Raw genomic sequence first — 72,089 nt, forward strand, 5'->3', positions numbered from 1 at the left:
TGAAACAAAATTCAAGTTAAATAAAAATATTATTAAACTTGAAAGGTGTTACAACAACTGTATCGATTACAAGGAATTATCTCAAATTAATTATCACAAATTTAGAATAAATTCGACATGAACTTTTTCTATTTTTGCAATAATTAGAATCCAATGCTAAACGCGATTTGAGATTAAGTTCTAGGGATTTTGATCCGCTAGATTGTTACACAAGAACAGATAAAGATTTCTAGTTGATTGGATTTAACTTTACAATCTAGAAATGTGATCTTGAATTAAGCAGATGAAAAATGGAATGTTTCAGAGGCGGCTGCTTTTTCTTTCTGTGTTCTTGTTTTTGACTTGTGTATTGATGATTAAAAAATAAACTGCTGCTTGTCTGCTTCTTTTTAATCAACAGAATAGAATTGAACTGGCAAGACAATCCTGAGCTCAGCAAGACAATTGGTAGGACAATGGATTGAACTAGCAAGACAATCTGAATGAACTAGCATGACAATCAGAATGAACTAGCATGACAATCAGAATGAACTAGCAAGACAATCCTTCTCCTAGTGTAACTTTCGGTGAGACTATTGAAAATGGCCTAGCATGACAATCGGTATGACAATCCTGATTGTCATGCTAGTTCATTTTCAATAGTCTTGCTGATTTAAGACTGTTTTTAAACCAATTAAACTTCTGAAAATTCCTAAAATTAATTCAGAATTAATAAATCAATTAATTCAATTAATAAATAATTATTCTTCGCAGATATAATTTATTTTCTTAATTAAATTAGATGACTTAATTAATTAATAGAGAATTAATTCTAGTCTTGAGCAGCAACCATTCTTCTGCAAATCTTCTGAAAATCACTGAAAATTATGAATCAATTCCACCACTTCAACGTTGACACTCGATGTACTGTCTGGTTCATGAGTGACTAACTTCCGTGACGTTTCTTCATGTGTTGACTTTGATACTCTGATTTTCTTCAGATTAAATCCTTGTAATTAATGATACTCTGACGAGATCTCTGTCACTTGATTAAATCCACGATCTTGATTTATATCACTGAGGCATGATCAACTTCTTGAACTTCTTCCAGTGAATTAACTCCTCAAGTCTGTAGATGAACCTTGTTTCTGAATCCTTTGACAGATATTACTTTGCGAGATCTCTCTGACGGTCGATCCACTATTTACTTATTACATTCTTATTTGAGTTGAGTTGAATCCTCGAATATACAAATAGGCTATGACATATGACTTACAATCTCCCCTATTTGTTTGTTAGACAATAACACACAAATACCTAGAGGATAACTCAACTAACAAATAAGAAAAAGATATAAACATACATGCAAAGTAAATAGTAGAAAAGTTCTGGACTAGATTTAACATTTTCCAGATTCCAAGTAGATGTTCCTCTAGACTGAACATATCTTCAAGTAGTTTCCATCTTCATTTGTACAACCACATTTCCTGTGAGAAGCCCATATCTCTTGCTTCTCCCCCTATGAGAATCAACTGATTAAAAAAGATCACCTTCGTTTTACCACCTCTCCCGTACAATAGGATCCGCAGATAAAAACCAATGGTACTCCCCTAACAGCTTCTTCCCTTACTAGGAAATCACCTTGTGTTTACCACCTCTCCCGTACAATAGGATCCGTAGTTAGAAACAACAATGGTGTGGTGTAGTGTACATTTTTAGGATCTTTTTCTTCCTCCCTGCTATTTCTCCCCCTTAGTTGAGGAATCCTCCAAACTATTACTTAAGCTTTATCTCCCCCTTAAAGAAGGAATGTATGCCGTCGTCTGAACGAGTTCTCATATTTCACTTGGTTGGAAAAGAAATAACAAGAAGTTTCTCTTTCTTCCTCACTGTGAGTGTGTGATTCTGTTTAGTGTACCTCACATGTGTTTCACTCTTCTCTCCACTCGTGTTTACACTCATTCTCACAAGTGTATCACTCTTCTCTCATAGCTCCATAATCCAGCTGTACCTGCAAGGAAATCACCTTAGCCATCCTTAAGGAGGTCACAGGTGGTGCAATGGGAGTTCACAAATCCCCATCCTTGTTAAACTCGTCAGATGAATCTGAGTCATAATTTACAAGTTGCTAGTTTCCTTTTTAGGGTTCCAGATTTGAATTCTGGGAAGGTAAACAATGATCCAAAGAATTTAGCATAAAGATCACAGTTCCCTTCTAATGCCTGTGAAGACATTTCCTTGTGACTCATCAGGTAATATCTGAATCATTGTCAACAAGTTGCCGATCTGCACCTATGTCAGATCCACTATCCGCAGATGCATCCAGGGGATTTAAGCCTGGGGAGGTAGACACTGACCACTGACATATGGCTTTTGGATCAGTATCCTCTCCTAACACCTGTAAAGGCAATTGGTCCATTAACGAACCTTGAACAATCGAATCTGACCTTAAAATGGTCGAAACTCTTGTTTCCGTCAACTCATCCTTTGTGTGTGTAACCTTTCCTTGTGCATTAAGAATTGTTTATATTTGAGGTGGTGACACTACATCGGATACCTTGGCCGACAGGCAAAATTCAATAGACGCACCCTGTTGAGAGAATAAATCTAGTAACTGTTTTTGTGCCTTTTCAGCCATTACATCTTTTTGAGAAGATGTATGGGGGCTAGCAGTTGTCTCGGTTTAAATACTACTCATATATGTAGGAGACAGAGCTACTGGGTTGACTACAGAACCTTCCTTATGTGGTGCACTAGGCACTATCTCCCTCACGCTCATTCATACTACATTTCGTGGTAAGAGAGTGTTGGCTGGTTCTGTTTTTGTGTTTGTCTTTACAGTCTGGGATAGACGTTGTGGGTTTTCAACCTCATGACTGTTAATGAAAGAAAGTCATTGGAGACTGAACCTGTAACACAGAATATATGGTAATAGAGAGAAAATGATTTACAATAGTGATTTTAAAAGATTTTACATGAAATAAGAAATCACTAATGTAGAAAGAAGTTTAATTTTGTTTTTCAATATGAATGAGTTTTTGATAAAACATTGATCACTTAGGGTAAAGTCTAAGTAATTCTCATTCATGTCAAAGCTTACAAATATCTGCAACATAATGTTAACAACATATCATTGACCGATACTTGTCAAGTACTTTAGATACTAATTGTTATGTTGCATTATCAATATACCACTGCACATATAAAACAATATGATTGTGCTTAGTGATAAGATAGTTATTAATATGACGACTCTACTTATTCATATAAAATTATAACTTCAGTTAGAGTGCCATACCATGTTCTTGACGATTGCTTGAGTAGTACACTAGTTCATACCAACCTGAAGTGAGATTGTGAAGAAGAAATTGCATAGTCCAATAGATCTGCAGCTGCAAAGTCCATGAACTGTGGTGCATTGACTTCCTCTTTGACTTACCAACCAGGAGTACACTTGTACACATCTTACTAGAGTACAATTCCAAGTGTAATGTGCAGCAGGTGCTTGATATGTCGTAATATTCTCAAGTCTCGTCACTGGTGCTATATGTTGGATACTGCTTCCTGATAATAACCTAGCACAATATACAAAATTACAATGATAACATTCCCAGCTTGCAAACAGCCATATCCCTCAGATAAACCTTTGCTGTTATCTCCAAAGGTAACCAGAGGGCCAGCTTTCTCATCCTCATTTGATAGCAGGGCTCTATCTCCGGTCATATGTCTTGATGATCCACTGTCAAGAATCCACACTACCGGTTACACCTGTTTAATTGCCCTGCACTTCAAATGGATTAGACCTTCTTCGGAACCCAAACGTGGTTGGGCCCGGCACACTTGTAGAATTGTCCTTTGTCAGGCAAAACAACATTTTTAATTTTAATTGCCTCAACTTTCTCAATGACTGAACATTTGACCTTGTAAATAGCCTTAACAAATTTCTGTTTAAGCTTAGGCACAAATGTCTCCTTTCTAGCCTTAGAAGGACTAGCAGTCTTAGACCTATCATGCTTCTTGTTATTCACATGCTGACGAGGAGTAGTCTTATCATTAGACACATGCTTACCATTAAAATAAGCATACATCATATTAAAAGCACAAGACATACAATTAGCAACACCACATGCTTTATGAGAGTGATTAACAGCAGGCAATTTATGCATGGTAGACAGTGGGCATTATTGTTATCCAACTCATGTGTGTCTGAGTTAGTCTCAGTTGCTTTCACAACTTTGACTGGAACTTTCGACTCACTTGACCTTGGAAACAATCTTCTCATAAGCATGATCCTCAGCACGTATTTCTTCTTGAATAACAGAAGAGGTCGCATCAAATGGTTCAGCAATTGATGTTTTATAGAGGGGTTCATCAACACCCTTAAGCACATGTGGTACTTCCCTCCCTTTAGCACATACATGAGGAGGGGAGTTTATGCCTAATTCTCCAATAGCAGCATTGTAATCATAACCTATTCCAGATGTTTGATTAACAGCTTGCTTACTGTAGAAACTCTTTAGCCTTCGAACAAGAATTGAAGTAGGCTCTAACCTTAGTCTCAAGACCGGTGATCTTGTCTTTGAGAATAGTTTCGAGTTTCTATAACAGTCAACTCTATTCTCTAGAAAAGATACCTGTTCTTTTAATTTGTCTTGATTAATGTGCACAAGTCTTAATTCATTGACCTCTTTCTCAAGGTCTGTGATCTGTAAACTTAACAGTTCATTATCACGACGTGCACAATCTAAGTACCTCTTAGATGATAAACCATTTCAGCATCAGAAAGTTTTACCTCTATTCTTGATGATGAAGCTTTTCCATCAATAGCCATAAGAGCAAGATTTCCTTCATCTTCATCTTCACTGTCAGTATCATCCCAGCTTCTTCCTTTTGCCAGATAAGCCCTTTCAGAATTCTTTCTTACTTGCTTTGGCTTCCTACATTCTGTGGCAAAGTGTCCCAACTCATTGCAGTTATAGCATCTAATGGTGCTCCGATCAACCATTCCTGTTTTGTACCCACCACTGCTGGTGTTAGAGGATGAAGATCCACCTTTCTGGAATTTGTTGTAGTTGGACTTGTACTTAAGCTTGGGATTCCTCCTGAATCTGACATGGGAGAATCTCTTGACAATTTGGGCCATTGATTCATCTTCCAATTGCTCCAGCTCTTCCAAGGAATAAAAATCATCACTTGATTGATTTGTAGTAGGAGGATCATATTCTGCTACTAACTCATTTTCCTCACCCTTGGAAAACTGTACCATTCTTTCTAACTGTTGAGATTGTTGTTGTTGTTGACCTTCAGCTACAAGTGCAGTAGATGTGCTGACCATTCTATCCTTCCCGTAGACTTCCTTCTGTTGAATCTGCTCCACTCATAGGTTTTTAACACTCCATAGAGCCTGTCCAAGAAATCTCACTCAGATCTCTAGCTTCTCTAATGGCAGTGATTCTATGTTCAAGATGAGCTGGCAGTGTTAAAAGGAACTTTTTGTTGACCTCCCTGATTGAATAATACTTTCCATTGATGTTCAGGTTGTTTGATCTACGCATTGTACCTCTCAAACACTTCAGTAATTCCTTCTCCTGGATTTGATTTGAAATGTTCATATTCAGAGGTTAGGATTTCCAACTTGTTCTCCCTAACTTCCTCTGTGCCTTCATTAATCACCTCAATAGTTTCCCACATGTGTTTGGAATTTTTACAGTTCATCACATGTCTGTTCATCAGGGGATCAAGGGAATCAATTAATATTAATTGAAGGCTGGCATCCAAGGAGGCTTCTTCCTTCTCAGCAGGAGTAAAATCTTCAGGCTCTTTTGGATAGGTTCTAGCTTCAGTAGTCACCACACCATCTATTATTACCTCCGGTTCAATAAACCATCGGAGTTTTTATACCCTTCTTTAACAAGTTTGAATATTTGGGATTTGCAACTTGTAAAAATAAAAGCATCTTCTTCTTCCACATGATATAATTCTCTTTATCAAATTGTGGAATTTTAACGGTTCCAACTTTATGTGAAGTCATTATGAATTTTTGAATAAATAAAAATTCAAGGAGTTGAAAAATCACAAAAGTCTAGGATCTTGATTTGTTCGTTAATCAGAAGGCTCTGATACCAATTGTTGGGTCCCAATGTGTTTGTAGAAAGGGGGTTGAATACAAACAGTACCAAATAATCGAATTAAATGCGGAATAAAAAATGTGAAACAAAATTCAAGTTAAATAAAAATATTATTAAACTTGAAAGGTGTTACAACAACTGTATCGATTACTAGGAATTAATCTCAAATTAATTATCACAAATTTAGAATAATTCGACATGAACTTTTTCTATTTTTGCAATAATTAGAATCAAATGCTAAACGCGATTTGAGATTAAGTTCTAGGGATTTTGATCCGCTAGATTGTTACACAAGAACAAGATAAAGATTTCTAGTTGATTGGATTTAACTTTACAATCTAGAAATGTGATCTGAATTAAGCAGATGAAAAATGGAATGTTTCAGAGGCTGCTCTGCTTTTTCTTTCTGTGTTCTTGTTTTTGACTTGTGTATTGATGATTAAAAAATAAACTGCTGCTTGTCTGCTTCTTTTTAATCAACAGAATAGAATTGAACTGGCAAGACAATCCTGAGCTCAGCAAGACAATTGGTAGGACAATGGATTGAACTAGCAAGACATCTGAAAGAACTAGCATGACAATCAGAATGAACTAGCATGACAATCAGAATGAACTAGCAAGACAATCCTTCTCCTAGTGTAACTTTCGGTGAGACTATTGAAAATGGCCTAGCATGACAATCGGTATGACAATCCTGATTGTCATGCTAGTTCATTTTCAATAGTCTTGCTGATTTAAGACTGTTTTTAAACCAATTAAACTTCTGAAAATTCCTAAAATTAATTCAGAATTAATAAATCAATTAATTCAATTAATAAATAAATTATTCTTCGCAGATATAATTTATTTTCTTAATTAAATTAGATGACTTAATTAATTAATAGAGAATTAATTCTAGTCTTGAGCAGCAACCATTCTTCTGCAAATCTTCTGAAAATCACTGAAAATTATGAATCATTCCACCACTTCAACGTTGACACTCGATGTACTGTCTGGTTCATGAGTGACTAACTTCCGTGACGTTTCTTCATGTGTTGACTTTGATACTCTGATTTTCTTCAGATTAAATCCTTGTAATTAATGATACTCTGACGAGATCTCTGTCACTTGATTAAATCCACGATCTTGATTTATATCACTGAGGCATGATCAACTTCTGAACTTCTTCCAGTGAATTAACTCCTCAAGTCTGTAGATGAACCTTGTTTCTGATCCTTTGACAGATATTACTTTGCGAGATCTCTCTGACGGTCGATCCACTATTTACTTATTACATTCTTATTTGAGTTGAGTTGAATCCTCGAATATACAAATAGGCTATGACATATGACTTACAGTAACTTTGAGTCACCGTTGATCTTAGATGTAGTTGGTTGAGGTGTAGGGTTAGTCACAGAATCATTTATCACATTTGGAATTTGATAAGGCATGGATTGTGCAAACATGTTATTCCACATAGGCATATTGTATGGCATTTGAGGCATACTAAATGCAGCAAGATAAGGATTGTTAAAATATGGCATGTTTGTAAAATGTGCATAAGGATTCTGTTGAGACATAACAGGCATAGCATGCAGAGGTGATGCAGACATATTAGGCATGGAAGAGGGTACAGGTATGGGAGTTTTCTTAATAGATTTGCAATTAGCAGATAGATGATTAACACTATTACAATGCACACAACTTTTTCTAGGAGCATACTTATCAGGTGTGTAATTGTTATGTTTGTTAACCCCTACCTTCCCATTTCTATTAGATTTCCTTTTAGTTTCCTTTTTATCCTCAACCACTTTGAGCCTATTCTTTAACTGTTCTAAGGTCATGTGTCCTATATTCACCTTACTGAAATCTTTGGATGTGCTTGCTTCTTCTTTGACAAAGTTCTTGGAAGTTGAACCAAACTTTTTGTTGAGTTTCTTTAGATTTTCACTGTTAGAAACATCTGCCTGTTTTAATTGAGGAACCTTCAACGGATGCTCCTTTTCTTCCTTCAACGGATAATTTTCATCATCCGTTGATTCCACATCCGTTGACAGCCCATCAATTAATTCCATTTTCTTTTTGTTTTTATTCCAGGCAGTCTCACAAAATGATTCAATTCCTTGGACCTTGACAATTTGAGCACTAACATCCCTAGATGTCTTCCAGGCTTTAATCACCTCTTGCTCTCTCCCTAATTGATTAGAAAGTATTTCTACTTTCTTAACAGATTCAGCTAGTTCATTTTCAACAGATATACAATGTAGCTTAGTTTTCTCTAGGTCAATCAACTTATCTTCTAACACAGCATTTCTATTACTTAAAAACAGATTGTTCTCTTTAATCCTACTATTTTCTTTAGCAAGAGATTTAAGAGACACACGCAAGTGATACAATTCAGTAGACATGTTATTAAAAGCATCATTGCACTCTTCTTTAGTAAGCTGTGTTAAATCAGTAGTGATTACCTGGTTGCTTGATGAACTAACTTCATTTTCCTCAGAATCAGCCATGAGAGCCAAGTTGACATATTCCACATCTTCATCCTCTTCTTCTCCATCAGCTGCCCAGTCTTTTTCTTGAGTAATGAAAGCCTTCTCCTTTTGCTTGAGCTGATCAAAATATTTCTTTTTGTAATCTACTTGGTCAAATTTCTTCTTTTCAGTAGTTGGCTTTCTGCACTCACTTGCAAAGTGTCCACTTATACCACAATTGAAACACTTGAACTTGGATTTGTCCACCATGTTCTTATGAGGTTTAGTGGCTCTAGTGTTTTTCTTAAATTTCATCTTTGCAAATCTTCTGGACAGAAATGCAAGATGCTCATCAATACCATCAGAGTCATCTTGGCTGGAGTTGTCTTCATTCTCAGCAACTTGCTCCTTCCCCTGGCTTGATTCTGATTTGCTTGTGCCATCTTTGGAGTTTAATGTTGATCTCACAGTTTCTTGTCTGCATTCTTTCTCATTTTCAGCTACCAAGGCAACTGAACCTCCTTTCTTTCTTCCCTTCTCCAATACCTCATCCTGTTCCAGCTCTAGTTCATAAGTCTTCAAGATTCCATATAATCTTTTAAGAGTGAAGTCCTTATAATCTTGAGAGTTTCTCAAGGAGACAGTCATGGGTTTCCATTCCTTTGGCAAGGATCTTAAAATTTAAGATTTGAATCCTTCACCTGGTACACTCTACCATACAGCTTCAGTCCATTCAACAGCTTTTGGAATCTATTGAATGTGTCATTTAAAGATTCATTTTCTTCAAAATGAAAATACTCATACTGTTGAATGAGAAGCTGTATTTTGTTTTCTTTTACTTGTTCTGTACCTTCACACAGTAGCTGAACTGTGTCCCAAACCTCTTTGGCAGTTGTGCAATTTATCACATTATCAAACATATCCTTGTCAAGACCATTAAACAAAATGTTCATAGCCTTCTTATCCTTGTGGACTTCTTCTGTGTCTTTCATTGTCCATTCTGCTCTAGGTTTTGGAATGGATTGACCAACAACAATTGTGGCTGTAGCAACTGTGGCTACTTTGTGAGGAATGTGAGGACCATTCTCAATGCAGTTTACATAACCTTCATCTTGGGAGAGTAGATGAAGGTGCATTTTCACCTTCCAATGGTGATAACTGTCTTTGTCAAGAACTGGGATTTTTACTCCAATATCCTTCTTACTCATCTTTGTTAGTTTCCAAGAACTTTAAACTCTTTGTGTGTCAAGAGCCTGCTCTGATACCAATTGTTATTCCTAGTGAACTAACAATGAGATTTACAGAAGGGGGGTTGAATGTAAATCTCAAAACTTTTTCAAATTTTGAGCAGTTTCAAAGGCTGTGTGTTTAAGATAAACAAGTGTGTGAATTGCTTTAAGCTAATACAGACAGATATATATTCAAGCACAAAAGTACAGAACACAACAGACCTTAAAAACTTTTCTGGTGGATTTGTTGTTCCACCAGAGATGGTATTTCAGAAAATCTGTGATTCAAGAAGTTGATCACAGCTGCATCCTAGTACAAACTAGATAATTTTTCTCAAGATTTTTCTAAACAGCTCTGAAAAAATTCTTATCTAATTACTAGCTGCTACTTGGTTTATATAACACCAAGTTTACAAGTGAAGACAAAGATAAAAAGTACAATAATAAAATAAGTTCTCCACTTGTTTCTTCTCCATTTTACTCCAGTGCATTGTTGACTATTGCCTCTTTATACTAGAGTAGAACGGCTGCTTTTTCTGATGTTCCTGAAATAGGCTACCACATCTCAGTTGTCTCTGTCAACCCATGTGCCTCTGTTTGTAGGTACAACTACCACTTGTCAACTGCTATTTAACAGAACATCCGTTGAAGCCTTCATCCGTTGATGGCTTTATCCGTTGATGCACTCATCCGTTGAAGGGTGTTATCCGTTGAAGCTTTAGAGACATTCGTTGAAGCTTTGTTTCTCATCCGTTGAAGGTCTTTAAGTTATCCGTTGACACCATTTCATTTATACAAAATTACAAGGCATGAAATATTTACAATTGGCCTTCCTATCTGCATATCCTTTAGTAGTCAACATGACTTATAATTTCCCTCAACATTTAAGAATTATATCTCAAATTCAGAGACTGAAATGTGCTACAACACTAGACTTATTTCTAAGTAAAGCTACACCATCAACGGATAGCCAAAGTGGTCTTATCCGTTGAGGCTACAAACACTAGATTTCTACTTAAGTGTTTTGTTAAACATATCATCAAACTAATGCACATATATTCCTAACAGAAGGTAAAGTCCGTGCCATTTAAGGTGGGGGATCTTGTGTTACGGAAGATCATGCCAAACACCAAAATAGCTCAGCATGGAGCACTTGGAGCTAACTGGGAGGGACCGAACAAGGTCAAAGCTATATTTTGGAAGGGAACCTATCGCCTGGAAGATTTGGATAGCAAGCTTATTCCCCGAGCTTGGAATTCGGAGCATCTACGAAAGTATTATCAATAGGGTGTGGCTCTGACCCCCTCATTTCTATGATTAATTCCTATGTAATAGACTAGTAGTAAATAAATTCCTCCTAGCCTAACGGGGTAGTATACGTGACTACGAACCTTCGAACTAGCAGAATGATAAATTTTTCAAAATAATTTACCCACAGAGCATAGTAGCCATGTGACTGGTGTAATTTTTGCACTAGAGCGCATTATCAATAAAAAGAAAAGTTGATTTAAAATTGTTTTGGTTGCTTGGTATACAAATTGAAAGAAAAATTCAGGGCGCGCCCTGATAACAAAGTCTATAAAGTTATTTATGATACAGAAGATATCCATGATATTGTATGCTAGCCAAACCCCATTATTGTACTAGAAGACATGATTCCTAAGCTAGAATCTTAAAAATTTGCTATCTGGAAAAATACCTAAAATTAGAGGCGCGTCCTATAGTAAGGCGCGCCCAGTTAAAGAATTGTTAACTTATGCATGCAAAAATGGACACAAGAACACGCCTCCATAAAGGGACGCGCCTAAACGTATGACACTTAGCAAATTGATGGCACAAAAATAAAAGTGTGTGGATGATTAAATAAAAGAAGGCACGCCACCAGTTTGGTGCTTAAATAAATTTTACATATCAAGGCGCGCCATCAGTTTGGTACTTAAATAAATTTTTGCAAAAGAATTCTTGATAAGAAAGGTGTACTTGGCACTTGCGCTTTAAAAAGAACCAGGGCGCGCCCTGATTACAGAGTACTTCAATAAAGAAAAACTATAGATTCCCCATGATATAGGAACAATTTCAAAATCCTGCAAAAAGACAGATATCCATTAATGTACTAAGGGACTGTCTCAAAAAAACTAAAGGGCGCTCCCTATTGAAAGGCACGCCATATGCAGTTGATTTTAGAAAAAAATACGTTCTAAAATTGTAAGCAGAGACATACCGGCGCGCCCTTACGAGAGAACGCACCTCACGATAGAAGTGTGTAAAGGTTAGCAAAAGAGCTAAAAAACAGCAATATATATGACAAGGCGCGCCCAAATGGTTGAGGCGCCTTGACAGACTTCATATGCATGATGAAAGATATAAAGTTAGATAAAACCATACGATAAATCACTATGCAGAAAAGTTAAAGAGTAGCAAAACAGTGTCGTACAACTTTGCACAGCATCAAAAGAGGGCTGGCTCCTCAATGTATTAAGAGACTTAGTTCAGATAAGAAAAGATAACAAATTAGGGTGCGCCCTGATTTTCACCAGTTGGAGCAATGGATTGGAGAGGGATTGATGGGTCAGCTTCAGGTGCGTCCTTCTTGGGATCGTCTGCAGGCGCGCCCTCAGCTTCCTCTAAGACAAACTCCACCCTTTTTTCTCGAATCTACTTGGCAAATTCCCTCTTGAATTCAGCTATTTCATCTGCGGTCTCTTCACCAAACTTCTCGAAAGTGTACTCAGGATCATTCGCCACGAATCCAATCCTGTAAAAATATAAACCATTGGCGAAAGCATCATCAATTATTATCCTCCTCTCCTTCAACCAACCATTCCTCTCTTGATCCTCAAGGTATTCAATCCTTGCCTTGGCCTCAGCTAACTCGACATGAAGAGATTCTGCCTTTGTGTTGTCAATCTCCAGCAAAGAGGATGAATTTGCAACTTCACCCTTGAGGAAAGCTATCTCAGAATCCTTGGCCTTGATATCCTTGGCATGAAGAAAGTATTTATCCTTTAGAGTGTTCTTCAGAATGTTGTTATCCCCTTGAAGCCTTTCAAGGTGCGCCTTCTCCTCCAACAGCTTGTCCACCACTTGGTTGGAATGAATAAATAACTGGCAATATGCCTTAATAGAAGCTCTAGTGCCGTCCTCCAAACTCATGGCCTGCCATTTCTCCACTTCTTCATCTGAAACATAAAGAGAGCCAATGGGGCCAAGGTAATTGAAAGTTGTAGAGGATTCGGAGGGCGCGCCGTCAGTCTTTGGCCTTTTTTGTGCGGCTTACCTTTCGGTCAGATCAATCACCAACGTTTTTGGAACATGAGTAGTTTGAAGGATAGGGGTAGGAGCAGGGATGGAAGTTGGAACCTTAGGAGCATCTCTCTTTGGCTTTGGCTTAGGCTTGTCGCTTGGACGCGCCCCGAATGATTTAGGAATCTTGGGAGGAGCCATTTCTACACAGGGAAAATGACGACATTAGTAAGAAAGAAATAACAACAGGGCATGCCTTAATGAAGTCGCTAATAAGGATTTAAAAGATATACAATGTACAGAGATGCAACTAAGACAAAAGCAAATACATAATGCATAAATATAAATGCGTAATCTGTAAAGCAAGTAGTAAGAGATATAAGGCGCGCCTTAAATAAGTAATGATGATTCAACAGTATGTAAATAACTAGAAGTGTTATGTGGAACAAAGTTTTCCATAAAACAACAAAGATGCGCCAATAACATATGGTGCGCCATGAAGACCTGGAGTCATCAAACCTGAGGGAATTTCCCCTTGAAAGGAATTGTCTTCCATTTCATCATCCTCTTCATCACCTTCTTCATCACTGTCCAAGTCTACAACACGAGAGACATGAACACCTTTTCTAAATCTGATAAATTTGCACTTCACTTCTATTTGGTCAGAGAGGATTCCCACATGCATCAGATTGGTTTCATTGACCAATGTCTTTAGATTCCATCTTTCGGCGGCTACTGTAAGAAGGGCCTATGCTCGTTTTTTGGGCTCACCCTCGAGTGTCTTCGCCACTGGCTTGTCTAGATAAATATGATTTTATGAGGAATAAGGAGTACATACTAACTGTGAAAAAGAAAACTAAGAAGGTGCGCCCTTACTTGGAGATGCGTTGAATCTGATTCTCAATCTGGGGACATCATATAGATAGAAAAAATTCTCCTCCAGCCTTTCTCATGGCTAAGCTTTCCTGAAGAGAAGCCTTTCTTATTGTGCTGCTTGCCTGCGACCAGATAATAATATCCATGGTCGGACTTTCTTAGGCTAAAAAATGGCTAACCTCATCCATCGAGGGTTGAGGAAAGCCCAAATCTGTGTAGAGAATGAATAGGGCGAGGACAAATTTATAGTTGTTGGGAGAAAGTTAGAGAGGAGCCACGTCATAAAGTTAGATCACCTCCCTAAGAAAATGGTGTAAGGGCGCGCCCACACCTAGTGAAACCAGCTTAGGGCTGGTAACCATTCTAGGGATCCTGAAATTTCTCCCATAGTTGAAAATATGGGGGCACATCATGCTCAGAGGGCGCACCCAAATGCCCTCCATATCATAGAACTCCATGAGCCATTCTAGTTGCTCATCGGAGCAACCTGAGGGTAGGCCCACACAAAAAAGCTTCCCATGCTCTTTCCTAAAACGTTTCTTCACAGCTTCACTGCATGGCTCGAACTCATCCCAGTCAAAGTCTAACTCACTGTCAGAGACTTCCCAATGCTGGAAGGGGATTGGAGAAGGTTCATGAGAGGTGGAAAACTGAAGAGTGTCTTCATCGAAGAAATTCATTTCGTCGCGAAGGGGCGACATATTCTCTTCAGGTGCGCCCTCAGGAATGGGAGAAGTAGGCGCGTCCTGTGGTTGTTGTGGAGAGAGGCTTGGAGAAACATCCCTGTAGGAGACTTTGGATGGTCCTGCACCAACGTTAACACCAATTTCAACTCCCCTATACCTATCCGCGTTCAAACTTTCCAACCAGTCATCATCATCTAGTTCTGTACTAACAGGGACTGGAGATCTTTCTTTTTGGATTAGCTTCTGTTTACTCCTTCTCTGATTTAGAGGAACGTGGTCTTGAGAGTCGGTTGATGATTCTGCCATTATATCGCTAACTTTAAATTTTTGAACAAGGCACGCCTCTTGCTCCAAAAAGTGGGGAGTTCTATGTGCGTCTGGGAAGTCTGGCTTGAAAGAGATAGATGGAGGGGAATAAATCCCTAACTTAATGCAAAAATCCTTAAAAGGATGAAAGGGTGAGGACGCGCCCTCGTCTTCCAGCTGTCAAGAAAACCAAAGAAATATTGAGGGTGCGCCCAAGTCGAAAGAATGGAAAAATAAAATATGAAGGAAACAGACAAAGTAATGGATGCCTTGATAAAATGGTATTTCCTGTAGGGAGCTATGCCAACTTTTTTCTAGGGCGCGTCTTATGCTAAGAAGGCGCGTCTTATCAGTTACAAGGCCTATAGAGTTTATTTAAATATTAAGATGTTGGGAGATTAGACTACATTAAGGTGTTCAGGGCGCGCCCTAAACAGGTATCGTGATATGTCTGCTCTTAGATTCAATTAAAATGAGGAATAAACGATTGGAATTCTCAGAAACACCAATTTGAAAGTAAGTTCTATGATTTTGGATCTAAAACTATAGAAATTCAAATTTACGAATATACATATACAGATATATACACCATTTCTTATACATCAAGAACACTTAAAGAAGTCGAAAAGACAAAGTGACATGCAGTACGATATACATAATGAAACTAGAAAAGGAGGAGAGTTTTGTGTACCTTTTCAGTTGGAGAAGAAGTTGACCGGAAAAGTAATTGAGAAGTAGTGATGAAGGAGGCCGGTTCTGAGAAAAGTAACACCGCCGGAGTTGAAGCTTTTGGAGACAAAGAGATAGTGAAAAAGGGGAGAAAGTAAAAGTAAAAAAGAAAATGACTGATTGTGACTTGTATTTATAGCCAAAAAAGGACAACTGTCAAAATCAATCATGTCAATCATGATTCCCGAAGAATAGGGGAAACCGTTTCGAACCGTTTGAAATTCTAGGACGCGCCCTTTTGAAGGCGCGCCTCATGTAATTATCACAGTAGCTCAAAATTCTGAATGCAAAAATTTGGAACTTAAAAAAAAGGGGCAGGCCTTATTTAGGTCACGCCCAGTAAAAAAGTATTGGAAAGTTTGTTTATATAGATTTTGATAAGGATGAGGAAAAATTTTAATCCCATTTTCAATGACAAATGAAATTTGGGGGGTAGTTATGCCCAAAAATTGGTATAAATAATATTCAGATTGAGATTGATAAAATAGTCATAATTGAGGAAGAAATGCCTAAAATTAAGTAACAGATAAGGTTATCTTAATTATGGAAGGAAAGTAGGCGCGCCCTGTGTGTAGGAAGGACGCGCCCTATATATTGATGGTTGATGAAGAAGTTGTTATCAATAGACCCTATGTATAAGGGGGCGCGCCCTCATCATGGAGAGGTGGCGCGCCCAGTGACTTGGTAGGAAAGTGAGGAAATCTCTGGAAAATGCTTACCAATGATAAATCTTAGGGCGCGCCCTAAGTGAGTAGGATGTCTTGAAGAGGACTTCAACATGATTACTTGGACGGGTTCTTTGGAAGATTCAAGGAAGATGGAGAATTATTATTACTAACCTATTTGATGCAGGTACTCTATTGAAGAACTCCTTTTTGTAGCACATCTACAGGAAGGCGGTGTCCGTGGTCAGAGACCTCCAGGGGTATGCCTGGGCTGAAGACCTCCTCCAGTAGTCAATGAGTGTCCTCATTATGGATGCGGGGTAAAATCTGGTGTGTGCTTTGGGAGCTCTGTCTCTGTAGGCAACGGGTGTCCTCGTTGGGAGACTTCGGAGTATCCTGCACTTTGCACCCAAAAGTTTGGGATCACTTATCTTGTAATCTGGTAGGGGCTCCTTATCGGGGAACAAGGATGCGTCCAACATTTGGGGTGAACCACGGCTATACCTGCGTCCACGGACTAGAGAAAAAGCTGGTAGCAGAAGGTTATCCTTGGCCAGGGAGATGACTTATCCGTGAAGTCTCGAAGCCGCGGACGAGCCTTGGACCTTTGTGGTTGGGCCTCATCGGCAGACATTCCTAAAACTAGTAGAAGACGGTTTCCAATGGATTTCCCATTGGGCCTCGGGACAAGAGATCTAAACCCATTAGGTTTCTTGTTCCCCAAGAACTACGTTGGCTTAATTCCCTATAAATAGGGATACGTAGGCAAATTGTAAGGGGTCAGAGGCGAGAGCGCAAATGAGCCACCAATAACCACCACCACCAAACACTATTCACGTTTTCCGACGAAGAACCACAATCACAGATCTTGTTTCTGGCTGCGAACCTCAAACTTTGTTGTTACCAAATTCCTCCGTCAACAAAAATGCAGATGAATGACACAAACAAGAGAACTAAACACAAACAGTTCATTTTTATTCTCGCTATAAGACATGTTGTAGCTACATAAAAACCAGTGAGGAATTTTTTTTAAGTTCCCAGAAGAGCATGTTAATCCGTCTACTAACCACACAATAAAAATTTAGATGCTGCAGCTATAGGCCAATTACATAAACGATTTTACCGATCTAAGCATCTTTGGTAAGTCAATACAGACAACTAATACAAACACAAATTAGCTTTCACCGACAAATGGCTGGTGTGTCATCTACTGGTTTACTCATAGGCTCAAATCTAATCTAGATAGTCGCAACATTGAATCTTTTCTGAAGCTCGACATAAGTTGTTGAGACGTGCATGCATAGTCAAATTACAATCAGCCATGATAGGTACAATAACTTTCGGGCATAACAAATTTTTTATTTTCAAAAGCTCGATGCTGACAGTTTAAGAGTGAAGTGTATTAGATCCCCATTTTATTTTATTTATTTCTATTAGGAAATTTATTTCATCGATTCAGATGGAAGAAGGGAAACAACAGAACCCCACAGTGCATATATTTTTATATGGATATGACATCTGTAGCATTCCAAGCTAGATTTCGCAAGCTTCCTTGAGGATTTATTTATATATAATTCTTAAATATTTCATTCCAATATGTTTACAAGTTCCTCATGAGCCATATTTGATCTATCTTTTGCAAACGATTCCATTTCCCTTAATTCCACTGCCGCAGCGCAAGCTAGAATACTCAAATTCATTTCCCCTGTTCTTCGAAATCTCAGAGCCCTTAGCACTGCCAAACTTAGAAGCCGCACAATCTGTCGATAGCAGAGTAGATGATTTATATTTCTCCGCACCACCCATCACTGGCATTGCTGAGCTAATCTTTGCTTTACTCACATAATTGCTCCTATAAGTTTGGCCTAATACACCATCCACTGCATCTGTCAGATTGTACAACTTAAATTCTAGCTCCAAATGTGCGTAGCAATCCTCATTTGTATTAATCTCATAGTTGTGCACCTTTGATTCATGTTCCGTAATAGGAACCACAGTTGCTGTAACTCTGAAATTATCATCAACTTCAACTTTAACACTGTTTGTCTGGCGAGTTCTTGTGAATGTGATAGGTGGACTTGCCTGGGGTGCACGCCACGTTGACGCTTCATCTTTTGGAAGGTCTAGAGGTTTGTCATCAAGAGTTATGGCGAGGCGATCCACGTGGTCAGCCCAGCTGGATGTTCTTTTAGCAGATACCACAACTTTGTGGTTGTGGAATAAGATTCCTATGGATTGCACCCAAGTGTAATCTCTTGTTAGTTTAGGATTTCGCTTTCCAATGAAGTGAGCATTGATGTGAACATTGGAATCGGAAACCAGACAGAAATCTTGATCTTTGCGGCCATGGAAGTAAAAGGCAATGCCGTCGCCTCCTACAAAGCGGGGATCTTGACAAACAGCACCAGGATAATCGCAACCTACATAGGCACAACACCAGAAGACCTGATAGGTTTAATTAAAATTTAAGCAAATGATGAAGTGTTGGCTGAAATTTCTCTCATGTAGCATTTTGGTGGCCGAATTGTTGAATTTGTAATTTGATGGTCAAACTTTGTTTTTATTTTTAAAAAAGTGGTTAACAGAGACTTTTATATTAAAAAAAAAGAAAAGACTAGCCATCATTTTTTGGCGATGAATCACCTTTCTGGAAGACCAGAGTGATATATGACCTCTATATTTCTATTCTGAAAATTCGGACATCAAAACGGTATAATGATAAAGTTCAACCGCCACTTTGCAGTTTACTGTTGAAAATTTTTAAACTTGTATTCATGGTGATTAGTCTTGATCAAGGACTGATACGATATACCGCCTACATAAAAATTTAAAATTCGAAATGGAGATAATGTAGTAAACTTACTGCAAACTGGCCTGCAAATGCTACAGTCCATCTTACAGTTATCAGGGCATGCAGCTGGACATGGGAGCCTGACACCGAAGCAGAACCGAAACTCGCGTAAGAGGCACCTTACAAACAGTGGTGGCCTGGGAGTCGGTGGTGGCGGTCTAGGAGTCAGTGGAGGTGGTGGTGGTGGTGGTGATCTAGGAGGTGGTGGTGGTGGTCTAGGATTTGGTGGAGGTCTGGGTGTCGGTGGAGCTAAAACCCCCACCGGAGGAGTTGGTGGGGCTGTTTCCGCTGGATATGGAATGTAATCAGCTGTCACGACAAGTGAGAGCCATACAAAACAAAAGAAATGAATCAACAAATTCAACACTTTCATCATCTTATACAATATTAAGTTCTTAATAAGTTTTGATATGTGTTTTTAAGATGCAGTTAATGATTTATAGGGTAGTAAATTTAGATCAATCACATGATGATGCATTAATTTGTAAATTGCTCTAAAAAACAGGCTAATTCTAAGCATCTTTTAAGGTATCCATGCATGCTATGTTAAGGCTACAATGGTACTGAAATTGTGTTTGGATTGGCCTTTATATTAGTTTATTAGCTTTTCTGTACGTTATAAGTTTGTAACTCATCTTCTCCTTCACTAGCTCACACTTTAGGCTGATTCCATGTATACTGCATTAAGAAGATTATGTTTACATGTGACTAGCTGATATTATCAGGCACAAGTTACATTTGTATTATCCAATCTGTGAGATTTGTACACTTCTTCACCATCAACTTCTTTATGAATATTTCTTCATCTGTCGACGACACTGCTACCAAACACAGTTTTTTCGTGCATAACCCAACTAGATTTCCTTCGCTTTTCTGCCAATCATTATATGTAGTCTACATCGAAAAATCTTGGCTCGACACAAGTTTGTTATCGAGCCCAAAAATGTATACAACTTCGAGTTCGTTAAGAAATGCAACTCGAGGTCAATCCCATTTATCAAATCGTATTCAAGCTGCTTGGCTCGAATTAGAGACCCAAAATTATCATATAATTCACCTTTTGCTTTTGGTGTATCTTTTAATTGGCACTGGAAAACTAGCATCTTAAGCAAACATACATTTTCTGGAACTAGTAAAACATTGAAATTAGCCTACTTCTAATAAAATATGGGTTGATTTGCTGAGCATACTGCAACTAGAGATGGGCTTAATGTAATATATACATAATGTTCTACAGTGGCATACATAATGTTCTGTTGTAGCATACAAATCGCTTTGATCTTGAATTCTACAAATGAATCTGCAGATGTGCATTGATCATCAATTATGATTCTTCGCTAACAACAGGAGTAGAGAGTTTTTGCTGAGCATTAGCTGTGAAACCTGCATACCAGGCAACCCTCATGAGCTGCATACCTAGGACCACCACCCACCAGCAGACCAGTCCTCGAATAGCATGCATCATCCATGCTGGTGATCCAAGCTCAGCACCGAGCTTTAACCCTCTCATCAGCTGCAACACACGATAAGCTTCATATACAACTGGCGTGACTAGCCAAACTGGTGACTGCCAATGCCATGTAAGCATCTCTGTCAGTATCTGTACTGTCAAAAGTAGAAGGTAAGGACCCAATAGAACCGCGTACGAGATGAAAGAAAGTTGAGGCTGGAGGAATCCACTTTGGGTACAGAACAGCAAAGACAGTGGAATGATATAGCCTATCACGCTTGCGACAATATTCCAGTATCGGTATGTCAATGGCGCCTGACTGACACAACCCCGAGTTGGTGTTTCTGGACGCGCACAAGAATCGGCCATGAGGAGAAACAAGGATGCACCAAGGTTGAATATGCAATCGAGCCCAGTCAACGAAAGGAGGCTGGCTATGTTGGCCCCAAGGAAAATCGATGATATGGGTAGCCACAAGGTGGGTACAATTCCTGTGGCAAGGAGAAGTAGAGGACCTAATAGCCATAGGGGCCATCTAAGGTACTGAAGTTGCGAGGTTAACTGTTTGTTTTCAACTGCAAGCTCCTTGGTGTTGGGTGATGAAGCTTCCAAGGTTTTGTTGGAATTCAGCTTTTCAAATATATTGGGAGTTTCCTTTAGAAAATCACCTGCAGTGCCATCAGTAAGAGCATACGTGACAGGTGAAGGTTCCCAAGGAGAAGATTTTGTGCAGCAAACAGTTCTTTGGAGGAATGTGTATCTATGGTTTAAGGTTTTGCACAACTTCAGTTTTCTGCAACTTGCTTGTGGAAGGGTAATTGTACACATGGTAGAAGGAATCTGAGCTAAAGATGCCATTATTTCCACTGAATCCGAGTTCTCAAAACTTTGTAGTGGCTCCTTACTTATCTGCTTCAAGATAAGATGTTGAAAAGTAATAAATTTCAGAACAGCAATAGATATTAAATATAATTATGTTAGGTATCGGGTAAGGGTAATTGTGAGAAATAAATTAGATGGCACATATTATGTAATATAAAATAGAGGGGTTAATGTGTTGGTGGAAAATGGACTTAAAAATTTGGAGGAAAAATAATAATTTTCTGCCAACTACCTTGCCTAAGAGTGTGACATTTTATAATTCAGAACTTCTGGTCGGAGAAAAGTTCATGATGTATACATTTGATACATCAGGAGTTGATATGTATTATTTTTTCTTTAAGGGTTTATGTGTATATACTTCAAGGTTTAAGTTATAATTAAGCCTGTAATTTTTTCTGGACGGCCATAGAAATAAGCCAGGAAGTTCACAAAATAAGTCTTTATGAAGCTCTTCTATTGACGAGAAAAAAATTATTTATGAAATAAATTTAGTAGATTCTTTCCTTAAAAGTAATAATTGATCAACACTATAAGATAACAAAGGCATTCTCTTGTTATAAAAAAACATTTCTTTGCAGGAGGAGAAAAAATCAGAGTAGAGAAGAACATCTCTTTTGGCATCTCATGAATAAATCCTGGTCATGACCACAGAACATTTTCGTACTAGTCACGCATTATGTGTAAACAGTTGCAAAGGTGACTTCCACATCCATCAAACAAATTCCAGACATGATGAAGTCAGACACAAGATGGCATCAGGCAAATTCTCATGTAAAAGAAAGTGATCAGCAGGAGAGGAGCACCGGAGCATCAATATTGCACATCAACACCTCCAATGTTGATGAGGATTTATTAAAATACCTTGTTATTTAAAAACTATGTTCAAAACATTTGATAGGAAACTAAAGCACTTACTACAGACGATAAGGTGACTGTTAATGTTCCATCAAACAAGGGAACCAACATTAAATATGATTTCTTTTTGAATGGAAAGGGGTTGGATATGACAGAGGACGAATGGAAGGCTTATCCAATACTATACGGATCTTTAAATTTTATAGCACAGAATCACCGTAGTGCAGTCCACTAGGACAATGCAACTGCAACAATTGATAAAAAGATAGAGAACAATATGGTGTAGGTATTGACCGAGTATTTATAAAACTTTATCAAAAAAGATATAGATAAGTAGTTGGGGTTACAGTTAGAAACAACAAAAATAACATGAATTCCAAGTAGCAGTGACCACATAGAAAGAACGCTATGTAGAAGTACATGTAAAGTTGTTCCAATTGGTTTAAGGGCAGACTCAACAGGGGTTGTACTCAAACAACTCATTGCAGATTGTAGGAATAAAATATCCATAGGCCTTCCTACCCTTACTCTCATATAAAGTCAAGATCAGTGCATCACTTTCAGCCAAGCTCAGAGTTCGTAGTAGCTATAAACTATCCTTTTTCGCGAGAAGTGGAGATTTAAAGACGGAAATATACAGCATGACCATTCTCCTTCACCTCCTAGTAGTATTGGTGCACAAACAAGATAGCTTCAGAGCTTTTTTAGTCCTGGCAACAATGAGCTAAGTGAATGCAGTTGTTCCTATTGATTCTTAGTTTTTATAACTGAGCTGACATATTTTATCAACCTTTCTCATAATAACAACCAACGTCTTCTGGTCCTATAAACAAAAGCCGATAAAGAGAACTAACTCGATTGCCAGTAAAGACACAGAGCCACATTATTTAGAATCATTTTAATTTTGAAATTTATAATATTCTATAAATATTCTTGTATCACTCATCTGTGTACATCTCGGGAAGCAAACAGAGTAGCAAAACACTCAATTGAAGCCGTTTGCCAAAACTTTGCATATGCGCGAATCACATGACAACATAAATTTATACTGCTTCCATAAGCTTAATATCTCGAACAATACAACAAAAACAAACCATCTATTTACTACAAAAATAAAAAATCAACACTCTAATTCGAAACTTTACATGATAACAATCATGATTAAAATCAATACAGACATTTACACACATTCTTGACATAAATATCAAACACATGAATTGTCCACTTACAAAAATAACACTAACATTTATATTATTAAATTTAAAAATCTGAACTTTAAAATAAAAGAACACAAGCTCAACTAATTACATTAACATCTACAGTCACACATATCAATATTAGCATCTGGATATACACAGTACATACACACAAATCACAAAATATACATACCCATATATATAAAAATTCTTGAAAATGAATATAAAGAACATGGAATATTTAAACAAACATGTATGTATATGGTACCTTATCAAACGAGGAGAATATTGAGACCCCAAATCAACTGCCGAACATTTTCACCTGTTCAAAATTGAAGTTAAATATCTAAATAATAAAATATCTGATATTTTTTTTATTTATTTTTTTCACAAAAAATAAACGAATATTTTCAATCGGGGGTAAGTTGACCAACCCATGGCCGGTCCATAAGTTTTTAGTACTAATCGGACCGCGTTAGAACAAGTTCCACCGTATACTAGTAAATACCTTATAAATAAAATAAAATATTACTCATTTAGTCCCCCTTAATTTTCTTAATTTTTTACATCGGGACGGGGCTCGGTACGCATTTTAATACTCTTATTAAATATAGTTGCATAATTTTTTTAATTTTTTTTTCTTCTAAATTAAAATATAATGTTCAAACTTTTATACAAAAAAGGAAAAATTAAAAAATAAATTATGGAAATATACTCTATAGTTGTCTTAAAATGCCTGTCAAGCATGTGAAAAAAAAACACAAATTTCTTGTACATCAACTCTGATAATATGCATTGTATTTGTAAAAAGAGAGGGAAATTATATCCATAATTGGTGTAAGTAAATAATGGGAGAGAGAGATGTGTAAAAAGGCAGGGAAATTATATTATATCATATATATAATTGCTGTAAGGGAAAAAAAAACACAAATTTCTTGTACATCAACTCTGATAATATGCATTGTATTTGTAAAAAGAGAGGGAAATTATATCCATAATTGGTGTAAGTAAATAATGGGAGAGAGAGATGTGTAAAAAGGCAGGGAAATTATATTATATCATATATATAATTGCTGTAAGGGAGTTTAGGTAGTACGGTAGGATGCTATGATTGTCTAGGTGAAGATTGTAAATTTCTAAAACTTATCAAGTAAAAAAACAAACAAACAAACAAACACTACAAAATTTGTAAAAAATTCCAAATACTTATCAACTGCAAAAAGAATTAGTGTAAAAAAATAAAAAGAAAATAAACATAATAGACATACTCTATAAAAAAAATTCACATTTAATTGGAAGCCACACAAAAATTCACCCAAATCTTTTTATTAAAAAGTTTTTAATATAAAAAGTAGACAAACTAAATTAAAATTTACAATACTCACCATCTGAAAATTATAGAGTCAACAATATAAAATTTTATTAAATTAAAAATTACAAGAAACATAAATTTAATGAGTAAAGCAAGTAAAGTAAATAAATCCAAATTAATATTAATGAAAATAATATTATCAACTTATTTTGATAATTTATAAATTCTCATATTTTCTTTCATTATCTTAATATTGTATTATACCCTATACATAATTGGCATAAATTGAAAAAATAAAAAAAAATAATTGTATATGGTATAATAAATTTATTAAGGGAATATGTATGAATTTAATAATTTTAAAATTAGAAAAATATGAAATTTTAAGCAAAAAAATAATACAACAACTAAAATAAAAAAAATCAATTTTAATAAAACAAATTTTAACAACTAAATAAAGTTAGAGATGTCATTTTATATTTTTTTTAAAAATAATAAATTAATTTAATTCAATATTAAAAGTTGATATAAAATATTTATAAGATATCCCGTGCATTGCAAACAGATTTCAAAAAAGTAAAAAAAATAAACAAACAAATAAGAAGAACAAATACACAACAAAAAACTTAAAAATGTACAAATAAATTATATAATTAATTAATACACCAAATATTACAACAAACAAACATTATATTAAAAAATAAATAAAAAGCAAAAAATAAATCAAAAAACAAACTAGGTGTGAAAACAATATAAGCAAAATTTTAAATGTTTTATCTATAAAAGCGTCAGTGAATTGAAAAATTAAAAAAAATCATAATTTATATAATAAAAGTATTAGACATATTCTATAAAAGAAGAATTCACGTTTAATTGGAAGTCACACCAAAATTCACCCAAATTTTTTTTATTAAAACATTTTTAATGTAAAAGATTTGACAAAGTAAATTAAAAGTTACAATATTCACCATCTGAAAATTATAGACAAAAATATAAAATTTTAATAAATTAAAAATTACAAAATACATAATTTTTATGAATAAAGAAAGTAAAGTAAATAAAACCAAATTAATACTAATAAAAAATAATTATCAACTTACTTATGATAATTATAAATTCTCATATTTTTATCATTATCTTAATTTGTATTATATCTTATACATAATTGACGTAAAGTACAAAAATAAAAATTTAATTGTATATGGTATAATAAATTTATTAAGTGAATATGTATAATTTTAATAATTTTAAAATTAGAAAGATATAAAATTTTAAGCAAAAAACAATACGACAACTAAAATAAAAAAAAATTAATATTAAAAGAATAAGTTTTAGCAACTAAATAGAGTTAGAGATGTCATTTTATAATTTTTTTAAAAAATAAATTAATTTAATTCGATATTAAAAGTTTATATAAAATATTTATAAGACATCCGTTGGACGGGGATAAAACTAGTAATATTTTAATTGAAATAAATGAGATAGGGCATGCTTAGGGGTAATGAATGTTCTAGTGTTTTAAGGCACCACTCTCAACTATGACATTGTTGGAACACTCTTTTATCCAAAGTGCCTCAAATTTTAGTTTATGACAAGTTTTTACGGTACTCGGACTTGCTCTTAGGATAAACTGTATTATAAAATATATTATAAATAAATTAGAGGATAATTTAGTTTGTTGATTAATAGTTTTAAAAAATATATTAACACATTCATATATGCAAATTCATGTAATAAAGACAAATTAAAAAAATTTGATCAAGTGACAAATATCGGAACACATACTTTGTCATCAACCCAATTTTTTATTTGTACCCCGGCTTCTTATTAGTTAAAATTATTAAAACTAAAAAATAATAGGTAATTAAGTCTTATAATATAACATAGTGAGAATGCTCTCTCGTTCAAGTCTTGCTATTAAGCTTTTTTTGGTTCTTTTTTATGTAGATCAATATGTTGTTTGAATGACTGTTGTATATAATATTATTTGAGAAATAGAGAAGGGGTTTGCCATGATTTCTAAGACAGATTAAGAATTAAGAATAAGGAGGAATCACATGAGGAGAATATGGTGCGATGGTGCTTGGTGGGAATCCTTGAACATTTACGGTGCGATGGTGCTGGGTGGGAATGCCCGAGCGTTTGCTCGCTTCCGGTTTGTATTTGAAAGGGTGAAAGATGGAGACAACCCAGGAACCATGCAAGTGAATAACTTGGAGATTTCTGTACAATTTCATAACATGGGAACTGAATTTATGTGACAACGAGTTGTTACTGATATAGGAAACTATATAGGCAAGTTTGTTGAATAGGATGCTAATAACTTTGTAGGTGTGTGGAGGGAGTTTTTTCGAGTTAGAGTTTTGATTCTACTCTATGTGCCATTGAAAAGAAAGATGAAATTGAAGAAGAGTGAATAAAGTTGTTGTTGGGTAAACTTCAAGTATGAAGGCATTCCCACATTTTGTTTCATATGCGAATTAGTTGGTCAATACTAACAAATATTGTGAAATGATATTTGACACTCCAATAGAATTGTTAAAAAAGTCATATGATCCTGGATGCGTGCAGAACGAAGAAGGCGTACTCATACTATTAAAAGGAAGTGGTTGAGGTCGGGAGGAGAAATTCAGGTGAGTAATGCAAAAAACAATGGTGGCGGTTCTGGTATTATCAAATATGCTATAGAAATAAATCATAATGTTAATTCGCGGTTGTGGTGCCTAACTTGGTAAAAAAAAATTGTAGTTACACCTGGCATATGTAGGACAAATCCAAAATTCCGTTACATTAAATTTACGTATCACCTGAATTAGAAAATAAAATCGAAGAGGATCCTAATAAAATATTCGTGACTGACTCAAAAAGACGTATATTGGGTCATGAGGAAAACATCCCAGATGAAGTAATTGTTACAAGCCACAAGGAGAAAATCAAATACAAAAAACCTGCACAAAAAAACTTGATTTTGGCGAGTACTGCACTGCAGTCCTGCCTCTCATTATGAGTACTGTCATCATGAGTATAATAAACTGAATTTCCAAGGTCTCGAGCCACTTTGAAAACTTCAGTTCCTTCAAGACTTGATTCACGAAGAACGACTTTTCATTCTATTCTTGTGAGAAACGTTAAGCAGTACAAATAAAATCATTACGTCATAAATGACTTTTAACAACACCAAAACTTTGTTGCTATAGACCCCTAAAAATGTTGCCATAGGCAAAAAGAGGTCTATTGCAATACTTTTTCAATATGGGGTCTAAGGCAGTCACTATAGGTATCTAACCTTACATCAGTGTCAATCTATGGTAACACATCAAAATATGTTGTTATAAATATCAATTGTAACAGAATTTTCAGAGTATAGCAACACAGATTTGGTGTTGCAATAGGTATACTAACTGACAAAAAATGGGCCCCTCATGTGGGCCATATCAGTAGTTTTTAAATACTCACATTTTATAGTTATTTATTTATTTTTCGTTAAGTTTTCACAAATATAATAATAAATAGACAACTATTTCCAAAATATCAAACTCAAATTAAATTAATAAATATAAAACTCATGAATCATAATTACAAAGAGATGAATCAAATTCTATAAAAGTTACTCCCTCCATCCCATTGAGATATCTACGTTTACTTTTTGCACGCATTTCAATGTTCAAATATCGTATAGTTACATAATATTTTTTTGAATTTTTTTTTTCTGAATAAAAGTTTAATGTTTAAATTTTTATTCAGGAAAAAAAAATTTCATATAAAATATTATGCAACTATATAATATTTGAATATTAAAAAACGTGCCTAAAAGTGATGTAGAGAATTTAATGGGACAGAGGGAGTAGATTCTAATTTCATTAAGAACTATATCAAGTTCTGTAAAAGTACAAGTTCAAAGGGACTATCTTGATCATGCGCAGACGATGACTCCACTTCACCCTTTGTCTTCACACAGTCTCCAACATGCCAGCTATCTGGTACCACACTGAAAAAGATGTTGATCAACAAACTGAGTACAGTGGATATTAACAAACACAAAGATAAGCGGTGTATTGGCAAGAGGGCCTTATAGCATCTCGAACGGTAACATCTAAAACTGTTAGATAAAACATGATTAGCTAAAATTTTATTGAACCTGTAAGTATTTTTGCTCCAGTGACATTATTTATAATTAATAACTATATTCATAATATTATTCTTTTTATTAATTTTAAATATATAAATAAAAAAGTTTAATTATTTCTTTTTTGTAAAGGAGTTTAATTAATTATGTTTTATATTAGTGGAAATAAAATAATATATTTAATAAAAAGATATTTATTATAATATTATAAGATTTTTATATTTATATCAATATTTTAAAGTAAACATTATAAAATAAAAATGAGTAACTATTATAAACATTATTTACATTTAAAATAAAATATATGACTTAAACATATATTAATATATTAGATTTTTTATAAATTTAGTTAACAATAAAATATTTATCACACTTAATATTACATAACATTTTTTTATAAATAAATATACAAGCAGTACATCTATACATCTATACATATAATAATTATGAAGATATATACATCATTTTCATATTATAATATTATATATTTAAATCTTCAACATGTTATAAAAAATTATAAATCAACAAATGTGGCGTGCTTGTTTTTAGTTATCTAAATATATACCTAACATCTATACATCTATACATATAATAATTATGAAGATATATACATCATTTTCATATTATAATATTATATATTTAAATCTTCAACATGTTATAAAAAATTATAAATCAACAAATGTGGCGTGCTTGTTTTTAGTTATCTAAATATATACCTAACACGTGTTCCCGTTGGAGTGTTCCATTTTTTACATGTTAGGTATAATAAGATAACATGTAGATATTATAGCTAACAGGTGAAGAGCATCGGAGATGCTCCTAGTAGTTATATACATAAGAAGAACCAAGTAACTCTTTCGTCACCTTGTTTGTTCACTAGGTTGTGGAAAGTGTTCAATTGTACTTTGGATTGACGTAATAAACATAATATTAAAAAACCTAATTTAGCAAAAGAGTAACCTGAAATCAGTTGACTGGTTTCTTCCTTGCCATCCCATATCTTTCCATTTTCCTTAAACCTGTAACCACTAAGTTTGAGTGCAGATGCAATAATCTTGGCACTCCTGCATTTTACGTCAGCATCAATTATTGATTATTCACCTTTCACTATTATACATCGTACCTCGATGACATCGCATTAAATCGAGATTTAAGAGAATCTGAAAATGACTGAAATTCCGAAGGCCCTGCTCTGTCCTGACTATTTGGGGAGGAGCGACTAGGAGGCCTATAGTTCATAAATATATAAATAAATAATTAAAAAAAGACAAAGATCACAGTGACATTTTAAATAAATACAAATCCGAGAACATCTGACCAGTAACCTTGCAAGAAAAAAAATGAAGAAAGGAAAGGTACACAATTATACAAACCTATAATTATACGATCATCTGTAGGAAGAATGCCCTCCTAGCAAAATGACGTGCTCTTCCCATGGCAGCAGCAGCAGCTAAGTGTTGAATTATACGATCTTCGAGTTCAGCATCAGTTGCGCCAACTGGTAACTGTATTGTCAACAGATGTAGGAAGACTAAATGACAGGTCTAGAATGCAACATAACCTGTTAGGAGCTTTAAGACTATAAGCAGATACAAGAAAGCTCTTAATATAAGCAAATGATTTATGCTATAGAGCTGAAAAGCATGCACAAACAAAACATCTGCTGTGAATGCCAGCTTACAGAAGTCTCAACCATATTCTGTAAGTGCACTTGTTATACACGAGCCTGGTTGTGAAAATCGAATTTTATATTGTTTTGTTCAGACTATTTAAAATACAGCAAGTCTTAAACAGAATGAAATATCAAAACTGAATCCAAAGAACCTTTACCACATTCTAACCCAACCATTTCGAGTTTTGTTATAGGGAGAATTTCGTATAACAATGTTGTGGAGGTTAATGGGCGGAACAAAGATCAAGGACGGTGTTTGAAGGCGGAGGAAGGTTGTTTGGGGGTGGCTGAGCTTGTATGTGGACTCCTTAAGAAAGAATAGGGTTTGTTATTCTCTGTCAAGTGTCGACTCATGTCTCATACAAGTGCCTACGTACCCTATTTATAGGGATCAAGCCTCACGTAGTTCTTGGGGAACAAGTCACGTAGGCTAGGGTTAGGACTCTTCAGCCCGTGTAGCCAAGCCCACGATAGAGTCAGGCCTTCAGCCAATTAGTCACGTAAATCTCGATCGGCTCCACACGCTTCCTACAATCTCGCGGCATCTCCGCAATCCTTCCCGTGATTGTAGGAACAACCCGTGTCGATCCCGAAATCTACGAGCAACTCAGTCATCTATGAGTCACTTTCCATGTTGTACACAAAGTCTTTCGATGCGGCCCGGCCTGGTCACCTCGGCCCGCACCGCCTTCAAACAATAAATATAATCTTACCTCTGTTTATATAAGATGTGGGCTCATGAGCTCAGCCCGCGTATGGGCAGCTAAGCCCACCTCGCATGAAGGCACCTGAGCCCACCTCGCGTGGGCACAACCGAGCTCGGCTCGCATATGAGAGCCCAAATGACAAATATGAGCTCACCTTACATGTGTGAGCCCAGCTCGCATGTCCTCACTTGAGCCCAGCTCGCATGTATGAGCCCAGCTCTCATATCATGAGCCCAGCTCGCATGTTACGAGCCCAGCCCGCATGTGAACCCAGCTCGCATGTTGCGAGCCCAGCCCGCATGTGAACCCAGCTCGCATGTTGCGAGCCCAGCCCGCATGTGCTGGCCCAAGTCATATAAATCCATGGTTCTAGCCCACACACAAGAGTCCAGCTATTTAATGCACCCACAGGGACCTGTTTAGGGCCCATGGCCGAAAGCGGGCATAACAACTACCCCCCAAAATTCCTGGTCGCATCTTGAGGCTAGGTATTTTCTAATCTTTTTATGGCCTCGCAAGTGTGAGCCCACCAGGCCACACCAAGCCGCCTCGCATGTCTCGCCTCGCATGCCTTTCATCTTTTCATTCATTTTGACAGCCGTTGGACAGCTGGCGTGGGGATTCGTGTCATCTTATGAGATGACGACACGTGTCGCCTCCTCCTTTCTCTCTCCTATCCCCTATAAATATGTGAGATTCCAATTCATTTCTCACATTTCCAAGAACACTTCCTGAATTGCTGCTCAATTTGCTCAAGGATCTACCACGGCGAAGATTATCATTTCAACCAGAACCGTCTACCGGCGGCGATATTCTCCGGGACCAGATTCATCAGGATCTTCATACACCTCTCCCACAGGTACTCTTCGATTCGAGCCCGTTTTTTATTCATGCTTTATTCACGCACGCCATGCGAGCACACACCACCTGTTCGATGCGAGTTCACACACAACCACAACGCGCGATGCGAGTCCTTTTGCTCGTTTAGATACTTAGGTGCGATCCCGTGTGAGATGTGAGGACACTTAGGTGCGATCCCATACTTGTTTTTTTTTTTTTTTTTTTTTTTTTAGGGCCACACACTAATTTTCACCATCTTTTACAGATGTCGAGTGCGTCTTCAGCCCGCTCCTATGGATCATCTCGCTCTTCCTCGAGCCCGGCTCGCACCTCTGCTAGCCCGGCTTGCTCTTCAGCTACTCCATCTCCATTAAACCAATACCCTCCTGAGCAACGAGGCTCCAAGGACTTCCAACGCGAGCTGACCTCTCTTTCTGGTCGTCTTAGCCAACCTATCTCTCCCGGCTCAGCTATCACCCCTCAAGGGGCTTTGAATATTGCCAGAGTTGAGAACTCGATGCGAGCAGCTGGATCCGGCTCGCTTGATATTCACCTCGACCCGAACCCTGAGGATTTTACCAGGGAGAAGAATATATATAATTGGAGAAATAGGCCCGTGGACCTCTCTCATATTCCAGCCTCCCTTGGGGTAGAAGAGCTGCTAAACCGCGAGCCTGCTCCCTTGGATAAAGACCGAGCCGAGGAGATTTTAAGAGAAATGGCTGAAGAGAGGGCAGCCCGTCTGAGGCAAGCAGCAGCTAACCACCTCGACCCCATTCACCTTGATTCAGAATCAACTGACAGCGACCTGGGGAGTGCATACTATGACACCAGGAAGAAAGGAAAAGAGCCTGTAGCTGCTGAATATCCCATCCTGGGACTCGAGGGTGAAGAGGACGGCTCGCATTGGTCCTATGACTCTCCTCAGAGCGAGGAGGTGGCGGATGTTACAAGTCAGTACAAGATTTGCAACTATAATTATGCCCCCGCGGCTTCTCCTGAGCCTTATGTGCCTCCTGCCCAGCCCGAGCTCGAGGGTGAAATTGTTTTCAAAAGGCAGATCATTCCTGATGGGGAGGAGAGCTCAACTGCAAACGAGGAGGTTAAGGTGCTCGCTTGTCGCGACCTGCCTACCTCGCTGACTCAGAAACATCTGGCCGAGCACATTGAGCAGTTTCAGCTCGAGGGCCATATTGTCTTGCCCCTACCTCATATGAGATGCTATAGATTCAATCACTCGGAGAATGGAGGCAGGGTGCCTCGCATGGTCTTGTCCACCTTCCTATTAAGGCTGGGAATCTCCTCTCCTCTCCATCCCTTCATCAAAGATGTTTGCGAGTACTTCCAGCTCGCACCCCTTCAGATCAATCCAAACGGATACCGGGCCGCCCTCGCATTGTACATCATGTACCACAAACGCGGGTACCCTTCTCTAACCGCGAGGCAGCTGGGTTACTTCCTCCATTTGAAGCATTCTCCTAACGACTTTGGATATTTCTACTTCTCTGTCTGGCCGTGCTTCAACAAGAAAAACCTTATCCACAACGGGCCGAGCAACTCAGGGAAGTGGAAAAGCCCTTACTTCTATATCCACGAGGTGCCTCGAGTCCAGACTCATTTTTATTATAATCCATGTAAGTTTTCTCCTGCCCGCTCTCGTCTCTTCTACCATAGCTCTTTCCTTTTAACAAGAATTTCTTTCATCTCCAGCCACCCCGCCTCGCACCGTCCTTGTGGGACAGGAAAAGATAAACGCGGACAGTCTTCTAAACCTTCCTAAGGCGGACCGGGACATCCGAAAACTCATAACGACCTCCAATCTGGTCGCATGTGGGTTTTTGAAGGAAGGAGTGAGGCTGACTCCTCAGAAGAAATCTAGGAAGAGATCCAGAAAGGGTAAGAATATCGGGCTCGCACGTCCGGGCCTGGCTGCTCGCATGCGCGAGCTCGTGTGCTCACTTTTTCCTGCATGCATCTTATTTCACATCGCACTTTAATTCTCCATATTTTTCAACTGCTCGCATTACTTCTTTCCTTTGCATCTTGCTGTGACTAATCTATTGCTTTGTTGTTTTCTTTTTCAGAAATGGCCATCTCTCCTATCCCCTTCATGGAAGAGGCGGAGCAGGCTGCGGCCTCGGGCCCAGCTCAGCCCGCAGCTGCGAGCACAAGGGCTCGCTCCCAGGCCAATCCTCCGGCCCGCATGACTACTCTCTCCGAGCACCTCAAGGATTCAGGGCCCTCTCCTCGACTAAAGAGGCATAGAGGTAAAGAAGGAAAAACTGGCGAGCCTGAGCCAAAGAAAGCTGCTCCCTCTGATGCTCCTCTTCCCTCTTCTTCTTCTGCCAATGCGGTTGCGACCACATTCGGCCGGCTCGCCCAAGGTCACATCAGCGAGCAGGATTTAAAGGATTGGTCTTCTTCTGCTCTCGAGGTTAACCAGGATGCACTCTCCCGAGCCGCGGCCGAAGTATACTATCGTCAATTATCTAAGGCTCGAGAGATGCGAGCCCTCAGCCAGACCAACACAAAGCTCGAGGCTAAAGTCAAGTCCCTTCAGAGTAAGGTCGCTGAGCACGGGCAAGAGAAAGTTACGCTGGTGAACAACTATAATCAGAAGATAGTTAATCTGAACGCTGCTCACGACAAGGCCCTAAGGGAGCAGAAGGAGGCTCATGACCTGGCTGCTGAGGCATGTAAGAAGGAGAAGGATGCCCTCGAGGAGAGGGTGCTTGAGCTGGAGGGATCAGTTTCTGCCCTGACCGAGGGCCATGAGGCCGCCCTCGCTGATGCTAGGAACCTGGGGGCCAGGAATTTCATGAAAGTCTTTATGAAGAAGGTTCCTGACTTCGATTGGGCGGCTCTGGGTGCGAGCACAGCGAGGCATGCTGACAAGTTGAAGCTGGAGATGGAGAGGGATGCCCAAATTGCTGAGGAGGCTAGGCTCGCAGCCGAGAAGGCCCAGGTCGCTGGTGAAAATCGTGAGGGAGCAGAGGCTGATAACCCTTGATATAATTTTGATTAGAACTAGACTTTTGACTGGGTAAGCGGGCACCCCTCTCGCCTCGCGCTTGTATTTGAAATATTCTGCCTCGGGGCATAACTTATTTAACTTTTGTTTGTATAAAATGTCTAAGTTTTTTGTGCCCGCGTATGTCTTTACGGTGCTAGCTGTTTTTTTTTTTTTACCATGCTTCTACTGACCAAAAAGTAATCATAACTCTGGCCGCTTATGGCGAGCGTTACCCCTTCACTACGAGCCCAATTTATTCAGCTCGTGTCATTTGTTCAATCAAACAACCATTGAAAGAGAATGCCAAGTGGAGCAAGCCCGCATCGACTTGCAGGTGTTGTAGGTGTGCTCGCACTAGGAGCTCGTATGTGCCTTCTCCTCGCATCATGCGACTTTGAGTATGTTTGATGGAGGGCCGGGCCCCCTGGGTCGCATTTATGTTTTTGAGGGCCAGGGTATGGGCTCGCATCGCGAGCCTATATCTCTATCCACATCTTTTATCTACTATGTGTTCGTATTTACCTAAGCGGGCCGTGGCCCGACTCGTTTCATGTTCTTGGCATCAAGCGGGTCGGGGCCCAGCTTGATTTAACATGTTAATAAAACAACTGTTCTGTCCTCGCATGGGTTCCCAAGGATGGGGTCCCCTGCTGGGTATTTAATCTATTAACAGAAGTTAAAATATCAAGTGCACAAATAGAGATCAATCGTTTATTCATAGATAATGGGAAGTGAAAGGAATACATGCTTGTGGTCTCAGGGAGGCACCTATATGGCACTACCCCCCGAGACTTAGGAATATTTGAAGATAATACTAAGTCTGAAAAGAATAATATTACTGATAATACTTGCGAAGGTGTTCCGCGTTCCAGGCTCTTGGGATCAGCTTGTCTTGCATATCATTGAGGTGGTAGGTTCCCTCCCAGAGCACCGATTTTATCTTATAAGGGCCTTCCCAATTTGCTCCCAAGACTCCGTGACTCACCACCTTGGTATTTGGCATGACCCGGCGTAGAACTAAATCTCCCACCTTGAAAGTTCGGGCTCGAACCTTACTGTTGTAATGCCTAGCTGTCCTCTGCTGATATGCCGCAATCCTGATCTGAGCCTCTTCTCGAGTTTCTTCGATCATATCCAAATAGAGCCGATGATTGACCTCGTTTGCCTCTGAGTCATAGTTGTCCCTTCGAAAAGATCCTGCTCCCACTTCAACGGGCACCATAGCTTCACACCCATACACCAGAGAGAAAGGGGTCTCTCCAGTTGTAGTTCGGGGTGTAGTGTTGTAAGACCATAAGACCTGGGCGAGTTCTTCTGGCCATGCTCCTTTCTTCTCTTCAAGCTTTGCCTTTAAGGTATGCTTAATGATTTTATTAACAGCCTCTGTCTGCCCGTTACTCTGGGGGTGGCAGACTGCGCTAAAGCTCTTCTGAATCCCCAGCTGCTCACAAAACTCTCGCATCTCCTTGCTATCAAATTGTTTCCCATTGTCAGATATCAGCTTGTAAGGGATGCCATAGCGACATACAATAGCCCTGTGTACAAACTCCCTGAGCTTTCTCGCTGTGATAGTGGCTAGGGGCTCGGCCTCTGCCCACTTAGTGAAATAGTCTACCGCAACTACCGCATACTTGACGCCTCCCCTGGCCTTCGGGAGTTCCCCAATCAGATCAATTCCCCACATGGAGAAGGGCCAGGGGCTCATGAGGGATGTGAGAGAGGTCACGGGGTTGTTGTAATAATTGGCATATCGCTGACACTTATCACAAGCTCGGGAGAATTCAAAAGCGTCTTTTTTCAGCGTTGGCCAGTAGTAGCCTTGACGGAGGATTTTCTGAGCTAGAGAGCTACCCCCCGAGTGATTGCCACAAATACCTTCGTGTACCTCCCTTAGGATGTAGTTGCATTCCTCCCCATGTATGCATTTGAGAAGAGGAACACTGAACCCTCTTCTGTATAGAATCTCGTCGTATATCACATAGCGGGCTGCTTTGTATTTTATTCTCCTTGCCTCGTTCTTTTCGTCCGGAAGTGAACCTTCTCTTATGTATGCTAGAATAGATGTCATCCACGTGGGGCCAAGCTCATTACTGAGGCTGCCCACCTCGTGCTCGGGCACACTGGGTTGCCTCTGTATATCAAGGGGCACGGTCCCTAGCAAAGTGCTCTCGCGACGTGAGCCGAGCTTAGCTAGCTCGTCCGCGCCTTCATTCTGCCCACGCGGGATTAGTTCCAGCCTCACCTCGTTGAATCTTGCGATTATCCTCTGTGCGCACTTCAAGTAAAGCTCTGTTCTCGGACCCTTAGCTTGATACCCCCCATTTATCTGATAGACCACAATCATGGAGTCACTAAACACATTCAAATTCTCGACCTTCATTTCCAAAGCTAGCTTGAGACCGTTGATCAGGGCCTCATACTCAGCATCATTGTTGGTTGCATGAAAGGCCAGATGGGTCGCACGTCTGATCTTGTGAGCCTCTGGGCTGATTAGCTCGATTCCAGCTCCTGCTCCATCACTGTTAGAGGCACCATCCACATACAAGCTCCACCATGGGGCACTATTTTGTCTCTCCAGTCCAACTTCTTCTGTGCTAGGTAGAACAACAAGGGCTCCCGGCTCCAATTCTTGATATGGGGGAAATTCTAGCACAAAATCGGCCAGGGCTTGGCCTTTGATCGCAGTCCTTGGCTTATAATCCACCTCGAATTGGCCGAGCTCAACCGTCCACTTCAACATTCGACCAGAAGATTCTGGTCTATGCATCACTTGCCTGAGGGGGTAGGAGGTTCGCACTTCTATCTTATGTGCCTGAAAATAGGGCCTGAGTTTTCGGGAGGCCAGAATCAGAGCATACGCTAGTTTTTCGAGGCTTGTGTATCGAGTCTCGGCATCGGCTAGCCTTTTACTCACATAATATACCGGGAGCTGGACACCATCCTCCTCTCGGACTAATACCGCACTTATTGCAAAGTCGGAGACGGCCAAGTATAGGATCAAAGTTTCTCCTGCTCTTGGGTTGGACAACATGGGAGGGCTACTGAGATGCCTCTTTATGTTCTGAAAGGCTTCTTCACATTCTTCGGTCCACTTAAAGTTCCTCCCCACTCCTTTGATTGCTTTGAAGAACTCTTGGCATTTATCGGAGGATTTTGAGACGAAGCGGTTTAAGGCAGCCACTCGTCCCGTTAAGCTTTGAACATCCTTCACCCGTCGAGGGGATCTCATCTCGAGTAGGGCTTGTATCTTGGCTGGGTTGGCCTCAATGCCTCTATGGTTGACAATAAATCCCAAAAACTTCCCCGATTCAACCCCAAACACGCATTTCTGGGGGTTGAGTTTCATTCTGTACTCCTTTAGGATCTGGAACATTTCTGCCAGGTGGCGGACATGATCCCTCGCTTCTTTCGATTTCACCAGCATGTCGTCTACATAGGCCTCCATAGTCTTCCCCAATTGATGTTTGAACATCTTATTCACCAGCCTCTGATAGGTTGCCCCCGCATTAAGGAGCCCGAAGGGCATCCCGATGTAACAGTAAAGGCCCCGATCAGTAATAAAGGAGGTGTGCTCCTGATCTGGCCCATACATGGGGATTTGGTTATATCCCGAATAAGCATCCATAAAACTAAGCAGCGCGTGCCCAGCCGTGGAATCCACCAGCTGGTCGATTCGGGGTAGAGGAAAGCTGTCCTTCGGGCAAGCTTTGTTCAGGTCGGTGAAGTCTACACATGTCCTCCACTTGCCATTGGGCTTCTTGACAAGCACAGGGTTGGCCAGCCACACGGGGTAGAAGGCTTCTCTCACAAGTCCTGCCTCCATTAATCTATCCACTTCTTCTCTGAGGGCCTCTGCCCTCTCTCCACTAATCGGCCGTCTCTTTTGCCTAACCCCCTTCTTTTTCGGGTCCAGGTTGAGCCGGTGGCACATGACATTTGGGTCAATCCCTATCATATCGGAGTGTGACCATGCAAAGACATCCAAATTCTCCCTTAGGAAGCGGGCTAGATCCTCTCTCAAGTTAGGACTTAGGTTAGAGCCTATTCTGAGTACCTTGGAGGGATCATTTGGGTCTACCAAGATCGGGATTGTGTCCTCTGCGGCCCCGGCCCTCTCGACCATTGAGGGCATTCTCGGGTCTAGATCTGCTTGAGCCTCGCTAGTTTTTTCCATTCCCGTGATTGCCAAACCTTCCGCATCCTTGAGCTCGGTTTGGTGAGCTTGGGTCGGGTTTATCAAGCGTTCAGAGGTCGCAGTTACAGTTCGAGTGATTCTGTCGGGTGGGTCCATAGTGGTTGTTTCTTTGTGTGCCCACTTCTCTCTCCTAAGTGTTGCAGTGATTTGTTCTGGGCTCTCTTCTTCATCACTTGCTTCTTCTACAATCCCCTCTTGTATCAACATGATGGGCTGAGATGCTTCCATTAGTAAGGCCCCTGGGCGTGGTTCCACGTGAATTCCCATGTGTTCGAAGTAGTTCTCGGGCAACTCCTCAATTGAAATCAAATTACAAGTCTCGTGGCCCTCAGGACGTATTCTTTTCCTGCCCTCTGCCTCTTCCATGGGGATGTCGCACTCACCTACTTCAGCTGTCTCCCTTGAGGCATTTCTTGACTCGGCCGCTTTGAGTGCCTGGTTGTAGCAGACCCTGGATTCGTATTGACAGCTCTTCAAGATGCCTACCCCCGTGGGGGTTGGGAATTTTATCGTCATATGATGGATCGAGGTCACCATCCTCATTGCCCTCATAAGGGGTCTGCCCACTATAACATTGTAGGCACAAGGCTGGTCTACGACTGTAAACATAGCGATCTGGGTGGCCACATGAGGCTCCTCTCCTATGGTCACCGGGAGTCGAATTGTCCCTTTCACTCCGATCGAGTCTCCCGTGAACCCGTACAGGTGCCCACCTGTTGAGGTTAATTCTCTATCCAATAATCCCAGTTTTTTGTAGGCATCATAAGTCAAAACATCAGCCGAGCTCCCGGTGTCCACCATTGCTCGGTGAACATTCACCGTCCCAATCTTCATTTTTATGACTAGGGCATCGGTATGAGGATAATGCACCCATTTTGCATCATTCTCTTTAAACACGATATCATCGACCTCCCTTTCAAAGAGTTCCGGGGGCCTTTGGCTTAGATGATTGACGTTGGTGAGCGGCTTGTCCTTTGCTTCCCGGGCATATCTGTCCATCGCCTTCCGGCTGTCTCTACCAATGTGAGACCCGCCTAGAATAATATGAATACTACCAGCCCGAGGGACCCTTTCTTTGTCTTCTGGGGGTGGAGGAGGGACGGTATGATAATCCGTCCTGTGTCTTCGAACCTCCTTGACAACCCACTCCGTAAGCTTCCCTTGTCTAATCAAAGTCTCGATCTCATCCTTTAGTTGTCTACAATCAGCGGTATCGTGTCCGGTGGCCTCATGGTATGCACAATACTTCGAAGTGTCTCTTTTATTGTATTCTGTGAGAGGAGTTGCCTTCCTGAATACCCCCTTCCCCACATATGTAGCATATATGTGGTCGATAGAGGCTACCAGAGGGGTGTGTGTCTGCCATTTACTTGTATAAGGCCTTCCCGAATCTTTAGTGGTCTCTTTGCCACGGGCAGACTTTTTCGGGCTCGAACTACGCCGATACGTCTTCCTCCTTTCATCAGGGCTTGAGGATCGGTCCCTCTTCTCTCGATAGCTTTCGCTGATTTTCAGCTCTCTCATCGATTTCTCTACCCTCTTGAAGGGTTCGGCTTGCTCATAGAACTCGGCCAAGGTCCTCGGCTCACTCGCTTGGAGGCTCTTCCAAAATTTTGATCCTTCTTTCAGCCCTGCTATCAAGAAATTTTTGATGGTCTCCTCACTGGCTCCTCTCACCTTCGGGACCTCGGCGTTGAACCGACGAAAGTATTCTGCCAAGGGCTCCCCCTCCCTTTGCTTGATGTTGGCTAACGTGGCCACAGGAGGCGAATAGTGGAGGGTCGACTGAAATTGTCTGACGAACAAGTCCTCCAATTGCCTCCACGTTCTTATGCTAGCCGGTCCCAACTTGGAGAACCATTGTTGGGCACTACATCTGAGTGATGCCGCGAAGAGTCTGCAACGGGTCATCTCCGGCACCTGATAGACTTCCATCTCAGTGTTAAATTGAATAAGGTACTCCGCCGGGTCGGCTTCGCCGTTGAATAGAAGGTCGGGGTTGTGCCTAAACACCCGAGGTAGAGGGGATGATCGGATAGCAGTCGTAAACGGAGAGGGGGCAGCCGAGGCAGGGGGCCCTCTCTTCTCTTGCTCCATCTCATCTAAGATCCTTCTCAGGTCCCTTACTCTAACAACTTCTCCTTCTCTGTCACCACCCGCATTACTCGAATGGTGTGAGCCCTGAGGTCGTTCGCGGCGTCCCCCTTCCCCAGCTTGGTCCGACGACTCCTCTTCACGATTGTATCTGCGTCTATGTCGCTCCTCCCTCCTGGGTGAGGTGTGTTGACGTCTTTCCGGAGGGGTCGTTGCCCGTTCCCTTTTCGAGCCTCTTTTATCCACGGGCTCTTTCTCTTCTCTCTCCTTCTTACAATTCTCCAATTTGAGCCTGAGGTCATGCTCACTTAGCTTTCTACCCACTCGGTCTAGCACGCTAGTTGACCTTGCCTCAGATGAAGCTGGCTTCGGCCCCGATCTCGTAGAGATCTGGCTGCCCCGCTCATCATGGCCTTGGGGTATATCTTCCTTTTCGCGTGATGTCTCTTTCTTCTGTTTGGTCTCGGTTGCCACATCATCAAAATCGTGGATCAGCTTCTTCTGAGGGCCTTTGCCCTTCCAGCTATGCTGTGAGACCTTGAGGCGGCGCGCCTTACGCTTGGCGTTCCGGACCGAGTTTCTTTCTACCTTTGACATTCGGGCGTTGATCTGATTCATCTGATCGGCCAGCCCTTCTAGATACGTCATCACAGCCTGCCCGTCCACGGTTGCAATTGGTGGAGGTGGCGCCTGATTCTCTGGGGGCGTGTGTTCGAAAGTAGGGTCCTTCTTGCCTCCGCTCCCTGGTGTCGTCGCTTGCTTGCTTTCTTTGATCATCTTTCTCCCTAAGATGAACCCCCCTCCTTCTAGCGCCAAATGTTATAGGGAGAATTTCGTATAACAATGTTGTGGAGGTTAATGGGCGGAACAAAGATCAAGGACGGTGTTTGAAGGCGGAGGAAGGTTGTTTGGGGGTGGCTGAGCTTGTATGTGGACTCCTTAAGAAAGAATAGGGTTTGTTATTCTCTGTCAAGTGTCGACTCATGTCTCATACAAGTGCCTACGTACCCTATTTATAGGGATCAAGCCTCACGTAGTTCTTGGGGAACAAGTCACGTAGGCTAGGGTTAGGACTCTTCAGCCCGTGTAGCCAAGCCCACGATAGAGTCAGGCCTTCAGCCAATTAGTCACGTAAATCTCGATCGGCTCCACACGCTTCCTACAATCTCGCGGCATCTCCGCAATCCTTCCCGTGATTGTAGGAACAACCCGTGTCGATCCCGAAATCTACGAGCAACTCAGTCATCTATGAGTCACTTTCCATGTTGTACACAAAGTCTTTCGATGCGGCCCGGCCTGGTCACCTCGGCCCGCACCGCCTTCAAACAATAAATATAATCTTACCTCTGTTTATATAAGATGTGGGCTCATGAGCTCAGCCCGCGTATGGGCAGCTAAGCCCACCTCGCATGAAGGCACCTGAGCCCACCTCGCGTGGGCACAACCGAGCTCGGCTCGCATATGAGAGCCCAAATGACAAATATGAGCTCACCTTACATGTGTGAGCCCAGCTCGCATGTCCTCACTTGAGCCCAGCTCGCATGTATGAGCCCAGCTCTCATATCATGAGCCCAGCTCGCATGTTACGAGCCCAGCCCGCATGTGAACCCAGCTCGCATGTTGCGAGCCCAGCCCGCATGTGAACCCAGCTCGCATGTTGCGAGCCCAGCCCGCATGTGCTGGCCCAAGTCATATAAATCCATGGTTCTAGCCCACACACAAGAGTCCAGCTATTTAATGCACCCACAGGGACCTGTTTAGGGCCCATGGCCGAAAGCGGGCATAACAAGTTTGAAATAGAAAATTTTAATTTTCTTAATGGCCATTAACCTAAGACAGTGCTGATAGCCTGCAATTTGAAAATTGATGTGCAAATGAGTAGCATATGATCTTTCCCAGAGGAAATAAGTGAAATACAACAATGAAATTCGAAACTGTATTTGAAAATTACTTGCATACCTGACAAGTATGTTCAGTGCGGCAATATCTTTACGAAATTTAGAACCCTTAGACTGATTCATTTCTTTAACTTCGGTTTCCTATTGTTAAAATTGCATGGACACATTAGGTATAATAAGGTAAAATACATTACAAGAAGTAGATTACAAGCTGCAGTTGCTACCTTAGATGCCGCAAGCCCATTACTTTGATCAGACAACATTGATGTGTCAGCTCCTTGACCTATGGAGTCTCCATTCAGTCAAAGTAACGCTTCAAAATTTTCAACTGATTCTTCAATGTCAAAAGTATTTTAATAGTTCCATTAACTCCCTCTAGAGACATGTCTTCTTCCCACTTAATAGGAAGCTGTCCGTGTCCTCTATTCTCAGCTTTCGATCCATTCTCTAATGCATGTATGCAGATATCAGTATACGCCATACTCTCCGAACTCAATGACACTTCCACCTGCAACAAGCAAATCCATCAACAAAGTATACAACACATTACAATCAAACCGACTATCCGAGAAACTGTGAAATCTTGGACCTCATTATAACAAATTAACAACCATCAAAATAAATAAGAATGACAAGCCATTACACACGAATAATTAAATCAGAAAACTACACACCACTTAAATTCTAATTTCAAGCTCATTCCTATAAATTAACACTTATGTTGGAATTCTGAAAACAGAATTCTTAAGTCTACAATGCTTACCTTGTCATTTATAAAGCGGTTTGCAACACAAAGGACGGTTTCGGCATCAACAACATCAATCTTAGCACATAGTTCTGTATATAAAATTCTTCGTCCATAAGCAAGTAACTGCAGAAATAACTGGTTTTAAACACCATCTGCAGAAACAAATTATCAGAAGATCACTTATCTATAAGTGTACATTTCCAGTTGCATATGTATGATACATTGATACCTGATTTCTGATATCATCAGCAGCATTATCGGTGTTAGTTTGTTCGATTTAGAAAGTGTTGGGCCCGAGAATAAAGGAAAAAGGTGGACCAATAGATAGGGATTTGAATATATAATCTTGTAATAAGAGGCCCAATGGGGGCACAATTGTAAAGTGAAAAGTCCATTAAGGGTCCCTTATAAATAGAGATTAGTTGCCCTACATTGAAGGGGTTGGAAAAATAGTATTAACAAAAGAGTGTTGTACCTCATTCAAATACGATTCAGTATTAGGATCATCATTTGGCGCTAGAAGGAGCTCTGAAATTTGATACTCCAACATGATAATTGAGGAAGAAGATCCAGCGAAATGTGGAAACACGGCAGAAATTCAAACTGTCCAAAAATCAGAACAAATCAATCCAGCAGGAAAAGAAAAGGAACCGTCGACCCTCAGGCCAAGAAGGCTGTTTCAGGTGGAGGATAATCCCCCACCTGAGGGTTCTCAGATGCAGAAACCACCTGTTAAGCGTAAGAGGAGGATCATTAAAGACACTCGTTCCCGTGTTTTAACAGAGAAAGGAAAGCAAGTCCTCTCCAGTGATGCTAGGTTGCATTTGCAGAAACTGAGACAGAAAAAACTTCTACGGAAGCAGGAAATAGAGGGCACGGAAGGTTCATATGAAGAGCTTAAGTTGTTAGAGGCTGAAACTAAAAGACTAGAAGCAAAGTTAGAGAAAATAAAGGAAATCCATCGTTTACAACAGGAGTTGAAGCAGGCATCAATTAAAGAAGGGGGTGATGAAGAGATGGGATATGTAGAGCTGTCAGAGGACGATGAAGATTACTACTATGATGAGGAGGAAGTATCCACAGAATCTATATATTCCAGGCCTCGACGCCCAAAGACAGTTTCATCAGGCGGTACTCCACAAGGGTCGATGTCTACAGACTCGATATCACAAGAGGACTTCCTTAAGATGCAAGAAGATATGGCTCAACTTCGCGACCTAGTAAAAACACAATCGAGGTTTGAAGCCCCGGTGGAAAGCCCCTTATCTCGAAGTATTGAAAAAGCTAAGATAGACATGACTTAAAAAACCCCGGCGCTCGATCAATTCGATGGATCAACAGACCCATCGGGCTTTCTCAATACCTTTGACGGTCGAATGGCATTCTACGGACACTCAGAAGTCACCGGTTGCCAATTCTTCTCCACATGTCTTCAAGGAACAGCGCTACGTTGGTATAACAATCTCCCATCTAGGTCAATCGACTTCTGGACTACATTAAAGACAAAATTTCAGACGAGGTTTTCAAGCAACTACAAAGGGGGCAAGATCACAGCATCTTTGATTACGATGCGTCAAAAACCTAGCGAATCTTTGAGAAGTTATTTAGGACGCTTTCGTCAAGCTATATCTGAAATAACATACCTGGAGAAACCTTTGGCAGTAAACTATTTAGCAGCAGGCATTGATGGAAGCAGACATGGTATTCTGCTAGAAGAACTCATAGAGAAACATCCTCAACATCTCCACGCTGCTTTTCAAATTGTCGAGCATAGGATGACGCTCCAAGAAGCGGTGGGAAGCATAAGATCTCCCCGACTCTCTAGCTAAAAGTACGACAGAACAAGAACACATAGCCCCCGGACCCCGAGGTCTCGAAGATATGAATCCAAATCTCCTCGACGTTCATCGCCGATGAGGGATACTGGAAAAGAGAAATATCAAAGTTCGAGGGATCGAGAATATCAGCGGCAACCTCATGACAGAAAGGACAAAGAGTTCACTAAGCTTACAGTGGACAAAGCAACAATCTTGGCAATTCTGAAAACAGAGCCTGACTTTCGACCTTCGAGGCCGATGAAGCCCGGTCGTCCTCCAAGCTCTCGGTATTGTGATTACCACGAAGATACAGGACACAACACATAACAATGCTATCAATTAAGCAATCTCATCGAGTCCAAAATCAGAAGAGGCCATTTCGTCCATTACGTCGAAGGACAGGGCCAAAATCAACAAAGACAAGACGACAGAGTAGTCGACGTGATCTTCGGTGGCTACGCCGCCAGAGGTATGTCAAACAATTCTCGTAAGTCTTACGGCCGAGAGGTGTGTAGTGTCAACCCTTCATATCCCAAGAGATGTAGGCCATCTCCATCTCTTGTCATATCTTTCTCAGATGAAGATTACTCTCCAAATATCATAAGAGGACACCAAGATGCACTGGTTATTACAGCAAAAATTGGTACCAATACAGTTAAAAAAACCTTGTGGATAATGGAAGTTCGGTCGACATTCTGTATCATCACGCCTTGGCACGAATGGATACAGGGGAAAGGAGATTAGAAAATATCCATTCGCCTCTTTATGGCTTCACGGGTAATGAGGTAAAGGTTGTTGGAACAATTGATCTCCCGGTTCTCTTCGGCACAATGCCTTGTCAAGTATGGAAGATAGTTAAATTTCATGTAATCAGTGCAAACTCAAGTCACAATGCCATCCTAGGTCGAACGACCATTTCGGCACTGGAAGCCATCACGTCAATACCCCATTTGAAGATGAAATTCCTAACTGAGTTTGGAGTAGGGGAGATGTGCGGTGACCAAGCAGTCTCGAGACAATGCTACTTTACCACCGTGGTACCCAAGAAGCAAGATTGTGATTCTCAAACGGTCAACGAGGTTATCCAGATAGACCATGATAACATCATCGATATCCCGAGGGAGCCCTCGTTTTCCCCCGTGGGTGAGACCTTCGAGGTGCCGATAGTTGAAGGTTCCCCGGATAAGACAGTAAAAGTGGAAAAAGATCTAGACATCGAGACAAAAGAAGAATTAATAAAGTTGCTTAAGGAATTTGCAGATATATTCGCATGGTCACCTTCTGACATGCCGGGAATTCCGGTCGATGTAGCGAGACACTCTCTACATGTCGACCGCCTGAAAAACCCAGTCCAACAAAAGAGGCGCACGTTCTTAGAAGAAAAACGTCGAGCTATAGAGGAGGAGCTTGATCGACTCTTGCTTGCCCGTTTCATTGAGCCAGTAAAATTCCCAACATGGATTGCTAATGTTGTTCTTGTAAAAAAAAGTAATGGGAAATGGAGAATGTGTGTTGATTATTCAGACCTAAACAGAGCATGTCCGAAGGATTATTATCCTCTGCCAAATATAGATCAACTCATTGACGCTATGGCGGGTCATGAATTATTATCTTTCATGGACGCGTTCTCAGGATATAATCAAATCAGGATGGATGATCAAGACTGGGAGCAAACAGCGTTTATCACACATCGCAGGGTCTTTGCATACCAAAATATGCCTTTCGGTTTAATCAATGCTGGTGCAACATTTCAGCGTATGATGGATGAAATATTCAAGAAGCAATTGGGTCGGAACCTCGAGGTGTATGTTGATGATATGATAACCAAATCAAAATCCTCAAATAATCATTGCAACGACCTTCGAGAGACTTTTGAAAATGTCAGAGGCAATAACATGAGGTTGAACCCGTTAAAGTGTTCTTTTGGCTTAACATCTGGGAAATTTCTAGGATTTCTTGTCTCCCAACGAGGAATTTAAGCTGACCCCTCACAGATAAAAGCCATATCTAAAATGAAAGACCCATCGACCATCAAAGAGGTTCAACGTCTTACTGGTTGCATAGCGGCCCTTCGACGCTTTATACCACAAGCCTCCAAAAAATGTAGCCCCTTTTTCAAGGTCATCAAAGAAGCATCAAGGAACAAAAAGTTGATATGGGACGATCAATGTAAAGAAAGCTTTGAAGCTATAAAAGCATTTTTGACAAGCCCCCCAGTTTTAACAAGAGCATTGCCTCGTGAGGCTTTGAAAGTATACATCTCGGCCTCCGATGGGTCCGTAGCCTCTGTGTTGGTCAAAGACGTCGAAGGGCGAGAAGCACCAGTTTACTACGTCTGTCACACACTGAAAGACTCCGAAACTCATTATTCACATGTGGAAAAATTAGTTTATGCTCTCGTGGTAGCAAGCAGAAAGCTCCGCCATATTTTCAGGGTCGTCTTATAAAAGTCATGACTGACCAGCCCCTAAAGCGTATCTTACACAAGCCTGACATGACAGGGCGTCTCACCGCCTGGACGATCAAGCTTAGCCAATTCCACATCGAGTATCTACCACGGAATGCAGTAAAGTCTCAAGTCTTATCAGACTTTGTTGTGGAATGCAAATTTGACAGTCCAATACTCGAGGAAACATTATTTCCACAAAAAGCCTGGGTTCTTTACATCGACGGATCATTGACATCATCGTCAGGGGGTGCAGGGGTCATTTTAATCAGTCTAGAGGGATTCAAAATACAATAGGCCTTAAAATTCTCATTTCCAGTAACAAACAATATAGCTGAGTATGAGGCTTTGTTAGCAGGTCTTCGCCTAGCAATTGAGCTAGAGGTAAAGGTTTTAGAAATATTTGGGGATTCACAGCTTGTAGCCAAACAGTTACAGGGAGAGTTCAAAGCGCAAGATGCTCGAATGTCAACATATTTGAAACTGGCCATGTCTTTGTTGGAGAAAGTCCAGTCATGGACAATTAAAAATATTTACAGGGAAGATAACCAGTGGGCCGACACATTGTCTAAATTGGCTTCATCTGTTGTGACAACATCTGAGGCAATTTATGTCGAGGAAAGAAAGGTTCCATCCATTGACTTAAGCCCTCCATTCGCTGACATGCTGAAGATCAGTGAGATATCTTCTATGGCAGACTGGTGCCAACCTTTTCTGGAATATATCTTGCAGAACAAGCTGTCGTAAGATAAAAATGAGGCTAGATCCATAGCATACAAGGCAAGAAACTATTGTGTGCTAGAAAATAAGCTATACCGTCGGGGACTTGTAGACCCGTTACTCCTATGCATAGGCCCAGAAGACGCTCGCCTATCAATGGTTGAAGTCCATACTGGTATCTGTGGAGATCATTTAGGGGGTAAAAACCTAGCCCTCAAAATAATGAGGAAGGGTCTCTTTTGGCCTACAATGCGTAGTGACTGTGAAAATTTCGTGTGGAAGTGCAAGTCATGTCAACTATACGGGTCAGTGTCCCATCAACCATCAATAGAAATGATTCCAGTTACCAACCCATGCCCTTTCTTTCAGTGGGGCATAGACATTGTGGGATCTTTCCCAAACTCTAAGAACCAAGCCCAATATATCGTCGTGGCCGTCGACTATGCAATAAAATGGGTCGAAGCCCGACCTTTGGCTAAGATACGCGAGAAAGAGATGGTCGAGTTTCTGATGTAATACATTGTGTTCAGATTTGGGGTACCAAGAATCATTGTAAACGATAACGGAACTCAATTTGTGGGGGATACGTTCACAGAAACACTCTCACAACTCAAAATAAAACACATCAAATCTTCGGTTGCCTACCCCCAAGCCAACAGACAGGTTGAAGTGACCAACAGGATAATCCTACAAGGGATCAAAAAAGGGTCGACGAGTTGCCAAGGCCATGGGTCGAAGAACTGCCTAATGTACTCTGGTCTTATAGAACGACCCCCGGGAGCTCAACAAGAGTATCTCCCTTCAAGATGGCCTTTGGTTTAGAAGCTGTCTCACCAGTCGAAGTGTCTCTCAATTCACCAGGGGTTGAGTACTTTGACCCCAAAGCATCACAGGAAGGAATCCAACTTCACAATGTCCTTATGGAAGAAATCAGGGATGAAGCTTCTAAGAGAGTCCTCCAGCAACAAGTGCGTACAACATCTTACTTCAAGAAGAAGGTGAAGGTTAAGCAATTCTTGGTGGGAGATCTAGTTCTCCGAGAGTCAGCATCATCCCATCCCTCAATAACAGGAAAGCTCAAAGCCCCATAAGAGGGACCTTATCAAGTAACAAAAGTCGTTGCACCAGGAACTTACCGTCTGTCGACACTCGATGGGACTCCCATTAAGAATGCGTGGAACGCAATTCACTTGAAGAAGTTTTATCAGTAATCAATTTTTTTGAAATGTATGAATCAGAACTACCTTTAATTATGCAAAAGCAGTTTTAGCGAAAAGGGGTTGATATGAGATCCCCGCTAAGACATTGTCTTAAATTATCAATGCAATCTATTTTGTTCAAGATATTGTGCAATTCGTAAGTATAAAAGCTCTTGTATAAAAACAAGTTTAGTTAGCTTAAGGAAAGAGATCTAAGTCCAACAAGTTCAAAGGGTCAAATCCAACAACGAGGGTTTCGGCACAATGAAAACAATCATATATCGAGACTATAAAAAAAGAGAGAGAAGAAAAGAAAAGAAACAATTACACTTTTTAAGCAAAGTTAGAATATCAAGATAAGGGAAAATTGGTAAACAAATGCACCAACGAAAAAAGAAAAGAAAAGAAAGATAAACAAACGTAAGAATACCATCACAAAATCAAACACGATTGCAAGACAATAATGACCAGTAATAAACAAAGAATCCCTTTGTTGAATGAAATAACAAGTTTCAATATCTTCAAAAATCAACAGTTAGCCTTGAGGTTAATTAAGACTGGAATAAGAATTATGAATACAAAAACTAAGATAAACCGAGCGTCTGCCTCAAAGGGGTTGGCCAACACGAACCCATAACAAATCCATAACATACTCAAATTAGAAAAGGAGATAGTTTAAAAAGTACATAGACAAATGAGGCATCCCTCGCCTTCAGGGGTCGACATCTTTCCCTCTAGTCTCCTCTGCAAAGTCTCGGATATAATCATCAAAAGCATGTCCCTCGACGTCATAGCCAGCCATCTTCATACGGTTAAGGCATCGACCATACCCGTTACCGAGGGCCCCAACTATTTCCTCTACACCCTTCTCCACCTCCAATTTTAAGTTCAAATTGTCTGTCTCCAATGCTTCGTTTTTCTCACGAAGAGTGGCGACTTCGACTTCCAGGGCCTCACGCTTCTTCTTTTCCTCACTGAAAGAAGTTTCAGCGCTCACCAGTCGAGACCCGGCACCCTCTGATTCCTTTTTTAAGGAATCATTAGCCAACTCCAATTCACTTATCTACATTAAACGAAATATGTAGATGTAAAACGAGCATATAATTGAAAATAATTTAAGAAAGAAAAATATGTGATTCGCACACCTTAGTTCGAAAAGCTGAGTTTGCCTTCGAGACCTCGGCAATGCGACTCCTGGCATCATTCAAATCATTTTGAAGCTTCTTTTTCTCATCCTTTAAAATATCCCTCTCTTCTTCAAGCTTTGAAAGAGAGTCTCCACTCTCATCAACTCTATAATCTTCAAGAAGGTGCACCATGTCGGATAAAAACTGTCAAAACATAAACAAAAATAAAGACTTCGACCAACGAGATCTATAATCATAATATCTAAGAAATAGGTTAAATAAGCATCTAATAAAAAAAATGCGCATACCCTTCCAGCTCTCCTTAAACATCGATCAACGAGATCCGTTCTGGATCTCTTAGCATAAGCACTGGAATCTTAAGGCAGATTAAAAACTCAAAAAGTTTGAAGAGGAACTGTCGAGCCACCAACCCATCTCTCGGTAGGGCGAATCTCAACACGAATAACTTCCTTGCTCATATCAGGGTCAACGGTAGGCTGTATAATCCTCCGATTCCCAATTATCGTCAAAGTCCTGTTCACACCAGACTCCGTAGCATCTTCACGAGTCTCTTTTTCTGTGTCATCTGGAATCTCAACAGCTACAGCCCTCGCCCTCTTCTGGGAAGGAGCCTCGACCCCCTCACAAGGGACACGTTCAGACCCCCCGACCACTTTATTACCGTTCTGTTGGGTCCCAATGTGTTTGTAGAAGGGGGGGTTGAATACAAACAGCACCGAATAATCGAATAAAATGCGGAATAAAAAATGTGAAACAAAATTCAAGTTAAATAAAAATATTATTAAACTTGAAATGTGTTACAACAACTGTATCGATTACAAGGTATTAATCTCAAATCAATTATTACAAATTTAGAATAAATTCGACATGAACTTTTTCTATTTTTGTAATTAAAAGATCAAATGCTAAAAGCGATTTGAGATTAAGTTCTAGGGATTTTAATCCGCTAGATTGATACACAAGAGCAAGATAAAGATTTCTAGTGGATTGGATTTAACTTTACAATCTAGAAATTTAATCTTGAAGTTGCAGATGAGATGAAATATTTTTCTGCTGCTTTTTCTTTTGTTCTTGTGGTTTTGTTCTGTTTGATTACTAATGAAACAAAAGTCTTCTGCTTCTTTTATCAAAACAGCCGAATGGAAATTGATCTGGTATGACAATCCTTTTCTCAGTAAGAATTTCGGTGTGACAATCTTTAGAGCTAGCAAGACTTTCGGTATGACTATTGATTGTCATACCGATTGTCATATTAGTTCAAATGAATTGTCTTGCTGAATAAATAACAGATTTTAATCTAAATAAAAATTCTGATAAGACAATTAAATATATTGGCATGACTTTCGGTATGACTATTAATTGTCATACCGATTGTCATACTAATACAATCAGTTTGTCTTGTTTTGAATTTAAATAGATTTTAAACCAATTAAAAATTCTGAAAATTCCTAGAATTAATTCTGAATTAATTAATCAATTAATTTAATTAATCAATAAATTAATCTTTGCAGATATAATTTATTTTCTTAATTAAATTATATGACTTAATTAATTAATAGAGAATTAATACTAACCCTGAGCAACATCCATTCTTCTGACAATCTTCTGAAAATCACTGAGAATTATGAATCAATTCCACCACTTCAACGTTGACACTCGATGTACTGTCTGGTTCATGAGTGACTAACTTCCGTGACGTTTCTTCATGTCTTGACTCTGACACTTTGATTTTCTTCAGATTAAATCCTTGTAATTAATAATACTCTGACGAGATCTCTGTCACTTGATTAAATCCACGATCTTGACTTATATCACTGAGGCATGATCAATTTCTTGAACTTCTTCCAGTGAATTAATTCCTCAAGTCTGTAGATGAACCTTGTCTCTGAATCCTTTGACAGATATTACTTTGCGAGATCTCTCTGACGGTCGATCCACTATTTACTTATTACATTCTTATTTGAGTTGAGTTGAATCCTCGAATATACAAATAGGTCTATGACATATGACTTACAATCTCCCCCTATTTGTTTGTTAGACAATAACACACAAATACCTAGAGGATAACTCAACTAACAAATAAGAAAAAGATATAAACATACATGCAAAGTAAATAGCAGAAAAGTTCTGGATGAGATTTAACATTTTCCAGATTCCAAGTAGATGTTCCTCTAGACTGAACATATCTTCAAGTAGTTTCATCTTCATTTGTACAACCACATTTCCCTGTTGAGAAGCCCATATCTCTTGCTTCTCCCCCTATGAGAATCAACTGATTAAAGAAGATCACCTTCGTTTTACCACCTCTCCCGTACAATAGGATCCGCAGATAAAAACCAATGGTACTCCCCTAACAGCTTCTTCCCTTACTAGGAAATCACCTTGTGTTTACCACCTCTCCCGTACAATAGGATCCGTAGTTAGAAACAACAATGGTGTGGTGTAGTGTACATATAGGATCTTTTTCTTCCTCCCTGCTATTTCTCCCCCTTAGTTGAGGAATCCTCCAAACTATTACTTAAGCTTTTATCTCCCCCTTAAAGAAGGAATGTATGCCGTCGTCTGAAGGAGTTCTCATATTTCACTTGGTTGGAAAAGAAATAACAAGTAGTTTCTCTTTCTACCTCACTGTGAGTGTGTGATTCTGTTTAGTGTACCTCACATGTGTTTCACTCTTCTCTCCACTCGTGTTTACACTCATTCTCACAAGTGTATCACTCCTCTCATAGCTCCATAATCCAGCTGTACCTGCAAGGAAAATCACCTTAGCCATCCTTAAAGGAGGTCACAGGTGGTGCAATGGGAGTTCACAAATCCCCATCCTTGTTAAACTCGTCAGATAAATCTGAGTCATAATCTACAAGTTGCTAGTTTCCCTTTTAGGGTTCCAGATTTGAATTCTGGGAAGGTAAACAATGATCCAACGATTTTAGCATAAAGATCAAGGTTCCCTTCTAATGTCTGTGAAGACATTTCCTTGTGACTCATCAGGTTATATCTGAATCATTGTCAACAAGTTGCCGATCTGCGCCTATGTCAGATCCACTATCCGCAGATGCATCCAGGGGATTTAAGCCTGGGGAGGTAGACACTGACCACTGACATATGGCTTTTGGATCAGTATCCTCTCCTAACACCTGTAAAGGCAATTGGTCCACTAACGAACCTTGAACAATTGAATCTGACCTTAAAATGGTCGAAACTCTTGTTTCCGTCAACTCATCCTTTGTGTGTGAAACCTCTTCTTGTGCATCAAGAATTGTTTATGTTTGAAGTGGTGACACTACATCGGATACCTTGGCCGACAGGCAAAATTCAATAGACGCACCCTATTGAGAGAATGAATCTAGTAACTGTTTTTGTGCCTTTTCAGCCATTACATCTTTTTGAGAAGATGTATGGGGGCTAGCAGTTGTCTCGGTTTAAATACTACTCATCTATGTAGGAGACAGAGCTACTGGGTTGACTACAGAACCTTCCTTATGTGGTGCACTAGGCACTATCTCCCTCACGCTCATTCATACTACATTTAGTGGTAAGAGAGTGTTGGTTGGTTCTGTTTTTGTGTTTGTCTTTACAGTCTGGGATAGACGTTGTGGGTTTTCAACCTCATGACTGTTAATGAAAGAAAGTCATTGGAGACTGAACCTGTAACACAGAATATATGGTAATAGAGAGAAAATGATTTACAATAGTGATTTTAAAAGATTTTACATGAAATAAGAAATCACTAATGTAGAAAGAAGTTTGATTTTGTTTTTCAATATGAATGAGTTTTTGATAAAACATTGATCACTTAGGGTAAAGTCTAAGTAATTCTCATTCATGTCAAAAGCTTATAAATATCTGCAACATAATGTTAACAACATATCATTGACCGATACTTGTCAAGTACTTTAGATACTAATTGTTATGTTGCATTAGTAATATACCACTGCACATATAAAACAATATGATTGTGCTTAGTGATAAGAGAGTTATAAATATGACGACTCTACTTATTCATATAAAACTGTAACTGCAGTTAGAGTGACATACCATGTCCTTGACGATTGCTTGAGCAGTATACTAGTTCATACCAACCTGAAGTGAGATTGTGAAGAAGAAATTGCATAGTCCAATAGATCTGCAGCTGCAAAGTCCATGAACTGTGGTGCATTGACTTCCTCTTTTGACTTACCAACCAGGAGTACACTTGTACACATCTTACTAGAGTACAATTCCAAGTGTAATGTGCAGCAGGTGCTTGATATGTCGTAATATTCTCAAGTCTCGTCACTGGTGCTATATGTTGGATACTGCTTCCTGATAATAACCTAGCACAATATACAAAATTACAATGATAACATTCCCAGCTTGCAAACAGCCATATCCCTCAGATAAACCTTTGCTGTTATCTCCAAAGGTAACCATGGGGCCAGCTTTCTCAACCACATTTGATAGCAGGGCTCTATCTCCGGTCATATGTCTTGATGATCCACTGTCAAGAATCCACACTACCGGTTATACTTGTTTAATGCCCTGCACTACAAATGGATTAGACCTTCTTCGGAACCCAAACTTGGTTGGGCCCGGCATACTTGTAGAACTGTCCTTTGTCAGGCAAAACAACATTTTTAATTTTAATTGTCTCAACTTTCTCAATGACTGAACATTTGACCTTGTAAACAGCATTAACAAATTTCTGTTTAAGCTTAGGCACAAATGTCTCCTTTCTAGCCTTAGAAGGACTAGCAGTCTTAGACCTATCATGCTTCTTGTTATTCACATGCTGACGAGGAGTAGTCTTATCATTAGACACATGCTTACCATTAAAATAAGCATACATCATATTAAAAGCACAAGACATACAATTAGCAACACCACATGCTTTATGAGAGTGATTAACAGCAGGTAATTTATGCATGGTAGATATGGCATTATTGTTATCCAACTCATGTGTGTCTGAGTTAGTCTCAGTTGCTTTCACAACTTTGACTGGAACTTTCGACTCACTTGACTTGGAAACAATCTTCTCATAAGCATGATCCTCAGCACGTATTTCTTCTTGAATAACAGAAGAGGTCGCATCAAATGGTTCAGCAATTGATGCTTTATAGAGGGGTTCATCAACACCCTTAAGCACATGTGGTACTTCCCTCCCTTTAGCACAAACATGAGGAGGGGAGTTTATGCCTAATTCTCCAATAGCAGCATTGTAATCATATCCTATTCCAGATGTTTGATTAACAGCTTGCTTACTGTAGAACTCTTTAGCCTTCGAACAAGAATTGAAGTAGGCTCTAACCTTAGTCTCAAGACCGGTGATCTTGTCTTTGAGAATAGTTTCGAGTTTTCTATAACAGTCAACTCTATTCTCTAGAAAAGATACCTGTTCTTTTAATTTGTCTTGATTAATATGCACAAGTCTTAATTCATTGACCTCTTTCTCAAGGTCTGTGATCTGTAAACTTAACAGTTCATTATCACGACGTGCACAATCTAAGTTACCTCTTAGATGATAAACCATTTCAGCATCAGAAAGTTTTACCTCTATTCTTGACGATGAAGCTTTTCCATCAACAGCCATAAGAGCAAGATTTCCTTCATCTTCATCTTCACTGTCAGTATCATCCCAGCTTCTTCCCTTTGCCAGATAAGCCCTTTCAGAGTTCTTTCTTACTTGCTTTGGCTTCCTACATTCTGTGGCAAAGTGTCCCAACTCATTGCAGTTATAGCATCTAATGGTGCTCCGATCAACCATCCCTGTTTTGTATCCACCACTGCTGGTGTTAGAGGATGAAGATCCACCTTTCTGGAATTTGTTGTAGTTGGACTTGTACTTAAGCTTGGGATTCCTCTTGAATCTGACATGGGAGAATCTCTTGACAATTTGGGCCATTGACTCGTCTTCCAATTGCTCCAGCTCTTCCAAGGAATAAAAATCATCACTTGATTGATTTGTAGTAGGAGGATCATATTCTGCTACTAACTCATTTTCCTCACCCTTGGAAAACTGTACCATTCTTTCTAACTGTTGAGATTGTTGTTGTTGTTGACCTTCAGCTACAAGTGCATTAGATGTGCTGACCATTCTATCCTTCCCGTAGACTTCCTTCTGTTGAATCTGCTCCAACTCATAAGTTTTTAACACTCCATAGAGTCTGTCCAAAGAAATCTCACTCAGATCTCTAGCTTCTCTAATGGCAGTGATTCTATGTTCAAGATGAGCTGGCAGTGTTAAAAGGAACTTTTTGTTGACCTCCCTGATTGAATAATACTTTCCATTGATGTTCAGGTTGTTGATCAACGCATTGTACCTCTCAAACACTTCAGTAATTCCTTCTCCTGGATTTGATTTGAAATGTTCATATTCAGAGGTTAGGATTTCCAACTTGTTCTCCCTAACTTCCTCTGTGCCTTCATTAATTACCTCAATAGTTTCCCACATGTGTTTAGAATTTTTACAGTTCATCACATGTCTGTTCATCAAGGGATCAAGGGAATCAATTAATATTAATTGAAGGCTGGCATCCAAGGAGGCTTCTTCCTTCTCAGCAGGAGTAAAATCTTCAGGCTCTTTTGGATAGGTTCTAGCTTCAGTAGTCACCACACCATCTATTATTACCTCCGGTTCAATAACCATCGGAGTTTTTATACCCTTCTTTAACAAGTTTGAATATTTGGGATTTGCAACTTGTAAAAATAATAGCATCTTCTTCTTCCACATGATATAATTCTCTTTATCAAATTGTGGAATTTTAACGGTTCCAACTTTATGTGAAGTCATTATGAATTTTTGAATAAATAAAAATTCAAGGAGTTGAAAAATCACAAAAGTCTAGGATCTTGATTTGTTCGTTAATCAGAAGGCTCTGATACCAATTGTTGGGTCCCAATGTGTTTGTAGAAGGGGGGGTTGAATACAAACAGCACCGAATAATCGAATAAAATGCGGAATAAAAAATGTGAAACAAAATTCAAGTTAAATAAAAATATTATTAAACTTGAAATGTGTTACAACAACTGTATCGATTACAAGGTATTAATCTCAAATCAATTATTACAAATTTAGAATAAATTCGACATGAACTTTTTCTATTTTTGTAATTAAAAGATCAAATGCTAAAAGCGATTTGAGATTAAGTTCTAGGGATTTTAATCCGCTAGATTGATACACAAGAGCAAGATAAAGATTTCTAGTGGATTGGATTTAACTTTACAATCTAGAAATTTAATCTTGAAGTTGCAGATGAGATGAAATATTTTTCTGCTGCTTTTTCTTTTGTTCTTGTGGTTTTGTTCTGTTTGATTACTAATGAAACAAAAGTCTTCTGCTTCTTTTATCAAAACAGCCGAATGGAAATTGATCTGGTATGACAATCCTTTTCTCAGTAAGAATTTCGGTGTGACAATCTTTAGAGCTAGCAAGACTTTCGGTATGACTATTGATTGTCATACCGATTGTCATATTAGTTCAAATGAATTGTCTTGCTGAATAAATAACAGATTTTAATCTAAATAAAAATTCTGATAAGACAATTAAATATATTGGCATGACTTTCGGTATGACTATTAATTGTCATACCGATTGTCATACTAATACAATCAGTTTGTCTTGTTTTGAATTTAAATAGATTTTAAACCAATTAAAAATTCTGAAAATTCCTAGAATTAATTCTGAATTAATTAATCAATTAATTTAATTAATCAATAAATTAATCTTTGCAGATATAATTTATTTTCTTAATTAAATTATATGACTTAATTAATTAATAGAGAATTAATACTAACCCTGAGCAACATCTATTCTTCTGACAATCTTCTGAAAATCACTGAGAATTATGAATCAATTCCACCACTTCAACGTTGACACTCGATGTACTGTCTGGTTCATGAGTGACTAACTTCCGTGACGTTTCTTCATGTCTTGACTCTGACACTTTGATTTTCTTCAGATTAAATCCTTGTAATTAATAATACTCTGACGAGATCTCTGTCACTTGATTAAATCCACGATCTTGACTTATATCACTGAGGCATGATCAATTTCTTGAACTTCTTCCAGTGAATTAATTCCTCAAGTCTGTAGATGAACCTTGTCTCTGAATCCTTTGACAGATATTACTTTGCGAGATCTCTCTGACGGTCGATCCACTATTTACTTATTACATTCTTATTTGAGTTGAGTTGAATCCTCGAATATACAAATAGGTCTATGACATATGACTTACACGTTCTCATCCAGCAGTTCAATAGAAATTGTTTTTGATGAAGTATCCTCATCAACCCTCGATGCATCGATAGCTCCAGCCTTGGATTTCTTAACCAACATCATCATGGCCTTGTCCATTTCGACCGAAACTCCACGGTCCAAAAGCTTTCTCAAGGAACTTCCAGCAACTGAAATAAAACATATATAAAACCACATTAGTGGAAATATATAAAGAAAAAGAAAGAGAGAGGAGGAAACTTAAGAGGACAAGTAGCAAAAAGCTTACGGTAATGCCCTTCAAGAAAATTAGAGTCCTTTAAATCATTATGCGTAAAAACGGGTCTCGAACCCTGAAATCTATCAAGATATTCACTATCATACTTATCAAGACTGTTCAAATACTCGACCGTTGACTGAGTTACTTTACGACAAGGTCTCACAAACTCTAAATCCCTACCCCCGATATAAACCCACTTAGGATGATATCCTGAATTAGAGGATTTCACACTTACAATTTTAGATCGCTTACTTTGGGTATCGAAATAGACCTGACCGTTATGATATCGAATACAATAAATCGAAAAAAACAATTTCACAGAAGGAATCCTTTCCTTCTCGTTACACAAAGTAATAAAACCACTAATCTGAGCTACCGAGTTAGGCGACAACTGGGTGACCCCACACCCTATAGCCTCATACATAGCTAAGTGGAAGGGGTGCATCGGGAGCCGAAGGCCATACTCGAACATTATTAAGGGGATACCGTGCATACTGAATTCCGGCATAACCCACATCCGCTCTTCGAGGGTCGGGATACGTAATCTATACCCATTGTTCAGATCAAACCAAGACTCTAGTTTGGTCATATTTAATCTATGGTTAGTAAAATGGCTTATGTAATCAAGGCTGCTTCCCTGGGGAAACTCAAGACGACCGAGTTCTAAGCTTTCGCGAAGAACTCTCTCTCTGTACTCCAAGGTACGAGGGCTGATCGGGGGATATTTCTTCGAAGCTACTTTGACACCGGAGAAGATCTCGTCTTCATTCATAAAGTTGAAGGATTTACAAGAATTCAAATTGGGAATCTCAAGATTATCTAAGTTTATGGCGGACTCTTCGTCACCCTCATCTAAAGGGCGTTTTTCAGGATTGCGAAGGTGATCGAACGAACCAGAATTTGGGTTGGCCATGGCAGCGAATAAAAAAAAAGAGTAGAAGAAGACGGGAACTGCAAAGACGTTAACAGCGACAACCAAGACTCAAACGCAAAGGATACAAACCAAGAATTTGAAACTAAAACGATTAAAGATTTAATCAGAAGAAAATGCTAGGTTGCAGAAAACTTACAGGAATGGAGACGCCGGAGGAAAGATAACCCCTTTTAAGAAATACTGTAGCACCTGTTTGTTAAAAGAGAGGGAAGGTGAAAGACTTCTCATATTTAAAATCAGTACATATTGGATTGCTAATCATTACACATCTCCTAAACACACAACTAAATGGTGGCAACAAAATAGCAAAAAGGAGGCATGCAAACAAATAAAAAAAAAATAATAAATAAATAAATAATATATATATATAATAATCTTAATATTTAACCTTTTAGCTTATTTTCTATTATTGTCTTTACTTTGTATTTTTTACAGGTCATCATAAGGAACTTTAGTAGCAAATCTAAAGATATTGCAATAATGTTCGCGGGGGACAAATGTTGGGCCCGAGAATAAAGGAAAAAGGTGGACCATAGATAGGGATTTGAATATATAATCTTGTAATAAGAGGCCCAATAGGGGTCCAATTGTAAAGGGAAAAGCCCATTAAGGGTCCCTTATAAATAGAGACTAGTTGCCCTACATTGAAGGGGTTGGAAAAATAGTATCAATAAAAGAGTGTTGTACCTCATTCAAATACGATTCAGTATTAGGATCATCAAAAAGGAATATTTCAGCTATAATATAAAATTGTGTTAGCTTTATACAATAAACTAAAGTTTTGTACTGCTTGGTGGATGAGAAATTGCAAGATCACATCAATTCTTACCCCCGCAACATTAGAAGAGCAAAAGCACCACCGCGAACGACGGAGGCCGGTGCCGAAAAGTAGATCGGAGGGAGTAAAAGCAAGTCGCCGGAGGTGGAAGATATGAAAACGAAGTTAATTTAGGAGAGAGAAGTGTTAGAGATGATGAAGTAGAGAGAATCGCCATGCAGAGAGAGAGAGAGAGAGAGAGAGAGAGAGAGAGAGAGAACGAGCGAGCTTAATTAGTAAGGGGGAGAGAGATAGAGAAAGAGAGAGATTTCATACCTTTATTCTGCAAGGGGATAAAAAGATTTTCCTCTGATTAGAGCTCAAAACCATGATTCATAGACTTTCTTCCCTAAACCCGCCACTGCTCGAATTTAGGGATAAAGAGAATGATAGCTGCAATTGAAAGAGGATGAACTAAATTCCCTAAAATTCATTTTCCCCTTTGATTTTCCTAAAATTTTAATGAATTTGGGAACATATTGTAATAGAGTAAAGACGTTGCAAATTCGATGTATAGTAACATTCTTATATTTATAGCAACCATATAATAACCTTGCAATACATGAGGCCCGCTATGACAATATTGTTTTGCAACTTTTTTTTGTGATAATTGTTGCACTGCATGAACTTACATAACATATTTCAAGTTAATTATAACATATTTCGAGTAAATTGTAACATATTTTATTAACAAATTTGAAGTATACGACAACAATTTTACCCTCTAGTGTAACACAAAATTTTTAAAAAATGGGCATGACATTTAGATTTCATTAACAGCCACCAAATTTAATTGGTATATCCACAACACAATCCAACATATAGTATATTTTTATTGATGTTCCAACATCACATAAACTAAGTTAAAGTGAAACAATAAAGTTCAAGAAAACTAACAAAGTATAAGTGCATGTGATCTAACTAAATTATACATGGATCAAATTCTTAATTAATCATCTTCAAATAGAATTTCATGATGCTCTTGATCACCATCAGTGTGGTCTCCATTCTCGGAAAGTTGGCAACACACGATTCTTTTATATTGTTATCTTGCGATGGATTTTTCTTATGCACTTTTTCTGAAAATCTTCACTAACTGTTTGTTGATTTTAAATTGATAGCCGAATAATGAGCAACCTGCATTCAATAACACATATGTAAGTATACTCTATTCTATTGAGTTAAAATTGTTATGAACATTAAATTCTAGCATATAGCCTTTTTAGTTATAAGAATAACATGATAGCGCTCACACATGAGGGTGCTGCCTTATTAATATCCTGCAGAAAACTCTCATGAGCAAATGGCAGATATCAAAATCTAGATGTAAATATAAACATAATACCTTAACATGACAGCCAAATGGAGCCCTTCTGATACAACTGCAACAACAAGAGTAATCTATAATTCACAGCAAGTAGAGAAATTAAATTAGCACACCTTTTAATAACTTTTTGAAACTAGGCTTGAAAGATTCCTAATATTCTACCATTTTCTTGAACATCAGAACAAATTTCACATTGAAAAAATGTCAAAGTTTAAGCTTTGTTATCCTTTTTTCATATATATTAGGCATTTAAGGCCTCAATCACAATGCCTTTGTAAAGAACTGAACAAGTAGTATATAAACATAGATGTAAACCTTGCGGCTAGATATCTTAAACCCAACATCAGATGCAGTGACTCCAATTTGCTTGAAGAAAGTGACGATTGATGAAATAAGTTCAGCTCCAACCTATTACAAAAAAAAAACAAAAAGGATGAGTTTCAAAAAAAAACACAAAGTAAATATCATTAATAGCACCAGTAGATTAACAATGTGATGTACCGGAAAAATATACCTTCAGAAATCAACATTAACACATTCATTGTTTGTCAGTATCTACATAATAGACTTACATATCATTTAGATCCATCATGGTACATACAGAGATATATATATACAGATAGGAAACATCTATAAATGACATCCTATAAAAGTACAAGCTTGCAGTCCATGTTCCACAAAACTTGAGTAGGCTTACCTCTAAACCATCACATATGCAAGGAAAACAGACACATATAGCTGATTACATTTTTATACTTTTCTAAATTTAATGCCCTTGCAGTCTTGCACAGCTTGCAAGACTAAAATGCTATAATTCTAAGGGAGCATTAACCAAAGCCAGCTACACATCATGAAATAATGATGTTGTACAACTATATGAAATTATCAACCATTCTATACATCGCATGTTGTATTAAATACATATTAACACATATGTACTTATATATATATATATATATATCTTCTTTTAGTTTCATATTTTCACATGAGGTTGGTTGGCAGGCTTTTCGAAATTGTGGAGTAAAATAGCAAAGCATGCATTCCAGGAAAATTATTGAAACAGGAAACTTACTGCTAGATGGCAGAATAAATTATATAAAATGTATCAGTCGACCGTTGTGACATGTATAAAAGCAGCCATAAATAGCATCGAGTAGTTTAATAATATACTTAATACATCTGACAGTGTACCTGGCGATTCTACTCTTCAGAGATTTCTCGATCAACTCATAAAGTAGAAACCAAACTAGAACTTCTAATATGACAATTTAATTGGAGATACTTTAAATGATAATGAGGTCTAAAAGTTATTTTAAACATAAAAAAAGGAGTCCCGGCCTTACAAAGGAATCAGTGAGTTGATGATAGTTCACCCTCAACTCAGGCTCACTCAGATTTACAGAAGAGGCCCCTGCTAACTGAACACAAACAGGTATATGAAGACGTGTACAATATAATATATTAGTGACTGCACTATTTAAGAAAACTCTGTGACTATTAAGCTGTGCAAGACTGCATGAGCATTAAATTGAAAATTATGAAATAAACCAAATGCTATTAAGATGGTTTTAAGTATAAACCAAGTTGAAGCAGGTATTAATTGGAATCATATTAAGTAACCACTAGTACTATAACTCATAATGAAATAAACTGAAATGCTACTAAATTAATACCCACATTTCAGTAGACAACCAAATGCTATTAAGATGGGGAAAACGGCTCCTGAACCTGAAGTACTCTATACAAAAAGACATTTTAGAAGGTAATTACGTTGTTAGATATATTTGTGATGTCATGTTTAATAATGATTTGTATTTAGTTTTCAGATCTTGACTAACAGGACAAATCAGGACTTAACTGGAAATCAGTACTTATATTGAAGTCAGAACTTAAGATATCAGAACTTAAGTTATCAGAACTTAAGATATCAGAAGATATTCATCAGGAGATAATATCAGGACTTAAGAAGACTTTCAGATAAGGAAGGCGGCTGATTGAAAGGAAAGAAGATTAAGACTAACACAAGAAGAGATATGCATGGAGAAGAATTCTATGAAGAATAGAAGACTTGGAGGAAAAGATAACTAATTGATATATTTTAGGATGCAGAGTTATATTCGATATCAATTAGAGATTATCTTGTAACTGTATGGTATATAAACACAGAACAGGGTTTACACTATATGTGTTAATCATTATCGAGAATATTATTCATTGTAACCCTAGCAGCTCTCGTGATATTTGTTCATCACTGAGAGAGAACGATTCCATTGCAATACTGTTTTATTAATAAGATTATTCTGTGTTTCATACTTGTGTTCTTAATTCAATTTGATTGTAGTATACACTGTATTCAACCCCCTTTTATAGTGTATGTGACCTAACAAGTGGTATCAGAGCCAATCTGTTAACACATATACAGTAAAGATCCAAAACAATCATGTCTGAAGAAGAACAAACTCCAACCAAGCCCACCAAAACTGAAGAAACTCCAAAGACTCAAATCCACAGTTGATATGAGATTATTAGGGTTCCCATGTTGAGACCTTCTGAGTATCCCATATGGAAAGTGAGGATGGCTATGTTACTGGAAGCTACAGATCCAGAATACCTTGACAGAATTAATGAAGGACCATATAAGCCAACCAAGCTCTCTGTTGTAGTTGCAGATCAGCCAGCAAAGACTGTACCAAAGGAGAAAAGTGAGTATACAGCTGAAGATACCTCATCTATTGCCAAGGATGCAAAGGTAAGGCATTTGCTGCATAGTGCCATTGATAATGTCATGTCAAACAGGGTAATTAACTGCAAGACTGTAAAGGAGATATGGGATGCCTCGGAAACAAGATGCCAGGGAACTGATGCAATTAAGAAGAACATGAGGACTATACTCACTCAAGAGTATGAGCACTTTGACTCAAAACCTGATGAGTCATTAACTGGTTTATATGACAGATTTGTTAAACTCTTGAATGATCTGTCACTGGTGGATAAGGAATATGATCTTGAAGATTCTAATCTTAAATTCCTTTTAGCTCTTCCTGAAAGTTGGGATTTGAAGGCAACAACTATAAGAGACAACTATGCTCTTGATGAAACTACTCTTAATGAAATTTATGGTATGCTCAAAACTCATGAACTTGAGATGGATCAAAGAAGCAAGAGACATGGGAGAAAGTCAAGGACAGTTGCTCTTAAGGCTGAGGAGGAATCCCCCAAAGTGGCCGCCTTAAAAAAAGGCAAAGGAAATGCTCTCATCATAAAGTCTGATTCAGATTCATCAAGTTCTGATGATGATGATGAGTATTCAGAAACTGAAAGTCTATCTGGAGATGGATGCTGATGAAGAGATAATGAGATTGTGTGCTCTTACGGTGAAGGGCATCACAAAGATAGCCTACAGGAAATTCAGAAGGGGAAACAAGTTTTCCAGGAAAAAGTGGAAGTTCTGATAAGAAGGGATTCAGAAAATCTGAAGGCAAAGCAGGAAAGTTTGACAGAGGAGATTACTCAAATGTTAAATGCTACAATTGTGGTGAGAAAGGCCACATATCTCCTGATTGCAAGAAAGAAAAATGTGACAAAGGCAAGGCACTTGTCACAAAGAAGAAAATCTGGACAGACACTTCATATTCTGAAAATGAGGTGAACTATGCCTTGATGACAAATGCTGATAGCAGTTCTGAAGCTGCTGAGTTAAAGGTACCTCAAATAACTTATGATTTTCATACTGATGATATTACTTAGTTGAGATCTTATCTTAAAACCATATTCATTAGCTATAGAGATCAGACTTTAACATGTGATAGGTTAACTTCTGAAAATCTGGTTTTTAAGAAAAGGAATGACTATTTAGAAAATGAGTTAGTTATGTTCCATCAAACTCAGAAATAAAGAGATGATGCTTTTTATGTTAGAGATGAAGTGCTAAAATTGAATCAATCTCTAAAAACTGAGTTAGAAAAGGAAAGAGAGATTATCAGGACTTGGACTAACTCTGGCAGAACAACTCAGAATTTGCTAAGTAGTGGAAACTGGAAAGAGGGCTTAGGTTATGGAGATGATAAAAGTGAAATAGGAACTGAACAAATTAAGCCAATTATTGTTAAACAGACTACTAAGCCAAAGGTAAATCCTGTTAAGTTTGTAGTTAAAACTGTAAAGTCTGATTCTGAAAAGATGAAAGATATTGAGACAGAAGTTAAGGCAGAGTCAACTTCTGAAAAATTAAAACAGGATAAACCAGCTGAAGTTAACATAGGCTTAATGACCAAGAAGCAGCTTAAGTATAAGCTGAAAGAGATTAAGAATATAAACAAGGTAAAGCCACCTAGGAAAAATAGAAATGGAAAGAAAAGTGTGAATAAAAGTAATAATTATAAGTCTGTTCCTAATGCTCCTAGAAAGAAATGCAATAACTATGGAAACACTAATCATCTTGCTTCTTTTTGCAGGAAGAATAAGGATATAAATTCTTTACCTCCTAAATTAGGAGTTACGAGTCAGAATGTTAGGTTTAAACCATAAAATCCTTGTTTTCATTGTGGTAGTTTATAGCATTCCATTTATACTTGTAAGGAATATCATAGTTTGTACTATGATTATTATCAAATAAAATCTTCTTTAAAGAAAGTAAGCATTATTCCTTCTAGTGTAAGTTCTGATGTAAAGTCTGATACTGTAAAATCTGATATGAAAAATGTTAGCATAAACTCTGAAGTTAAATCCGCTGCAAATACTAACAAACTTAATAAGGCCAAAGGATCCAAGCATGTCTGGGTCCTTAAAACTAATCACTAGTGGTCTTTGTGATTGCAGGGCAACAGAAAAAATATCCTAGTTCTGGACAGTGGATGTTCAGGACATATGACTGGAAATAAAGCCCTGCTATCAGACTTTGTGGAGAAAGCTGGCCCAGGAGTTTCTTATGGAGATGGCAACATGGGAAAAACTCTGGGATATGGCAATATCAATATTGGGAATGTCATCATTAAAAAAGTAGCTCTAGTCTCAGGACTTAAACACAATCTGCTGAGTGTTAGTCAAATCTGTGACAGAGGTTATCATGTGGATTTCTTTGAAGAACACTGCGAAGTTATAAGCAAATCTGCAGGCAAAGTTATTCTGAAGGGATACAGGCATGGTAACATTTATGAAGCCAAGCTTTCAACAAGTTCTGATGGTTCTGCAATCTGTCTGTTAAGCAGAGCATCAATTGAAGAAAGCTGGGATTGGCACAAGAAAATCTCTCACTTAAATTTTAACAATATAAATGAACTAGTCAAGAAAGATCTTGTGAGAGGACTGCCAAAATCAATATTTGTTTCTGATGAGCTTTGTGATTCATGTCAAAAGGCAAAACAAAGAAAATCTTCATTCAAGAGCAAGACTGAATCTTCAATTCTTGAGCTTTATCACCTACTACATGTTGATCTATTTGGTCCAGTGAATGTCATGTCTATTACAAAGAAGAAATATGCTATGGTCATAGTAGATGAGTTTACCAGATACACATGAGTGTATTTCTTGCACACAAAAAGTGAAAGTGCATCTATCTTGATTGATCATGTCAAACAACTGGATAAATTGGTCAAAGACTCTGTGAAAATCATAAGAAGTGATAATGGCACTGAGTTCAAGAATATGATTATGGAAGAGTTCTGCAAAGACCATGAAATAAAGCAGGAATTCTCTGCTCTTGGAACTCCACAGCAAAATGGAGTTGTTGAAAGAAAGAATAGAACTCTTATTGAAGCTGCACGAACTATGCTTGATGAAGCAAAGTTACCAACCTACTTTTGGGCTGAAGCTGTGCAGACTGCTTGTTTTACTCAGAATGCAACACTCATCAACAAGCATGGAAAGACACCATATGAGATGGTGAAGAAAAAGAATCCAAATCTGAAGTACTTTAATGTATTTGGATGCAAGTGTTTTGTTCTTAAGACTCATCCTGAACAGCTATCCAAATTTGATCTAAAAGCCGATGAAGGAATTTTTGTTGGATATCCACTTTCCACAAATGCCTTCAGAGTCTACAATTTAAGAACAAGGGTTGTCATGGAATCTATCAATGTCTCTTTTGATGATAAGAAGATTACTGGACTTGAAGATTTCAATGATCATGATCAGCTGAGATTTGAGAATGAAGTTTTAAATTCTGATAGTCTAAATCCTGATGCAACAAACTCTGATGGGTTAAAATATGATGTTATTGAAACTGTGGTGTCTACGCCAAAGGAAAATGCACCTGTGCAGGGGGAGCATATTGAAGATCCAACCACATCTCAAGAAGCATCAGAACCTAGAACAGGCTCTTCAAGTTCTGATTCATCAAATTCTGATGGGCCAAGTTCTGATAATTCTGGAAACTTAAATTCTGATTCATCAAGTTCTGATGGGCCAAGTTCTGATAATTCTGGAAAATCAAATTCCGAAGGATCCAACTCAGAGAGCATAATTTCAGGGGGAGTATTAGAAAATGTTGATGGAGACAGCATGGATCATGGGGGAGCATCCAGTTCTAGAGATCACCTTCCATCTACAAGAAAGTGGACTAAAGCACATACACCTGACTTGATTATTGGAAATCCTGAAGCAGGTGTTAGAACTAAACAAAAGAAAGTAGAAGAATCTCTTCAAGATGCTGATTGGGTGCAAACAATGCAGGTAGAGTAAAATAAATTTGAAAGAAATAAAGTCTGGACCCTAGTGCAAAGACCAAAGAATAGATCTGTTGTTGGTACAAAGTGGGTGTTCAGAAATAAAACTGATAGTGATGGCATAATTACAAGAAATAAAGCAAGGCTGGTTGCAAAAGGATATTCTCAACAGGAGTGTAACGCCCCCAAATCCGGGGTCAGGAATCTGGGTCGTCACACCATCCTTCACTCATGTGTAAATAATCCAACAGACCTGTTATTGAGTCGATAATCCAACAGACCCCAATCTCATACTCACACACACAAGTTATAGCCTTAAAAACGATGTACTAAATGTAATCTTCTTTTATTACACTCAAATGTACTTTACAGGATCTCAAACAATTATTCAGAACCTCTACATGAAGTTACAATAATTACGACTGATATCTTATACCTATCTAATACTCTGGCACACCTGAGACAAGGCTTCCAGGGATTCTCCCCATGACTGCAAGCGACTAAGTCCCACACCGGCATACTGGTTATCTGTTGTGTTGTGTCATTTAAAAGAAAGCAAGATTGAGCTATAATGCCCAGCATAATAATGTACAGTATCAAAATGACTGTATGATAAACTCACGTAAAACATCATATTTGATAGTTATGTTTTATTCGAAAATAGTTTTCCTTGGTGATACACACTTTTTACGAAAATAATCCTTTAGTGGATTTTATTATCCTGCGAATACCTTAATAGTAAACCCAGCACCTAGGCTTGGGTTACGGTATTGCATCACAATTCCAATTGGAAGAATAGGACATTCGTTGGAGCCACCGTATACGATGATCAGTCGTAATACGATAATAGTAACCTTTTCTACTAGTAGAAGGAAGACACCTTTGTATCCCGGTTATCACCCTTGCCGCATTCGGGCTATGTGTCCCATTTTCGGGTATACACATACTTCACAAGTTCCTAAGTACATTGAGTTCCTTCGCCTGCGGTACCTTTGGTAGTCCATCTAGCACACATAGTACCAGAGTCTACCCCTCCCTTGTCCTTTAAAAGAATTCTATCAATCTCGAGAACTCGAACCACATCGAAGTTCCCCAAGCGTTTTGCTTGTTGATAGAAATAGCTTATCTCTCTAAGATATAAGTGTATATACATGTATATACGTACTTCCGAGAATTTCAAAGGAAGTACTAAGGATTTGAGTTGACCATTGTCAACAGATAATTAATAAGGGGGAAAAGTTTCTCCTTGAAACTATATTCAACATATTAAATAAGTCGGGATAATATTCACCGACGATCTGAAATTGTTCGAATGATAATCTGAAATCAGAAAGTATATTTTAAATCAGGATCTATGATTTTTAAATCAATAAATAAACCCTTTAATAAATAATAATTAATTAAATATTAATCGATAAATAATTAAACCTCAAATGAGTTTACTCTTTAAAAGAGTATTTAAAGTAGTATTCCTCAACTAGTTTATGTTTATGTAATTAATAATCTTTAATGATTAATTAGGTTTAAAGTAAATAATTGTTGGGGTATACTACTCCCATGATAAAAGAATAAGTATATAGTATTTATTATTCGAATCAATAAAATATAGTTGAGGGAATATGATCGTTGGGAAATTGTTTTAATAAAAGTTTGAGGTGTTTTAATGTTTCGTAAGTGGACGTTGAGTCCCTTTTAAAACATACTACTATGGACTTATAATCGTCCAAAACATCTCCGGGATGATTCCCGGGTTTATACTTTATAAAACAAAACTGACCGACTCTCGGTCTTACAACATATACATAACGCTCTACTGTAGCGTTAATATTCTTAAATAAGCACCTCCGGAATGCTTCCGGGTTTTCATCAATTTAACTGACCGATCCTCGGTCTAAAATATATACACGCCACGCTAATCGCTAGCATTAACATTCTCAATTATAAACTCCTCCGGGATACCTCCGGGTTTTTATAAGCTTACGCCGGCCGACTCTCGGTCTGAATATAATATTTCGAACTCGGTATGAACATATACTGGAAATTATCAACAATTGAGTAATGTAATACATCTCAAACTTCGTAAAACAGATTAAAGCAATCTCATGTATATATCACGGTTTTGTAAAATATTCACAACACAATAGTTCTTAAAAGGTAGGGTTTGAAAACTTGCCTGGGTATCTCGAGGTGGAGGATGCTCTAGGTTCCGCTCGGAAATCTATAGCCATAAACACAATTCATTCCGTTAGGTCCCGTTCTAATTTACGACGACTCGCACTCATGCACTACTTATAATGCACCCTCTTAACTTATACTACCCTTATTATTACTTTAGTCCCTATTCACATCATGGTTTCTTCATTTTTCTAAGTATCTTAGGTTCATTCTCTTTATCATCGTCGGCTCCGCTTATGG

At 38.8% G+C, this 72,089-nt stretch overlaps 3 protein-coding genes and 2 long non-coding RNA genes across 8 annotated transcripts; 1 reads left to right on the forward strand and 4 right to left on the reverse strand.

Moving 5' to 3' along the window:
* Nucleotides 1-17,692: 17,692 nt before the first annotated feature.
* Nucleotides 17,693-19,572, reverse strand: LOC141692327 (uncharacterized). The gene is made up of 2 exons (XM_074497121.1): nt 19,158-19,572; nt 17,693-18,714 (listed from the first exon to the last, which is right to left on the reverse strand). Exons 1-2 carry the CDS (start codon nt 19,519-19,521, stop codon nt 17,924-17,926), a joined length of 1,155 nt encoding a protein of 384 aa, XP_074353222.1. The 5' UTR covers nt 19,522-19,572; the 3' UTR covers nt 17,693-17,923.
* Nucleotides 19,573-20,347: 775 nt separating this feature from the next.
* LOC141692328 (uncharacterized) lies at nt 20,348-23,934 on the reverse strand. Of its 4 annotated transcripts, none has more exons than XM_074497123.1 (3): nt 23,797-23,868; nt 22,861-23,042; nt 20,348-21,504 (listed from the first exon to the last, which is right to left on the reverse strand). In XM_074497123.1, exons 2-3 carry the CDS (start codon nt 22,864-22,866, stop codon nt 20,470-20,472), a joined length of 1,041 nt encoding a protein of 346 aa, XP_074353224.1. In that variant the 5' UTR covers nt 22,867-23,042; nt 23,797-23,868; the 3' UTR covers nt 20,348-20,469. The 4 variants fall into 4 exon arrangements, with proteins under 4 accessions (XP_074353224.1, XP_074353223.1, XP_074353225.1 ...); XM_074497122.1 differs by having other exon boundaries at nt 22,855-23,042; XM_074497124.1 differs by lacking the exon at nt 22,861-23,042 and having other exon boundaries at nt 23,797-23,934.
* Nucleotides 23,935-28,513: 4,579 nt separating this feature from the next.
* LOC141689063 (uncharacterized) lies at nt 28,514-30,654 on the reverse strand. The gene is made up of 3 exons (XR_012562242.1): nt 30,340-30,654; nt 29,927-30,194; nt 28,514-28,828 (listed from the first exon to the last, which is right to left on the reverse strand). It is a non-coding gene; the product is annotated as an uncharacterized LOC141689063 (long non-coding RNA).
* A 12,687-nt stretch (nt 30,655-43,341) lies between these two features.
* Nucleotides 43,342-44,330, reverse strand: LOC141689640 (uncharacterized). Its single transcript, XR_012562458.1, has 3 exons — nt 44,149-44,330; nt 43,610-43,893; nt 43,342-43,526 (listed from the first exon to the last, which is right to left on the reverse strand). It is a non-coding gene; the product is annotated as an uncharacterized LOC141689640 (long non-coding RNA).
* A 1,179-nt stretch (nt 44,331-45,509) lies between these two features.
* On the forward strand, nt 45,510-45,962 carry LOC141690672 (uncharacterized). Its single transcript, XM_074495451.1, has one exon. The coding sequence runs from the start codon at nt 45,510-45,512 to the stop codon at nt 45,960-45,962; it is 453 nt and encodes a 150-aa protein (XP_074351552.1).
* Nucleotides 45,963-72,089: the final 26,127 nt, after the last annotated feature.

This window comes from Apium graveolens, chromosome 10, assembly GCF_009905375.1.
Source record: "Apium graveolens cultivar Ventura chromosome 10, ASM990537v1, whole genome shotgun sequence".
Lineage (NCBI taxonomy): Eukaryota > Viridiplantae > Streptophyta > Magnoliopsida > Apiales > Apiaceae > Apium > Apium graveolens.

Bases quoted from the DNA above. Each gene is read 5' to 3' on its own strand.
- LOC141692327 (XM_074497121.1), bottom strand. From the start codon at position 19,521: ATGATGAAAGTGTTGAATTTGTTGATTCATTTCTTTTGTTTTGTATGG. The intron at 18,715-19,157 runs GTAAGTTTACTA...GTGCCTATGTAG, and splicing joins CATTTGCAGGCCAGTTTGCA to GTTGCGATTATCCTGGTGCT.
- LOC141690672 (XM_074495451.1), top strand. From the start codon at position 45,510: ATGGCATTCTACGGACACTCAGAAGTCACCGGTTGCCAATTCTTCTCC.